The sequence below is a fragment of the Eleutherodactylus coqui genome, chromosome 5 (assembly GCF_035609145.1).
Source record: "Eleutherodactylus coqui strain aEleCoq1 chromosome 5, aEleCoq1.hap1, whole genome shotgun sequence".
NCBI lineage: Eukaryota > Metazoa > Chordata > Amphibia > Anura > Eleutherodactylidae > Eleutherodactylus > Eleutherodactylus coqui.
In genome coordinates this window covers 190,101,931-190,174,019 of record NC_089841.1, presented here as the reverse complement: position 1 = coordinate 190,174,019, position 72,089 = coordinate 190,101,931, and the positions used below count along the sequence as shown (strand labels likewise).

The 72,089-nt window shown below is 45.0% G+C and overlaps 1 pseudogene; it reads left to right on the top strand.

Moving 5' to 3' along the window:
• The first annotated feature begins 28,018 nt into the window (after positions 1-28,018).
• On the top strand, positions 28,019-29,764 carry LOC136628911 (uncharacterized; annotated as a pseudogene).
• The last annotated feature ends 42,325 nt before the right edge of the window (positions 29,765-72,089 follow it).

Genomic DNA, 72,089 nt, shown 5'->3' with positions numbered 1-72,089 from the left:
GTGACTTAGCCGAGAGGCTCGCCACTAGCGCTACAGCACACCTTAAAATGGCGCCAAATAGTTCCCGCTCTCCCTCTTCTTTATCCACCCCCTCTATAAGCCCTGAAAAACAGCGGCCCCGTCTCTCCCCTCCTGTCAACTCATTCCAGCTTGAGAGGGAGACGGAAGAGGATTTATTAAACAACATCCCATCTTCAAGTCTTCCGGCAACTGAAGACTTTATTAAAAACATAATTGCATTGTATGGCTCACTCCACAAAGATATCAAAGCCATGTCAGCTTCCATCAACTCATCTATACAAGAGATAGAGTCGCGGACCGACCATCTAGAAAACAAGATGGGAGAAGTAACCACATCTAATAATAAATTAATAGATGCCCACTACTCTCTCGAGGATGAAGTCGAAGATATTAAAAACAAGCTTACTGACCTAGAGGACAGGAGCAGGAGAAACAATGTCAAGTTCAGAGGCATTCCAGAAAACGTCCCTCAAGCTGACCTAAAAAAACATCTGACCAAATTAATTAAAAATCTCCTCCCAAATGCCTCAGAACAGGATTGCATCATTGACCGAGCCCACAGAATAATGAAGCCAAGTTTCTTGCCAGACTCGGTCCCACGTGATGTAATAGCAAGAATTCACTTCTTTCATACTAAAGAAGCACTAATGGCGGCATCAAGAAATCACGGACCCTTACCACCTCCGTATGTTGGTGTGGGGCTCTTTACTGATTTATCACAAAAAACCATACAAGCCAGAAAGGCCTTCCACCAAGCTACTGCATCCCTGAGAGCCGCCAAAATCCCATACAAATGGGGTTTCCCCGCTAAAATTATTATACATAAGGATAACGCCGTACATGTCCTCTCATCCCCGGAGGAGAGTATCAACATTTTAACAAAATGGAACATTTTGCTGCCAGAGAATCCCTCACCAACGAAGCCCCAAAGACCTCAGGGATCGTCTCGCCGACGCGCGCTTCCACCTGCTCCCCCTTAAAGATTCCATCTGATCTTCATTAGATGCCTAACTTCTAGCAAATTCTGGACCCAATTTATGTCTTCAAAGACAACTGGCTGAGTTACCCCAAGCCGAACTTTTTCACCCCCAGACATGACCCAGGTTAAGTTACCTGCTTTTCTGTATTTCTTTACCTGCCTTTATCTACCGATGCTCATCCAATGCTCCGAGGAAAGAGGATTTGCACTCCCTGGTGATGGTGTCTTTTCCGCACCCTTTGTTCCCCGCGGCAGGAAGAGCAACCCACCGCCACCTCTACTCTCAATTAACAGGTCTATAACTGTTTTTGTCTGTTCTTTAGTTAATGTTGTAAATGTTACTTGTGCTGCTTTAATGCTTCCACTCCGTAAGCTATCGATACCATGCCAAAATGTCTATTAAGATATGCTCTCATAACGTAAAGGGTTTGAATTTCCCTTTTAAAAGGGCAATGGTATGGAAGGACGCCAAAATTTCTAAAATAGATGTGTTGTGCCTTCAAGAAACCCATTTCGCCCGCCACTCCAGCCCTAAATTCACAAATACACATTACCCGCATATTTTCACAGCAAACACCCAGAAAAAGCAAGCTGGTGTACTGATAGCCATTAGCAACAATATACGCTTTTCCCTTAAAGAACTAGTGTCTGATGACAAGGGAAGATACTTGATCCTCACAGGTACAATTAATGAAACCTTGATAACCCTAGTAAATGTATATGCACCGAACAAATCACAGATATCTTTTCTGAATAAATTAATAAAAAAAGGTCAGGAAACAGCATACGGGTAAATTAGTTATCTGTGGTGATTTAAATACTATTCCAGATAAAAAGATAGATTCCACCTCACAGTCTAGAACCACAACTGTACTCCAACCATGGCTACACAAAGAGTGCCTCTATGACACCTTTAGATGCCTTAACTCCTCCTCGAGGGAATTTACATTTTACTCACCAAGGCACAAATCATATTCTAGGATTGATCTATTCCTAGCAGATAGGTGGACCCTTTCATCAATCTTAAGCTCCACAGTAGGCATCAGTACGTGGTCAGACCACTCACCTATTTACTTAACAATAAATATGGGCCCCCCCTTCAATCAAGCAAGAATTTGGCGAAACGATATCAACCTATTCAAATCCCCTGTAAACCAAAAAGTAATAGTAAACGCCTTATCAGAATATTTCACTCTAAACTCAACTCCTGATATCAGCAACTTTACTCTTTGGAATGCCCATAAAGCGGTCATAAGAGGGATCCTAATAAAACTCAAAGCACAGGAGAAGAAAAACAAACAAGCAAAAATAGATCTCTTTCTAAATAACATAAAAGAATTGGAAAAGCTACAACAAAAATCTTTCCAAAATAAGATCGCTTTGGAACTAGCCTCTTTAAGAAGAGACCTACATAAAACTCTCCTAGACAATTTCAGCAAAAATCTTACTTACTCTAAAGCAAACTTCTATTCCTATATGGATAAACCCTCGAAGTTAATGGCTAATCTCGTTAAAAAAAGACAAGCTAAAACAAAAATTCCATACATCACAATGAATACCTCCTTAACAAAAATCACTCACCCCCAGCTAATAGTGGAACAGTTCAAAGATTATTATAACAATTTATACAACCTATCAAATAATTCTGATGAAACCCACCCCACAACAGAATACATAAACAGATTTCTAAATAATATATCTCTTCCCACACTAAACCCACATAAAGATGCCCTTAATAAACCAATCTCGAAAGATGAAGTACTCAAAGCCATCAACAGTTTAAAAAATTATAAATCTCCTGGGCCAGATGGTTTAGCAAATGAATACTACAAAATCTTTGCTCCCTCTGTATCGCCTTACCCAACTTCCATATTTAAGGACTCAGCCAGATTGGGCACAATGCCGGAGGAGATGCTTCAGGCCATCATCATCACACTGCCCAAACCGGGCAAGTCTCCTACAACCCCAGCGAATTTTAGGCCCATTTCCCTTTTAAATACTGATGCGAAGCTTTACGCAAAAATTCTTGCCAACAGGCTACTAGAGGTTTTACCCACGGTCATACATAATGACCAGGTGGGATTTACCAGAGGTAGAAATGCAACGGATGGTGCACAAAGGGCTCAGAACCTGATCGAGTTGGTTAGCTCGAGTCGGACGCCTTCTCTCTTCCTTTCCCTGGATGCAGAGAAGGCGTTCGATAGAGTTCATTGGGGTTTCGCTTTCGCGGTCCTCAGGAAGTTTGGGGTGGGGGACAATTTCCTCCGCGCAGTCCAGGCTTTATATACGAGACCCTCGGCCAGAGTTCTAGCCGACAGAGTGCTTTCCTCATCCTTCTACATCACTAATGGCACCCGACAGGGTTGCCCTTTATCCAAATTATTGTTTGTCATGTTAATAGAACCACTGGCTGAGATGATTAGAATGTCTCCAGGAATAAGAGGATTCCCGGTGGGAATGAGACAGTATAAAATCGGCCTTTTTGCTGATGATGTTCTCATCTCGTTAACTGATCCTCTAAACTCTTTGAGAAACGTACACGATTGCATTTCCCAATTTAGCAAAGCTTCTCTATACAAGCTAAACACTGACAAATCATTAATACTGGGGTTCAACATAGACTCTAAACTAAAAACTCTCATCCAAAAAGAATTCCCTTTCCAATGGAAATCAAATGTGCCATACCTAGGCATCAAGCTATGTAGCAACAATTCGGAAACAATTCCCTCAAACCTGGATCCACTACTAATTTCTCTTAGAAGTGAACTGGAAGAACTAAGCAAAAGAGAGCTATCCTGGTTTGGAAGAATAGCCATTTATAAAATGCTAGTCCTTCCAAAGATTTTGTACTTCTTTCGCATGCTATCTTTCCCGATCCCCCAACCCACAATTTTTAAATTCCCAAAACAACTGTTAAACTTCATATGGAACAACAAAAACCCAGATTAGCAGCTTCTATTTTATACCAACATAGGAAACAAGGAGGCCTGGGGGTCCCTAACCTCCAGGCTTATTACAATGCCACTATACTAAGCCAATCCAGCAATGGGCTGAGAGATCAGCAACTCCCCTCCTGGTGCCATATGGAAAAATGTATAAACAAAAACAGATCTTTGGGGTCCTTAATCAATGCCTCAATTATAGGAGCATTAAACCCAGAAATCCTTTCTCTTCTACAATTTCAAGATACAACCCCCCTAATGCAGGTTACTCTACAATGCTGGAGTCAATTAACGCACAAACTCAAATCGGGCCCGAGAGGTCCCCCAATAGATCTCCCTTTGGGGATTCTCAATTATTTTATACGAGATCTCAACCTAAAAAGATGGCGCAACTCTGGGATAAAGAGATTGTCTGATCTAACTGACAAAGGAAGGCTTCTCTCATTTCGAGAAATACAGAACAAATTTAAGTTGCTTGACTCTGAAGCCTTCCCTTACATAAAAATCTACTCCCTGTTAAATAACTCCAACCTAACCAACTTCTCTCCCCCAAGGGAATTAGAACAACTACGTTTTATATGTATAAATTCACATGATTCCCACACTAGAGTTTTTTATAACCTCACTTCAGGTAACAAAAACAATCCAAAGAGAATACACCTACTAAATTGGGAGTTTGACATAAAAAAGAAAATAACCACCCTACAATGGACGAAAGCATTCGAATGGGCTAATAAAGCCACCCTATCTGCTAACATTCTACAAACCCACTACAAGGTGCTATCCAGGTGGTATTACACTCCCACAAAACTAAGTAGATTCTTCCCTAATTTTGACAACAAATGCTGGAGAAACTGTGGCCGTGAGGGCGCACTATTCCACCTGTTTTGGGAGTGTCCCCTGATTGGAAATTTCTGGGAAGAGGTCTTTAATTCCATCCAGGCTATCTCAGGGATACGCGTACCCCGTCTACCTCAGCTTGCCCTCCTTCTTGTAGACTGTGATATAATCCCGACGATGAAAAGGAAATGGATATGTCACTTCCTTCTATCAGCAAAAAATACTATAGCAAAAAGATGGAGAGTGACATTCCCCCCTTCTATCAAAGATCTTTTAGATGCTACTGCAGACCATTACTGTTATGAGAAAATTTACGCAAAAAATAATAACTGTCTTGCTAAGTTTAACCAAAATTGGAAATATTGGCAGCAATTTGAGTTAAAAAAAGTTGTTTTGAATTTGTTTATACTTCCTTCTCTGTACTTTATATTCTATATTTGACTCACTAGAACACAACTATCAGGACTTAAATAAAAGCAAAACACATGTCTCTGGTAAAAATACCGAATATATGCCAAGAACGATAAATTACTTATCATTGTGTGAGAACCACATAGAAAATCTCTGTATAAGCAATGTTGTGTCTATGTTTCTCTATGTAAAAACTAATAAAAATTACTATTTAAAAAAAAAAAAAATGAACGCTGCGCTGTCATTGGCTGCTATTTCTTTTACTGCTGAGGTAACATGAAAGCTGTGCTGTGATTGGTTCCTATTTGTTATACTGCTAAGGTAACATAAAAGCTACACTTAAATTGTTTGCTATTTCTTATACTGCTGAGGTAAAATGAACGATGTGCTGTGATTGGTTGTTATTTCTTATACTGCTGAGGTAAAATGAATGCTGCACTGTGATTGGTTGCTCTTTCTTATACTGCTGAGGTAAAATGAACGCTGCGCTGTCATTGGTTGCTATTTCTTATACCACTGAGGTAAAATGAACGCTGCGCTCTGATTGGTTGCTATTTCTTATACCACTGAGGTAAAATGAACGCTGCGCTGTCATTGGCTGCTATTTCTTTTACTGCTGAGGTAACATGAAAGCTGTGCTGTGATTGGTTCCTATTTGTTATACTGCTGAGGTAAAATAAAAGCTACGCTTAAATTGTTTGCTATTTCTTATACTGCTGAGGTAAAATGAAAGCTGCGCTGTGATTGGTTGCTATTTCTTATACTGCTGAGGTAAAATGAACGCTGCGCTGTGATTGGTTGCAATTTCTTATACTGCTGAGGTAAAATGAACGCTGTGCTGTCATTGGATGCCATTTCTTATACTGCTAAGGTAACATGAAAGCTGCGCTGTGATTGGATGCTATTTCTTACACCACTGAGGTAAAATAAAAGTTGCACTGTGATTGGTTGCTCTTTCTTATACTGCTGAGGTAAAATGAACGCTGCGCTGTCATTGGTTGCTATTTCTTATACCACTGGAGGTAAAATGAACGCTGCGCTCTGATTGGTTGCTATTTCTTATACCACTGAGGTAAAATGAACGCTGCGCTGTCATTGGCTGCTATTTCTTTTACTGCTGAGGTAACATGAAAGCTGTGCTGTGATTGGTTCCTATTTGTTATAATGCTGAGGTAACATAAAAGCTACGCATAAATTGTTTGCTATTTCTTATACTGCCGAGGTAAAATGAACGCAGCGCTGCGATTGGTTGCTCTTTCTTATACTGCTGAGGTAACATGAATGCTGCGCTCTGATTGGTTGCAATTTCTTATACTGCTGAGGTAAAATGAACGCTGCGCTGTCATTGGTTGCTATTTCTTTTACTGCTGAGATAACATGAAAGCTGTGCTGTGATTAGTTGCTCTTATACTGGTAAGGGAACATGAAAGCTGCGCCGTGATTTTTTGCTATTTCTTATACTGCTGAGGTAAAATAAAAGCTGTGCTGTGATTGGTTGCTCTTTCTTATACTGCTGAGGTAAAATGAACGCTGCGCTGTGATTGGTTGCTCTTTCTTATACTGCTGAGGTAAAATGAACGCTGCGCTGTGATTGGTTGCTCTTTCTTATACTGCTGAGGTAAAATGAACGCTGCGCTGTCATTGGTTGCTCTTTCTTATACTGCTGAGGTAACAAGAAAGCTGCGCCGAGATTTTTGGCTATTTGTTATACTGCTGAGGTAACATGAAAGCTGCGCTCTGATTGGTTGCTATTTCTTATACCACTGAGGTAAAATGAACGCTGCGCTGTCATTGGCTGCTATTTCTTTTACTGCTGAGGTAACATGAAAGCTGTGCTGTGATTGGTTCCTATTTGTTATACTGCTGAGGTAACATAAAAGCTACGCTTAAATTGTTTGCTATTTCTTATACTGCTGAGGTAAAATGAAAGCTGCGCTGTGATTGGTTGCTATTTGTTATACTGCTGAGGTAAAATGAACGCTGTGCTGTGATTGGTTGCAATTTCTTTTACTGCTGAGGTAACATGAAAGCTACGCTGTGATTGCTTGCTATTTCTTTTACTGCTGAGGTAAAATGAACGCTGTGCTGTGATTGATTGTTATTTCTTATACCCCAGAGGTAAAATAAAAGCTGCGCTGTGATTGTTTGCTTTTTCTTATACTGCTGAGGTTACATAAAAGCTGTGCTGTGATTGGTTGCTATTTCTTATACTGCTGAGGTTACATGAAAGCAGCACAGTGATTTTTTGCTATTCCTTATACTGCTGAGGTAACATAAAAGCTGCGCTGTGATTGGTTGGTATTTCTTATACTGCTCAGGTCACATGAAAGCTGCGCTGTGATTGGTTGGTATTTCTTATACTGCTCAGGTCACATGAAAGCTGCGCTGTGATTGATTGCTATTTCTTATACTGCTGAGGTAAAAAAAAGCTGCGCTGTGATTGGTTGCTATTCCTTATACTGCTGAGGGAACATAAAAGCCGTGCTGTGATTGGTTGCAATTTCTTATACTGCGTTGTGATTGGTTGCTACTTCTTATACTGCTGAGGTAAAATGAAAGCTACGCTGTGATTGGTTGTTATTTCTTATATGGCTGAGGTATAATGAAAGCTGAGCTGTGATTGGTTGCTATTTTTTTATACTGCTGAGGTAACATGAAAGCTGCACTGTGATTGGTTGCTATTTCTTATACTGCTGAGGTAAAATGCAAGCTGTGCTGTGATTGGTTGCTACGTGGAATAATTTGTATTTATTGTGAATGTCCAATTGCCACTCCCACTCAATACATTTACATGCGTTTTTTTCATTGTTTAATCGATTTTAATTCTCATAATCTTTCGAATACTGCATTCTTCCATTTATTTATTCTTTTTTTCCAGCAAATTTGTGAGCATCGTCGACAGTTATGCCCCCCAAACGAAAATCAATTGGTCAATCTACAACTCAAGCACGAAAGAAAAAGGCATTGCGAGCTTCAGAAACAGACAAACAACGGGAAGCAAGATTAGAAGCTGTTTGAATACAAACTGCTCAAGGCCATTCTTCTCAAACGAACGAGCAACGAGAATCCAGATTGGAAACCGATCGATTCCGCACTGTTTAAGCCCGCTCGAATGAAACAGGAGAGCAACGAGAATCCAGATTGGAAACCGATCGATTACGCACTGTTCAAGCCCGCTCAAATGAAACAGGAAAGCAACGAGAATCCAGATTGGAAACCGATCGATTACGCACTGTTCAAGCCCGCTCGAATGAAACAGGAGAGCAACGAGAATCCAGATTGGAAACCAATCGATTACGCAATGTTCAAGCCCGCTCAAATGAAACAGGAGAGCAACGAGAATCACGATTGCAAGCCAATCGATCACACACTGCTCAAGCCCGCTCGAATGACACAGTTGACCAACGGACAGCAAGACTGGGAACTAGAGATGAGCGAACGTGTTTGTCCGAGCTTGATATTCGTGCGAATATTAGGGTGTTCGGGATGTTCGTTATTCGTAACGAACACCATGCGGTGTTCGGGTTACTTTCACTTCCTTCCCTGAGACGTTAGCGCACTTTTCTGGCCAATTGAAAGACAGGGAAGGCATTACAACTTCCCCCTGTGTTGTTCCAGCCCTATACCACCCCCCTGCTGTGAGTGGCTGGGGTGATCAGGTGTGCGCCGAATATAAAAGTCGGCCCCTCCCGCGGCTCGCCTCAGATGCCGTGTGAGTTAGATGAGGGACAGTGCTGTTTGTACCGGAGCTGCTGTAGGGAAAGAATTGGTAGTTAGTGTAGGCTTCAAGACCCCCCAAAGGTCCTTATTAGGGCCACTGATAGCTGTGTGTTGGCTGCTGTTAGCAGTGGCAATTATTTTTTTTCTCAAAATCGCCTCTGCAGAGCGTTGCACCTGGCATTAGGGACAGAAGTGCTGCATAGGCAGGGAGAGTGTTAGGAGTGAGTGTAGCCTTCAAGAACCTCAACGGTCCTTTCTAGGGCCATATTTAACCGTGTGCAGTACTGTGCTGGCTGCTGTTAGCTGTGCTGCATTTTTTTTTTCTTCTCAAAATCGCCTCTGCAGAGCATTGCACCCTCCATTGATACTGCAGGGAAAGAATTGTGTAGGCAGGGCCACAACACAGTTATTATTCATTGAATATACGCAGTGCTGCCTTTTGGTGGAAAAAAACTGAAAATAATTCTATTTGTCCTGCCTCTGTCCGTCCTAAGGGCGGTGGACATGTGTCGGCTGCGTGTGCAACGTTTAAAAATCAGATGCACCCAGCTATGGTTTACTGCTGGCTTCGCCATTTGCTTTCCTTAATTGGGAAAAAAAATACCTGCTCTGCCAGAGTTAATAACTCTGCTACCCTCACGTTCTGTGACACATTAGCAGGGACACAGCACAGTTATTAAACTTAGATTATACATTCAATAGAGGCAGTGGGGCCTTTCGTTTTCAAAAAAGGGAAAAAATTATATTTGGCCTGCAGTCTTGCGCCAATTTATTTCCTGCCTGTGAAATCAAATCACTGGTAATACAGCATGCTGAGGGGTAGGGGTAGGCCTAGAGGACGTGGACGCGGCCGAGGACGCGGAGGCCCAAGTCAGGGTGTGGGCACAGGCCGAGCTCCTGATCCAGGTGTGTCGCAGCCGACTGCTGCGCGATTAGGAGAGAGGCACGTTTCTGGCGTCCCCACATTCATCGCCCAATTAATGGGTCCACGCGGGAGACGGTTATTAGAAAATGAGCAGTGTGAGCAGGTCCTGTCCTGGATGGCAGAAAGTGCTTCGAGCAACCTATCGTCAACACGCAGTTCTGCGCCGTCCACTGCTGCAAATCCGAATCCTCTGTCTGCTGCTCCTCCTTCCTCCCAGCCTCCTCACTCCACTACAATGACACCTGCTCAGGAGCGGGAACACTCCCAGGAACTGTTCTCGGGCCCCTGCTTAGATTGGGCAGCAGCGGTTCCCCTCCCACCAGAGGAGTTTATCGTCACTGATGCCCAACCATTCGAAAGTTCCCGGGGTCCGGGGGAAGAGGCTGGGGACTTCCGCCAACTGTCTCAACAACTTTCTGTGGGTGAGGAGGACGATGACGATCAGACACAGTTGTCTTGCAGTGAGGTAGTAGTAAGGGCAGTAAGTCCGAGGGAGCAGCGCACAGAGGATTCGGAGGAAGAGCAGCAGGACGATGAGGTGACTGACCCCACCTGGTGTGCAACGCTTACTCAGGAGGACAGGTCTTCAGAGGGGGAGTCAAGGGCATCAGCAGGGCAGGTTGCAAGAGGCAGTGCGGTGGCCAGGGGTAGAGGCAGGGCCAGACCGAATAATCCACCAACTGTTTCCCAAAGCGCCCCCTCGCGCCATGCCACCCTGCAGAGGCCGAGGTGCTCTAAGGTCTGGCAGTTTTTCACAGAGACGCCTGACGACCGACGAACAGTGGTGTGCAACCTTTGTCGCGCAAAGCTCAGCCGGGGAGCCAACACCAACAGCCTCACCACCACCACCATGCGCAGACATATGACGGCCAAGCACCCCACAAGGTGGGACGAAGGCCGTTCAGCGCCTCCGGTTTGCACCCCTGCCTCTCCCCCTGTGCCCCAACCTGCCACTGAGATGCAACCCCCCTCTGAGGACACAGGCACTACCGTCTCCTGGCCTGCACCCACACCCTCACCTCCGCTTTCCTCGGCCCCATCCAGCAGTGTAGTTCAGCGTACCGTCCAGCCGTCGCTTGCGCAACTGTTGGAGCGAAAGCGCAAGTACGCCGCCACACACCCGCACGCTCAAACGTTAACCGTCCGCATAGCAAAATTCATCAGCCTTGGGATGCTGCCGTATAGGGTTGTGGAAACGGAGTCCTTCAAAAGTATCATGGAGGCGGCGGCCCCGCGCTACTCAGTTCCCAGTCGCCACTACTTTTCCCGATGTGCCGTCCCAGCCCTGCACGACCACGTCTCCCGCAACATTGTACGCGCCCTCACCAACGCGGTTACTGCCACGGTCCACTTAACAACGGACACGTGGACAAGCACAGGCGGGCAGGGCCACTACATCTCCCTGACGGCACATTGGGTGAATTTAGTGGAGGCTGGGACAGAGTCAGAGCCCGGGACCGCTCACGTCCTACCCACCCTCAGAATTGCGGGCCCCAGCTCGGTGGTGGTATCTGCGGAGGTGTATGCTTCCTCCACTAAAGCACCCTCCTCCTCCTCTGTCTCGCAATCAAGATGTGTTAGCAGCAGCATGTCGCCAGCAGTCGGTGTCGCGCGGTGTGGCAGCACAGCGGTGGGCAAGCGTCAGCAGGCCGTGCTGAAACTACTCAGCTTAGGCGATAAGAGGCACATGGCCCACGAACTGCTGCAGTTTCTGACAGAGCAGACCGACCGCTGGCTTGCGCCGCTGAGCCTCCAACCGGGCATGGTCGTGTGTGACAACGGCCGTAACCTGGTGGCGGCTCTGCAGCTCGGCAGCCTCACGCACGTGCCATGCCTGGCCCACGTCTTTAATTTGGTGGTTCAGCGCTTTCTGAAAAGCTACCCACGCTTGTCAGACCTGCTCGTAAAGGCGCGCCGGCTCTGCGCACATTTCCGCAAGTCCCACACGGACGCTGCCACCCTGCGCACCCTGCAACATCACTTTAAGCTGCCAGTGCACCGACTGCTGTGCGACGTGCCCACACGGTGGAACTCTACGCTCCACATGTTGGCCAGGCTCTATGAACAGCGTAGAGCTATAGTCGAATACCAACTCCAACATGGGCGGCGCAGTGGGAGTCAGCCTCCTCAATTCCTTTCAGAAGAGTGGGCCTGGTTGGCAGACATCTGCCATGTCCTTGGTAATTTTGAGGAGTCTACCCAGGTGGTGAGCGGCGATGCTACAATCATTAGCGTCACCATTCCTCTGCTATGCATCTTGAGAAATTCCCTGCAAACCATAAAGGCAGCTGCTTTGCGCTCGGAAACGGGGGCGGGTGAAGACAGTATGCCGCTGGATAGTCAGGGCACCCTCCTGTCTATTTCTCAGCGCGTAGAGGAGGAGGAGGAGGAGGAGCATGAGGAGGATGAGGAGGAGGGGGAAGAGACAGCTTGGCCCGCTGCTGACGGTACACCGGCTGATTGCCTGTCATCCTTTCAGCGTGTATGGCCTGAGGAGGAGGAGGAGGAGGAGGATCCTGAAAGTGATCTTCCTAGTGAAGACAGCCATGTGTTGCGTACAGGTACCCTGGCACACATGGCTGACTTCATGTTAGGATGCCTTTCTCGTGACCCTCGCGTTGCACGCATTCTGGCCACGACGGATTACTGGGTGTACACACTGCTTGATCCACGGTATAAGGAGAACCTGCCCACTCTGATTCCCAAAGAGGAAAGGGGTTCGAGAGTGTTGCTATACCACAGGACCCTTGCGGACAAGCTGATGGTAAAATTCCCAGCCGACAGCGCTAGTGGCAGAAGGCGCAGTACCGAGGGCAAGGTAGCATGGAATCTTACGCTCTCCTTACCTTACCTTTGCTACAACATCCTCACCAACTTAAACCTTTAACAATAGATAAATAAAACACGGACAACCAGGTTGGAACAAAAAGGCTGCGGTCTTTACTGATGGGATTTTATTAACACTTGGGGATCAAATGAAACAACACCATTAATAATAAATACCGTCTTTAAGACGCGCTAAAACCAACCACAATCCCCAAGTCCCCTTGCCCACCCGCCTAATGCGGGCTACAAATCCCCATCAATCAACCGCGACAGCCTGTAGGGAGGGAGGGAGGGAAGCTGCTTTACAGCCAAAGATGCCCGGTACCTCTTTGCTGATTACCTAAATGCCCTCTGTTCACAGCCCCCTCCACTCCCGTTATCCAATCACATCGGCTTCCACCACACCGCTCCTGCCCAGCAACGGGCAGAGCTTCCCGCTCTTTTTAGGCCACCAATCAACGCCCGCTGCCAGCTTTACCTCAAAACAGCCTGGCAACGACACCCCGGCCAATCACAGCGGGAGACCATCACCAACTATTACCTGACAGAATGACCTGAGAACCAAGTTCATTAACCTTTTAATCACCATAGCAGTATACATTATGGTCCCACATAAACCTATTGTATAACACCAGAACGCTCCCAGATCCCATGCGGATCTCCCTCCTGAGCGTCACTCGATCCGTACATGGAATCTTACGCTCTCCTTACCTTACCTTTGCTACAACATCCTGACCAACTTAAACCTTTAACAATAGATAAATAAAACACGGACAACCAGGTTGGAACAAAAAGGCCGCGGTCTTTATTGATGGGATTTTATTAACACTTGGGGATCAAATGAAACAACACCATTAATAATAAATACCGTCTTTAAGACGCGCTAAAACCAACCACAATCCCCAAGTCCCCTTGCCCACCCGCCTAATGCGGACTACAAATCCCCAACAGGCCATGTCATAACCAATGACAAGGCCCCCCCCACAGACAGCGCAGCCTATTCAACCATAGCCTGTAAATCAGCATTAAAAATGTCCAACCAATGTCTGACAAATGGACTAAATCGTCCCTGAACAGACCAGCAATAAATCCCTCAAGCTCTGTATGCCTAAAAGAAAACCCTGAAACACTACCTAAAAACCTTGCCATGGCATGATTCACTCTTTACGGATCCTCTCAATATACTTAAACTCCGGCAATGTCAACAACAAACGCGGAATTATTTCTGAAAAACAAAAACAAAACCAAAACCGAACTAGGGAACCTATCCCTAACCTTCACCCATCCCAACTTCATTTCCCTTAACAGCGCTAATGTGCTGCCCTTTCCAACATGGTTACCTCCCAAATGAATGATCAGAATATCAGGTACAGGCCAAATAGCTAGCTTTTGAATCAGCTCTGACATCAATGAGCCCCAACGCATACCACGGCGTCCGGCCCAATAAATAACGAAAAGTTCATTGTTCAGACCCACGAGCTCGGAATAACAACGCTCCGCAGCACGCTGCTTAGCCCAGAAAACAAACGAATGGCCAACTATCCAGACAATCGTACTCATAGGACCTGCAAAGAGAGAAAAATTAAACAGCCATACTGTCCGGTCGCCACATAACTTAAACATTTCTTTAAAACCATATTAAACTGAAACCTAGATACCGACTGTCCATCCGCATGCATAAGCAGCGAACCTGGAATCAGGGGCCGCATCGACAAAAACGTCTGATACGCCTTAACCGGACATAGATCCGCACACTCATTCACAAACAGCCGAATCCACACCCCTTTCCCTGACCTGTCAGTCTTCGTATGTCTCAAGAGAACTTTGATAAAATTCCCGTGGTCAGAGACATCTGAACACAGCAGCGGAGAAAGTGATGTCCTGGCTAACGATAAAAACTCCCCCATCCTTAATGCCCCAAAGTAGGCCAACAAAAAGGCGCACTTAAACAACTGCACCTCATAAGCTGACCTACATACGGATGAAAGGGAACGGACTAATTCTCCCAGTAAAACAAATGAAATAGCCGACCGCTTATCTGGAGAAAATGACACAGATTTGAAACCTTTTGGTAACTGCTTAATCTGGAACAGAGCATTAATGGGTAGAAGGTTTTTCCATTTCTGAAAGAAAGAAATCCCAGCCAATAACTTAACTACAGAGTTATATGACAACTGGGACTGAAATTTCTCACACACATAGTCGATAAAACCTTGCACCTCCTGCGTATCATCCAGGAATCCTTTCCTTCCACAAAAGAGCACCCAATCCTTCCATGCCGCCACATAACCGTGCCACGTCCTAGGTGAGACAGACCGTGACAGAATCGAGAAGACTAAATCGTCTGCAGAGCCCAAAGGCAGTCCGGACAACAGACTCCTGCAATATCCGCTCCGGGCAACGCTTCCCTGAAGGACTGCATCTGTAAGCAAGATAAAATCCAGCAGTCCCACTAACGCAACTTACACCCTCTTTAATGCGCAATATTATATTAAATTTTAAACATAAGCGGACCAAAACACGAATAAGCTGCATTGCCAATTCTGATTTGTCAGACACACAATTAAGCGCGATCGCCAACCTTCTGTCATCTGAACAGAAGCAAATCCACCTGTTGGCTAACTGTTCGCCCCATAATTGCAACAACACTGCAAACGGAAATAGTTGAACTAGCAATCTATCCTTGATAAACCCGTTACCTTTCCAAGCCGCATGCTAACACCCCGCTGACCAACTCTGCTTATAAATTACACCAAAACCAATTGCCGACGCTGCCACTCCTATGCCGAGCTCATCAGCCTGCACCACCGATTGGAACGCAGACTGACCATTAAAATCAACAAAAATTTTGAGCCAAACTGCCAAATCCTGCTTCAGCCCTGCTGACAGCCGAACATGCGACCATGGTGATTTCAATCCTCCCATCGCCTCGAATACCCGTCGCGAAAAGCACTGGCCTAACACCATCACCCTTGCCGCAAAGGCAAGCAGTCCAGCTAGTAGCTGTAAATCTTACAAAGTGGCCTTCTTTCTGCGCAAAATTTGACTAAACAAGCCGACAACCTCAACACCTTAGCCATAGGAAGTTGGAAAATCATAGCGACAGAATCAATTACTATACCTAAAAATTCCAGACGTTAATATGGAAAAACTGTTTTTTCCACCGAAAGTGGAACACCAAATTGCTGCATTCTGGATATAAAGCCCTCTAAAACCAACTCACAATCTGAGCTGCCAGCCTTCCCGATGAACAAGAAGTCGTCCAGGTAATGCATTACACCAACACATGGGAACTTTTGCCTTATAACCCACTCCACAAAAGAGGAAAATAATTCAAAATAAAAACACGAAGCCTTAAACCCCATGGGCAAAGCCATATCGAAATAAAAACAACCTTCAAATTGAAACCCCAAAGAGTTAGACCCGGCCTGACACACAGGCAACAACCTGAACGCAGATTGAATATCCACCTTGGCCATTAATGCTCCGATCCCAAACTGACGCTACAAAATCAAAGCATTGTCAAACGATGCATATTTTACCGGAAACTCATCCGCATTAACCTCGTCATTCAGAGAAACACCTTCTGGATGAGACAAGTGGTGTATCATCTGGAAGGAGTTAGGTTCCTTCTTCGGAACCAAATCTAATGGAGAGATACGAACATTTTGAAAAAGAGGTGAAACAAATGGACCTGCAACCCGGCCCTCTTGGACCTCCTTCAAAATCTTCTCTCTCACAACAGCAGGACATTTAGCAACAGAGACCAAATTATTAGTCCATAAACAACCTTGTCCTTTAAATTCTGGTACAAAGAATCCATTCCGAAAACCCTCCTTAACAAGGTTGGCCTATCAACGGACAGGGGTACCTCTCTAACCAGGGTAGCATGCTTGCCAGCCTCACCGGAGTCGTGGCCCTTGCTGGGAGAGTCACGTGACAGCGATGCAGCTGGAAAGGAGGCAGCCTCTTAAAACATTTAATGGCCGGGTGTAATCCGTCACCAAAGGGGCATTCATGCTTATATTTGCAATTAAGCAGCCATTTACATTGACCCTCATTAAAAGCAAAACACCCCCCCCCCCCGGCGCGTGGGCGTGTTGCTCGCCCCCTGCTGCCTGTACAAGATAGGAGGCTTTGCAGGCAACAGAAGGTTTAGCCACAAGCCCACATCCTTCACTCCCCACTTCAAATGTGGATAAATAGCAAGCTTTTGACGGAACATCATGTCATAACTAAACCATGCTGTTCCTCCAAAATTCCTGTATGCTTCCAGGATAATGTCAACATGTTGGAATAAACCAGCCGCACTCACTTGCGACCGTTCTAACAATACCGCAGCGTAAATACAGAACGCCTGAAGCCAGCTATTAAAATGCTTCGGGCGTCTAATCTCCTCCTCTTTCTCCTCCGGTTTTTCATCCGCCTTCACCGATTCCTTTCCCACAGGCAGTAGGGACATCACATCCAAAAACTCGCCTTTCCATATCCGTTCCTTAACCGATAGAGGCAGATGAAAACCCAAAGGAGAAATTTCACAAACCAGCGCTTCTTTGAAGCACGAGTGATTCACCCCTGCTGCCCTGTCCAACTCCGGAATCACCGGAATTGTATCCCAGGACATTGCAGGAGCCAAGCACCCCGCTCCAGGTCCGCCTTGACCTGGTGATTTCTGCAGCTGAGACCCCATCTCCCCTGCCTGCGTTATGCATGACAAACGCAGCAGCAATTCCTCCAGGAGAGGGTTAATCTGCTGGATAGGATTAAGGGGCTGGGAAGGGTTAAGTGGTTGGGCAGAGCTAAGGGGCTGGGAAGGGTTAAAATTATGCATAACATGGCGTGGCCTAACGGAGCCGATGGAAGTCGTGTTTTGAGTTGCTCCGCTTCCATACCAAGCCTTACAGCGACAAACAGCCTGCCCAGGGCATCTAAAGCTTCCAAACAGCAGGAGAACTTACTCCAGCTGATGGCGACACGCAGGAGAGCCGGAAAAAGCGGTCCGAAACGGCTCACGGACTTCTACCCGGCGCGCGGCTCAGAGGAGGGAAAGATGGCGGAGCCGGACCCCAGCAGCGCCGGCGAGGGAGACGCACCACGAGCAGAGGGACCGCAAGTGTCAGCGGTAAGCAGAGCGGACACACTGCTCGCATCCCCGCACACAGCTCTCCCACGTAGCCCCTCTCATAAAGTGAAAGCTGTCAAAAATGCCACTGAGACTGCGGGAGGGAAAGAGGACCGGGAGCTGCATAGTGACAGAGAGGGGGAGGAGGAGGGGGGAGCCCAAGCACAAGCGCCATCTTCTCCATCTGAAACAACCCCACACAATAAAGAAAAAAGAGCTATAAGCTCCCCCAGCAAGAGCCCTGATAAGAGACGTCCCAGGAAGGACCTCTCACACAAATCTTCCCACAGTTATCTAGTAGAAGATCAAGAAGAGGAGGAAACTGTGGACCCTTTGTTAAGCATTGAATGTACAGACCAGGTGGCCTCACAATGCTTTATAAGGGATATGGTGTTAGCCCTGAAAAGCTCAATCAAGGGCGACCTTGCAGACATTAACACCAAGATAAACAAAAATCTATATGCAATAGAAGGAAGAATAGATCACCTGGAAAACAAAACGGGTGAAATAACCGCTTCGCATAACGAGCTTATAGATGCCCACTATAAACTTGAAGAGGAAGTGGCGTTTTTAAAAAACAAAATGGCCGATCTTGAAGATCGGAATCGCCGCAACAATATAAAGCTCAGAGGCATCACAGAACTAGTGAAATCAGAAGAACTTGATGAGTACGTACAAGACCTAATTAAAATGCTTCTTCCCAACTCAAAGAAGGAAGACCAAATTCTAGACAGAATTCACAGGCTCCCGAAACCAAAAAATATCCCCGAAACCGTACCAAGAGATGTTATAGCGAGGGTGCACTTCTATCAAACAAAAGAAAATCTAATGAAAGTAACAAGAAACATAAAAGACCTACCGGCCCCTTACAGCAACATAAAAATCTTTGCCGACTTTTCCCAAACTACAATGCTCGCTCGCAAAAAATTTACGACAATTACAAAAATCCTGAGGGATAACGACATAACCTATAGATGGGGTTTCCCCACCAAATTATACATCAACAAAGACGGCAAGATCACCACAATTCTAACCTACGAAGATGGTCTTCAAATCCTGAGAAAATGGAACCTCCCCGAACCTAGAGAACATCACCCATCTCAAATCACTAGAGATTGGTCTCACAAACAGAACAACAGACCAAATAAAGACAAAACCACGCACCGCTGAAGCAGCGTTATAGTTGTCCTTCTCACAGTTATACCCTGGGCACCATTAGCAAGATCTCGCTTGGGCACAGGCTGAACTTTCAACCCCCGAAACAAGACCTTCCTAACTCTGTCGAAGGAAAGGTCCTTTTTCTTTGTTAATTGTACCTACAGTTGATAATGGCAACAATTGTTGTGTTGCTCCGCTGTTACAAGACCAGTTTTCCCCCCAACCCTCCATTCCAGCAAACTCCACACACACCCCTCCATCATAACCTGTTCTCTGTGCAGATGACCGGATCCCCCGGTGCAAAATATGGATCTAAAAAAGCTCTAAGTACCTTCAAGAAACAATACAAGGATCATCATGACTCCACAACAACAAACACCCAGACACCAAGATGGACTTGAAATTAATATCCTTGAACGCTAGAGGTCTCAATTCACCCTTTAAAAGAGCGTGTTTATGGAAAGAAGCCATGGCATCTCACGCAGACATTCTTTGTGTCCAGGAGACGCACCTAAAGGAACTTAACCATCCAGAGATGACTCATCCTGTGTTCTCCAGATGCTTTCTCGCCAATGCTCCCAAGAAGAGGGCCGGCGTCATGATCGCTATCAGAGACTCGCTGGACTTCAAGCTACTCGAGGAAGTTAAGGACCTCGAGGGAAGGTATCTGATGTTGATATGTGAAATAGAAGGTTTCCTCGTCACCCTGGTCAACATCTACGCTCCAAATTCACACCAAATTAGATTCTTGAACAGAGTGGCGAGGAAGATTAAGAGGGTGCAAAGGGGTTCCCTGATGCTTTGCGGAGATTTTAATGCAGTCACTGACCGGTCTCTCGACTCAAGCCACCCAGAGAGAAACAGGGGCTCAAATCTTTTGTCTTGGATCCAAAGTAACGAATTATATGATGCATTCAGGGTGTTAAATGTCAACTCTAGGGAATTTACATTCTATTCTTTCAGACACAGCTCTTCATCAAGAATAGATATGTTCTTGGTGGATTATCATATTCTAAACAAAACTAAAGAGGCCACGATAGGAGTAACAACTTGGTCGGACCATGCGCCGATCTCGTTAAAACTAAAACTGGGCCCCCCAGTTAACACTGCAAACACTTGGAGAAACAACACGTTTTTAATGAAGATACCAAAATTTCAGAAAAAAATTAAAGAAGTGATGGAGGAATACTTCCTACTTAACGATAGCCCAGAAATGTCCAGTTTTACGATTTGGAATGCACACAAGGCTGTCATAAGGGGTACTATGATCCAACAGGGATCAATATATAAAAAAGAAAAAAATTCCCTCCTCAAAAACGCCATAGAGAACCTAAAAAAATTAGAGAGCCATACCCAGACCAACGCCCCCCATCCGTCTGGCAGCCAGATAAGAGAAGCCAGACTCAGAGTACGCAACTTACTAATTGACGAACACGAAAAACATATTAAGCACATGAAATCCACCTACTATACCGATATGAATAAGAATACAAAGTGGATGGCAAATAAGGTCAAGCAAAAAAGAATTAAAACTAAAATACCCTTTGTAACAGATCCCATCTCAAAAAATAAATTATTTAACCCCAAAGACATAGCTGAGGAGTTTAGGAAGTTCTATGAGGAATTATACAACCTCAGCCAAAGCCCAAACACCCACCCCCCCTCGGAGAACTCCATGGACTCATTTCTCTCAAACCTACAACTTCCCAATCTAAATGAAGAACAACTTAAGACACTAAATTCCAGTATCACACCCCAAGAGGTCCTTCAAGTCATAAATAAGTCCAAAAAAGATAAAGCCCCAGGCCCTGATGGCTATTCGTGTGAATACTTCAAGACATATAAAGAAATATTAGTTCCCCATATGGTTAATATATATAACAAAGCGATGCAAACAGGCTTCCTCCCACCTGAGATGTTGCAGGCCACTGTAGTTACCATCCCCAAGCCAGGTAAAGACCCATCGAATACAGCCAATTATAGACCTATCTCACTTTTAAATAATGACACCAAATTCTACGCAAAAATTATTTCCCTGAGACTATTAGAGTTTATACCTCATCTTATACACAGCGATCAGGCAGGGTTTGTGGGAGGGAGACAAGCATCGGACGCTACCCGCAGAGTGATGGATATAGTGGGTGAGGTGGAGAGCTCTCGTGTGCCTTCTCTGCTCCTAACTTTGGATGCGGAGAAGGCATTCGACAGACTGCACTGGGGCTATACCTTCTCAGCTTTGGAGAAGTTTGGACTCAAGGGTAATATTCTGTCAGCCATCCAGGCACTCTACAAAAACCCATCAGCAAGAGTTCTAGCCAATGGAGTGTTGTCGGATCCATTTATGATTACCAATGGAACTAGACAAGGCTGCCCCCTTTCGCCCACACTGTTTATTCTAACTATCGAACCGTTAGCAGAAGCAATCAGATTAAATGATAGGATAAGGGGGATCCCCTTGGCGGGCAGAGACCAGAAAATAGGTTTATTTGCTGACGATATCGTGCTGATCCTGTCCTCGCCACTGGGTTCCCTCAGAGAAGCATACGATCTCCTAAAGCAGTTCGGCGCCATTTCCTACTACAAAGTTAACCCAACAAAATCGAAAATTCTCCCAATCAACATTCACTCAAACCTGCAAAAGATAATAAAAGCGGAATTCCCGTTCGAGTGGGACCCTGGGGGTATCCAATACTTGGGGACTACAATTAACCTTCCCTTAGAAAAAACCATGGATACTAACATTACACAACTCATCCAGACGACCCGTCAAGAATTGACCAATTACAGTAAAACAGAATTGACCTGGATGGGGAAAATAGTGATTTATAAAATGATGATACTCCCCAAGATTTTATATCTCTTTAGAACTATCCCACTAAAGTGCAACCCCAAATTAATAAAAGAACTACAGAAACAGCTGATGTCCTTTATATGGAATGACAAAAGACCGAGAGTGGCCGCCACCATACTATACACCCCAAAAAGGAGAGGAGGCTTAGGTGTTCCCAATATCGCTGCCTACTACGAAGCAAACATTATCCAGCAATCTAGACCCTGGGGCACTTCCCCACCAGGGATCAGCTGGCTATCTATAGAGCAAAATAGCATTGGCAAGGGTACATTAAAAGACTTACTGCTAACCACAAGCTTGAATTGGGAAATTAATCCAATTAAAAATCCAATAATAACCAACACGCTGGCAGTGTGGAAACACCTTCTTCAAATTACAAAAGATTTCTATCCTAGAGCGCAAATACCCCTTCCGATCAGCTGTTTGGAACTAGTTCTGAATAACATAAACACCAAACACTGGAGTAGGAAAGGTATTAAACTGTTATTGGATTTAGCAGACGAGGGAAAAATAAAACCCTTTCAACAACTCCAGGAAGAATATGGCTTACCAGGAAGTGACTTCCTCCTATACTCCCAAATTAAAAGCAGTTGGTCCACTCTGGCAAGTGGAGTGACCTCTCTTCCAAAAATTTTATCCAACCTTCTCCTCAATCCCTCCCCCCATAGAATCCCCCTAAGGGACATTTACGAAATCTTCTGCGGAGAGTCGAACTCCCAACCGTACCAAAAGAAAAGAGCAAATATCTTAAACTGGGAAAAAGAAATGGGGAAAACATACAGCAGAACAATGGAATAACTCATTTAGATGGGCAAATAAAGCATCCCTATGTGCATCTCTGATAGAAACACACTATAAACTAACCACTCGTTGGTATCGTTCCCCAGTCCGTCTAGCAGATTTTTTTCCAAACTACTCGGATCTATGCTGGAGACAGTGTGGACAGAGAGGCACCCTAATTCATGTGTTTTGGAGCTGCCCAAAAATTAATGGGGTGTGGAAAGACCTTCTACGTCTCATCAAGACTATTACAGGGATAGAGATCTCTCCGTCACCAGATAGAACCTTATTTTTATTAGACACAGAATCCATACCTCAGAAAAGGAGGAAACTTATTCTCCACAGTTTAATGATACTTAAGCTTTTGATAGTAAGGAACTGGAAAGCGCAATTCGTACCCTCCCTGTCTGATATAATCCAGCTAATGTCAGAACACATGTGCATGGAAAAAATTTATGCAATAAGAGAAAATAGAATCTCCAGTTTTATGGAGACATGGGATCCCTGGATTAGACATTTTCATCCACAACAAATCACACTAAACCTGAACACATAAACTCAAATAATTAAGGACCGAGTCCTCTAGTAGAAAGACATCCATTTAAACTTAGAAGCATATAAGTAGTCGAGAACATTTAGGCCCGGACGGGCACAAGAGTTACACATGATGGAACCAGTTGGGAAGTTCCAGATGACAAAAATATGGAATTCCCTCCCCACTCCCCCTCCCCCTTTCCCCACCCCCACCTTTCCCTCAACCTCTATTTTACCAATCCCCCCCCCCCCCCTTTTATATCAGTCGGTTACCAGAGAGTTTAAAAAATTTTATTTTATAAGTAGTCGGCATTAGACGTGAGTGTTCCGTGGAATCAAGGACCACAGCTCTGCAGTTTAAAGCATATTTCTACGGCCTATATAACTCGGTAATTCTGTATATCTAGCCTTTCTTCTCTTCATTCTTATCCAATAAAATTGATTGAATAATAATAAAATGCAATTATATCTATGTATAATTAAAGTTAACAGTTCATCATAATCTAATTGATGTTTGCAAGAAATAACATGTAAGGAAGGAAATTTACCAGCTTGTTATGTAATGATATGCAAAATGTTAATAAAATTTATTGAACATTAAAATTATGCATAACATTAGCCAACAGTGATGAATTCACCAGCTGGGCAGATTGAACTGGTCTGTAAGAGTTAATATGCTGCCCACTGACCCTCGCCTGGGAAGTTGGCTGGGGAGGCACAGCTGGCTGCCGAGCATGCACTTGCAGCATAGGGTTAACCTGCTTGGAACATACCCCGGGCCCTGAAGGATCCATTAACTGATGGGGGCCAACAGGCAGGGAGGAAACTGTATGCAGGAGAGAACATATGGACCCTGGTGTCTCCCCCCCTCCCTCCCCCCCCCCCCCTGTTCCAGGACTGCCCGCAGCATAAATGCCAGACCCCCCCCGGCCCCCAGCGCGCTCACCGTTAGATGTCCCTTCACCGGCACCCTGTTCACGAACGGCACCTGCCTCGGCTCTGCGACACTTCCTGCGCAGCCCTTCTCCTCGCGTTTCTCCTCCTCGGAGGCGTGCAAGCCCTGCTCCTCTTCCTCTGGCGCTTATGTGATGTCATCTCCCGGGCCTCTCTTCTCCTTCCGGAGCATACAATCCAGGGTCCACTGTAGCCGACAGCTCAAGCACATCCTGTTCAGCGCCCTCTAGTGCTTCCGGCTCTACATCACCCATGTTAATAACAGGATCCTCTGGTTCTGGCTCCAGAACCCCGGCTGACAAACCGAAGTGCTCACTGATGGCAGAGGCAAGGTCAAGCAGCTGCGTAGCCATTCTTCACCTCCAGCCGACTCAGCTCTGATGACTAACTGCCGCAGTAAGTCCTCCATCCTCACAAAGCGTCTGTATCCAAGCTGCTTTACAGCCAAAGATGCCCGGTACCTCTTTGCTGATTACCTAAATGCCCTCTGTTCACAGCCCCCTCCATCCTCGTTATCCAATCACATCGGCTTCCACCACACCGCTCCTGCCCAGCAACGGGCAGAGCTTCCCGCTCTTTTTAGGCCACCAATCAACGCCCGCTGCCAGCTTTACCTCAAAACAGCCTGGCAACGACACCCCGGCCAATCATAGCGGGAGACCATCACCAACTATTACCTGACAGAATGACCTGAGAACCAAGTTCATTAACCTTTTAATCACCATAGCAGTATACATTATGGTCCCACATAAACCTATTGTATAACACCAGAACGCTCCCAGATCCCATGCGGATCTCCCTCCTGAGCGTCACTCGATCCGTACAGGGGATGTGCGTAGATCGAGCAGCATGTACATCCCTGGCAGTGCAACAGTCTTTAAGGGCCTGGACAGCTTTATGGCTCCCCACCAAGACTGTGTCACCGCTCCCCAGTCAAGGCTGAGTCGGCGGGAGCACTGTAAAAGGATGGTGAGGGAGTACGTAGCGGATCGCACAACCATCCTCCGTGACGCCTCTGCCACCTACAACTACTGGGTGTCGAAGCTGGACACGTGGCCTGAACTAGCGCTGTATGCCCTGGAGGTGCTTGCTTGTCCTGTGGCTAGCGTCTTGTCGGAGAGGGTGTTTAGTGCGGCTGGGGGAATCATCACAGATAAGCGTAGCCGCTTGTCAACCGACAGTGCCGACAGGCTAACACTCATCAAGATGAACAAAGGCTGGATTTCCCCAGACTTCTGTTCTCCACCAGCGGACAGCAGCGATACGTAAGCAATACGTAGGCTGCACCCGCGGATGGAAGCTACATTCTCTCTCACCATCCAAAACGGGGACATTTCTGCTTCATCAATCTGTGTCTAATATTCCTCCTCCTCCTCCTGAAATCTCACGTAATCACGCTGAACGGGCAATTTTTCTTAGGGCCACAAGGCTCACTCAAATAATTTTTCTGAACAATTTTTATAAGTTTCAATGCGCTTAAAAGCGTTGGAACTTTAACTTGAACCAATTTTTTGTTACACTGGGCTGCCTCCAGGCCTAGTAACCACTTAAGCCACATTAACCAAAGCGATTCACCTGCCATCTTGGTTGGGCATGGCCAATTTTTACTGAGGTACATTAGTACTGTTGGTACACCAAATTTTTGGGGCCCTCACCTACAGTGTAATCATAGCAATTTGTATGTTCTTCGCCTGCACTCATGGTACAGAAAGGTGTGTGGGGTTGGCCTACACTTTAGCTACATAAATGTAACTTGGGCCTTGGCTATACTAAGGCTACTGAAATGGAACGAAGACTGCGCTCCCGCTATACTGCTGCTTCGGAATTGTTACTGGGGCCTGTCTAGAGTGCTACTATTGCTGACATGGAACGAAGACTGCGCTCCCGCTATACTGCTGCTTCGGAATTGTTACTGGGGCCTGTCTAGAGTGCTACTATTGCTGACATGGAACGAAGACTGCGCTACCGCTATACTGCTGCTTCGGAATTGTTACTGGGGCCTGTCTTGAGTGCTACTATTGCTGACATGGAACGAAGACTGCGCTACCGCTATACTGCTGCTTCGGAATTGTTACTGGGGCCTGTCTTGAGTGCTACTATTGCTGACATGGAACGAAGACTGCGCTCCTCCTATAATGCTGCTAGTGATATGTTAGTGGGGCCTGTCCTAATGCTACGGCTGAAATGTTACGAATTCTGGGCTCTGCCTATACCGCTGCTAATGGTATGCCTCTGGGGTGTGGAAACAGAGGCTTCCCAAAGACATGATGGCGGCGAGGCCATTTCCCACCAACGCGGTTACTGTTAAGGTGCATATAACCACGGACACGTGGAGAGGACACGTAGTGCCTCAAAAACATCCCCCTCCTCCTCCAACAGGGAAAACATTCTTGGCAAATGTCTTTGCATTGGTTCGTCTGGTGGCAGTCCAAGAATTTCACCTTTACCGACACAACAAGAGAGCCCCCACACCATCCCCCCGCCACGGCCCACTTAATCCTGGCCGCATTCCGAAAACCAACAAAATACAACCGTGCTACTAGGTCCGCAGTCACCACCACATTACCACCAACGCGGTTACTGTTAAGGTACATATTACCAGTCTGACTGGGGCATGCAGACACCTTGACAGAATGAATAGTGTGTGGCACATAGGTTCCCCATTGCTATGCCCACGTGTGCAGCTCCTGATGGCGGTGGCACAGGATTCTATTTCTCATTGCTTCTGTACAGCATTGTGGGCTATCGCCCCGCCACTTTTAAAGAGGGTCGCTGCCTAGCCATGCCAACCCTCTGCAGTGTGTGCCTGCGGTTCCTCCTCATGGCAGACGCACTTCTAAATAGACATGAGTGTGGCGTGGCATGAGGGCAGCTGAAGGCTGCGCAGGGACACTTTGGTGTGCGCTGTGGGGGGGAGGGGGGGCGGTTGGTCAGCATGTAACCCAGGAGAAGTGGCAGCGGAGTGTCATCCAGGCAGTGATTGTGCTTTGTTGTAGCTAGTGTGGTGCTTAGCAAAGGTATGCCATGCTAATGAGGGCTTTTCAGAAGTAAAAGTTGTTGGGAGGGGGGGGGCACTCTTGCCGGTATTGTGGCTTAATAGTGGGACCTGTGAACTTGAGATGCAGCCCAACATGTAGCCCCTTGCCTGCCCTATCCGTTTCTGTGTCATTCCCATCACTTTCTTGAATTGCCCAGATTTTCACACATGAAAACCTTAGCGAGCATCGGCGAAATACAAAAATGCTCTGGTCGCCCATTGACTTCAATGGGGTTCGTTGTTCGAAACGAACCCTCGAACATCGCGGGAAGTTCGTTCCGAATAACGAACACCCGAACATTTTGGTGTTCGCTCATCTCTACTGGGAACCAATCGAGAACGCAATTTTCGATCCAGACAGACACTGCACACTGATTTGAATCTTGCTGCATTCCATTACGATGCTGATTATGATTACAGTCATCATCTAAGTGTCGTTATTGGAAAAATGGACAACTTATGCAACTTTTGCCGTGCATTGAAATTCAAAAATGGAACTCCAGGAATGTGCTGCGCAGGTGGAAAAGTGAAATTGCCTGAATTGCATTTACCACCCGAACCATTATCAACGTTGCTATCCGGTGACACAAGCCAGTCTAAACATTTCTTGGCAAACATATGCAAGTACAATTCATGCTTCCAGATGACATCGTTCGGTGCAACAGAAATCATACGTGACAATTACATGCCAACGTTCAAAGTCCAAGGCCAAATTTATCATCTCGCTAGATCACTTCTACCACTGCAGCATTCAGATCACAAATTTCTCCAATTTATTTCATGGGAACCACCGATGAATAAATTGATCAACGTTGTCGAGTCAATACCAGCACTAATCGAGAAATTGTTGCTGTATTACAAAATTTATTTGAGCAACACAACCAATTAGTTCAACTGTTTAGGACAGCCCTCGAGCGAATGCCAGCTGATGATTACGTTGTTATTAGAGCTGACAAAACACCAGTCGGCCAACACGAAAGACAATACAACGCACCAACAATTAATGAAGTGGCGATCGTCATAGTTGGCGAAGAATTTAACTCGCGTGATATAGTTCTTCATCGCAGAGATGGTCATCTTCACCGAGTCTCCGAAACTCATCGCTCATACGATGCCTTGCAATATCCAATTTTATTCTGGCAAGGAGAAGATGGATATCATTTCAACATCAAAATGAGAAATCCACAAACACATGAGGAGACCAATAAGAAAGTCAGTGCCATGAATTACTATTCATATCGATTGATGATTCGTGAGAACCCAGACAATCACATTTTAAAATGTCGACATTTGTTCCATCAATACATTGTCGATATGTATGCAAAAATCGAGACCGAACGACTTCTCTTCATTCGATTAAATCAAACCAAACTGCATTCAGAAGAATATATTCATTTACGTGATGCAATTGCTACTGATGGCAATCCCAATGAACTGGGATAAATGGTCATCCTGCCGGCTACATTCACAGGAAGCCCACGGCACATGCATGAATACGCACAAGATGCAATGACTTATGTTCGCGCATATGGCCGTCCAGATTTTTTCATAACATTCACGTGCAATCCAACGTGGGATGAAATTAAAGAACTTCTGTTGCCTGGACAATTGCCTTCGGATCGCCATGACATCATCGCACGTGTGTTCAAACAAAATTTGAAATCCATCATGGATTTCATTGTCAAACATCATGTTTTTGGGGAGACACGCTGTTGGATGTATTCCATTGAATGGCAGAAAAGAGGATTACCGCATGCACACATTTTGATTTGGTTGATCGACAAAATTACACCAGACAAAATTGATGAAGTTATCTCAGCAGAAATCCCAGATTTCAACATTGATCCAGGCTTATTCGAAGACGTTACTAAAAACATGCTTCATGGTCCTTGTGGCGCAATCAACAACTATTCTCCATGCATGAAGGATGGAAAATGCACGAAACGCTATCCAAGAGACTTACATGCTGAAACTATCACTGGAAATGATGGATATCCACAATATCGTCGACGATCAACTGAAGATGGTGGCAAATTAATCACTTTAAAAGTGTGCAACAATGACATTGAAGTCGATAATCGTTGGGTTGTGCCGTATTCACCATTACTCTCAAAGACGTTTAAAACACACATCAATGTCGAGTATTGCAATTCAGTGAAATCGATCAAATACATTTGCAAATATGTCAATAAAGGAAGTGATATGGCAGTTTTTGGAGTGGAAAATGCATCTGCACCAATCGATGAAATCGAACGATATCAATTGGGACGCTACATTAGTAGCAATGAAGCTGTTTGGCGTATTTTCTCATTTCCAATTCATGAACGTCATCCAACAGTTGTTCATTTGGCAGTACATCTTGAAAATGGACAGCGCGTGTATTTTACAACAGAAAATGTACATGCAAGAGCATCTTCGCCACCGCAAACAACGTTAACTGCCTTCTTCTCATTGTGCATGCATGATTTGTTCGCAGGAACGCTACTTTACTCAGAAGTGCCAAAATACTACACATGGAATGCATCAGCGAAAAACTTTCAACGTCGTAAACAGGGCAAACCAGTTGAAGGACATCCGAATTTATATTCGTCTGACACGTTAGGCCGTCTGTATACAGTTCATCCAAACAATCAAGAATGTTTTTACTTGCGCTTACTGTTATAGTTAACATGCGTGGACCGAAATCCTTCCAAGAACTGAGAACAGTAAATGGTGAAGCATGTGCGACCTATCGAGAAGCTTGCCAACAATTAAAGCTTATTGAAAACGATGCCCATTGGGACACAGCACTCAATGATGCATCAAATACTGCTCAACCACAGCAAATACGCACGTTATTTGCGATAATATTGACAACGTGTTTCCCATCCAATCCGAAAGATCTTTGGGAAAAATACAAAGATTACATGAGTGAAGACATCCTACGTCGTTTGCGAGCAACAAATCCGAACATGCAATTCACAACAAACGTGTATAATGAGGCGTTAGTTTCGATCGAGGATATATGTTTGGCAATCGCTAACAAAGGATTGGTGCAGTTGGGAATGTGTGCACTGAATCGAGCTGCAAATAACGCTTATGATCGTGATTTGCAACGTGAAACACACATCGATGTCGATGATTTGGGTACATTTGTTGAAAAGAATCTTCCAAAATTGCTTCCAGAACAACGCATTGTATATGACACAATCATAAAAGCAATTACAAATCAAAGCAGAGGATTGTACTTCATAGATGCGCCCGGAGGTACTGGCAAAACTTTTCATTTCAATCATTTTGGCAACTATACGATCACGGAATAAAATTGCACTGGCAATTGCATCATCTGGAATTGCAGCAACACTTTTGGATGGTGGTCGAACAGCACATTCAGCACTGAAATTGCCCTTGAATTTGCAAGCCACTGAGACGCCAACATGCAATATCACCAAAAATTCCGGAATGGGCAAAGTTCTCCAAACTTGTGAACTTATCATATGGGACAAATGCACAATGGCTCACAAAAAAGCATTGGAAGCGCTTGATTGTACACTGCAAGATTTGAGGGGAAATGCACAGCCCTTCGGTGGAGCACTTATTTTATTGTCTGGTGATTTTCGACAAACTCTGCCAGTTATACCACGTTCAACACCCGCTGATGAACTTAATGCATATCTCAAATCATCAGTTCTATGGCGACATGTTAAGAAATTGACTTTGAAAACCAATATGCGTGTTCAACTACAAAATGATGCATCCGCCGAACGTTTTGCAAAACAATTGCTGAATATTGGAAATGGGAAGATGCCAATTGACAGATCTACACAATGTATCACATTGCCAACAAACTTTGGAAAGATGACATCAACCAAAGACGAATTGATTCAAAAGGTGTTCCCAAATATCGCGCGGAATTACAAAAATCATCAGTGGCTCAGCGCACGGGCTATATTAGCAGTTACCAACAACGATGTCAATGCCATCAATTTCAGCATTCAAAACGGAATACCAGGCGAAGCGGCAACGTATACACTACCGTTCAAAAGTTTGGGGTCACCCAAACAATTTTGTGTTTTCCATGAAAAGTCACACTTATTCACCACCATGCGTTGTGAAATGAATAGAAAATAGAGTCAAGACATTGACAAGGTTAGAAATAATGATTTGTATTTGAAATAACATTGTTTTTACATCAAACTTTGCTTTCGTCAAAGAATCCTCCTTTTGCAGCAATTACAGCATTGCACACCTTTGACATTCTAGCTGTTAATTTGTTGAGGTAAGCTTGTGAAATTGCACCCCACGCTTCTAGAAGCATCTCCCACAAGTTGGATTGGTTGGATGGGCACTTCTGGCGTACCATACGGTCAAGCTGCTCCCACAACAGCTCAATGGGGTTCAGATCTGGTGACTGCGCTGGCCACTCCATTACCGATAGAATACCAGCTGCCTGCTTCTGCTGTAAATAGTTCTTGCACAATTTGGAGGTGTGTTTAGGGTCATTGTCCTGTTGTAGGATGAAATTGGTTCCAATCAAGCGCTGTCCACTGGGTATGGCATGGCGTTGCAAAATGGAGTGATAGCCTTCCTTATTCAGAATCCCTTTTACCCTGTACAAATCTCCCACCTTACCAGCACCAAAGCAACCCCAGACCATCACATTACCTCCACCATGCTTAACAGATGGCGTCAGGCATTCTTCCAGCATCTTTTCATTTGTTCTGCGTCTCACAAACGTTCTTCTTTGTGATCCAAACACCTCAAACTTGGATTCATCCGTCCACAACACTTTTTTCCAGTCTTCCTCTGTCCAATGTCTGTGTTCTTTTGCCCATCTTAATCTTTTTCTTTTATTGGCCAGTCTCAGATATGGCTTTTTCTTTGCCACTCTGCCCTGAAGTCCAAAATCCCGCAGCCGCCTCTTCACTGTAGATGTTGACACTGGTGTTTTGCGGGTACTATTTAATGAAGATGCCAGCTGGGTACCTGTGAGGCGTCTGTTTCTCAAACTAGAGACTCTAATGTGCTTATCTTCTTGCTTAGTTGTGCAACGCGGCCTCCCACTTCTTTTTCTACTCTGGTTAGAGCCTGTTTGTGCTGTCCTCTGAAGGGAGTAGTACACACCGTTGTAGGAAATCTTCAATTTCTTAGCAATTTCTCGCATGGAATAGCCTTCATTTCTAAGAACAAGAATAGACTGTCGAGTTTCAGATGAAAGTTCTCTTTTTCTGGCCATTTTGAACGTTTAATTGACCCCACAAATGTGATGCTCCAGAAACTCAATCTGCTCACAGGAAGGTCAGTTTTGTAGCTTCTGTAACGAGCTAGACTGTTTTCAGATGTGTGAACATGATTGCACAAGGGTTTTCTAATCATCAATTCGCCTTCTGAGCCAATGAGCAAACACATTGTACCATTAGAACACTGGAGTGATAGTTGCTGGAAATGGGCCTCTATACACCTTTGTAGATATTGCACCAAAAACCAGACATTTGCAGCTAGAATAGTCATTTACCACATTAGCAATGTATAGAGTGCATTTGTTTAAAGTTAGGACTAGTTTAAAGTTATCTTCATTGAAAAGTACAGTGCTTTTCCTTCAAAAATAAGGACATTTCAATGTGACCCCAAACTTTTGAACGGTAGTGTAAGTCCATCGATACTGTGATGAATCAAGATGAAGTGGTCAATAACACAACGGAATTCTTGAATTGACTTGATTTTCCAGGTATGCCACCGCACGTTTTAACATTGAAAATTGGCGTGCCTATCATTCTTCTCCAAAACATCAATCCACCACAACTTTGCAACGGTACAAGACTTGCGGTGAAAAAGATGATGAACAATGTCATCGAAGCTACAATTCTGAATGGGAAATTCAAGGGGGAAGATGTTCTGTTGCCACGTATTCCAATTATCCCAACAGACATGCCATTTGAATTCAAACGTTTACAGTTTCCGGTGCGACTCGCTTTTGCAATGACCATCAACAAAGCACAAGGACAATCGCTGCAAGTGTGTGGGATAGGTTTGGAGAATCCGTGCTCCTCACATAAACAACTGTGTGTGGCCAGCTCACGCGTCGGAAAAACTTCGGATTTATTCGTGTATGCACCAGACGGAAAAACTAAAAATATTGTATATCCACAAGCACTCGATTAAATACATAGAATTAAAATTACACTTTGAAATGTTTCCCATATGAAAATGAGTAAGTTTAAATAAAAATGACACAATGTAAATTCAATGTTATCAGAACGAGTTTCCTAGATTTTCCTTTCTTCTGATGTCGCAGCAACGCGCGACAGGTAAGCTAGTATATATATTTATTTTTTTTTTGAGGGGCTGGATTTGCAAATTCTGAGTTTTATTATAGGACGCCATGAGTTCTTGGTATGCCCCTGTATTTATTCTCAGCCTGCTCACTTCATATGTCAGTGTCATGCTGTGAGTTCAGGCCAAGCTGGCAGACTTGTCTGTATTATCTACCCTTAATACTCTCATCTGAAACTGGCCATATAAAGAAGAAATGTATTTCTCGTTTCTGGTACTGCATTTATGCACTAAGCTTGGTTGTGATACTGTATTTAACTTAAACCAAAAACGGTAGGATACAGTGTGGCAGGCAGACAGCCACACCATGGTCACACACAGTAAGAGGGGTGCACCGTCCTGCAGGAGAGCAGCTCACCACTCTGTACATAGTGGTTGCTACAGCCTCTATAAGGTCTGTCCGCCTGATGCAGCGACTTCTAGAGGGGGGAGGAGTCCTCTGCCGCTGGCCAGAGGTACAGTCAGGGAGGGGAGCAGGAGAACACTGACAAAAGTTATTACCAGATGCACAGAGGTTCCAGTTTGAGCCTCTCCACTACCTGTGAGGTGATCAGGCAGGGGGAGCGAGCAGAATGGCAGCAAGCACTCAGAAGCACTGTTGAGGGGTTGCGCCCCCATATTGATGTGTGCGGTGACATGGAGAGTACGCCACCACCCAGAAGATCAGCCCCCTCCACAGGGAATAGTGTATTGGCCTAAGCCCTGGGCAGCCATTTTGGGCATAAAAAGTATTGTAGCTGCGTCACTGCAGTTGAGTGACCACAGCCAAAAAAAATAGGAGCAGCAGTGTGTGCTGCCCAGCGGCACCCAGGAGGTGTTCAACAGATGTTCCCAAAGAGAAAGCCACAGTACATGGCAGCATCCAATGTTTGTCTGGTATGTGTATTGCTGTCACAATACTGGAGAGCAGCACAAAGTATTTTCTCCTAGGCTCATGACAGCTCATGTAGCTAGGAGGGCAGCAAGGAGTTCCATAAGAAGTGGCTCTTTATAGCTGGAAATTCAGTAACTCAGCAGAGTGAAGTGTAATAAAGATTCTGAAACACTGACTGTTTTTTAAAGTTAAAAGCATATAAAATAGCAATCCTCCCCAGGACATGTGCGAACAGCAAGTAGATTGATCTCTTAACCCTGTTAATGGCACGCCCGGAAAATCTCCTAAAATTCAGTGTTGAAATGTGCTGAAGACTACCTAAACCTGCCACTGAAGGGGTTAATTAAATCAATACACATTAGATGTTAATTATATTGTGCAATGGATCAAATTCTCGGCCCAATATAATTGGGGCTTGTTCAATTTTCGTCTACATGGACCGAGAAAAGACTTAGAGATGAACGATCACTACTACAGTCATTTGTCTCCATAGGCTGGCTGTACATTGCCTGTTCACATGGGCAGATGTGCAACTGCGTTTTTATGCTTGCTGAAAATCAATGACCAGTTGACAAACGAGTGTTCCATCGACTGATTGTTGTACATTTACATGGCCCAATTATTGGGCGTATAATTGTTCATCCTTGATTATCAGGTCGTGGAAAAAGACTTTTAGAGTTGGAAATAATCAAACAATGATAGAAGTGACATAAGAAAAATTATCCTAAAAAGAGTGATCTTCCAAAGAGCTGTGCAATAACGACCTATGATGACATCTATAAAGACTAGATGGTTTCATTTTGTAAGGCAAAAAATAAAATGTAAACTTTTTGCTTACGCCCCGAGTCTCAGTGATGTAAAAGATATGTATGCCAAATTTCAAGAAGATTGGATAATATTTAGAGGTTGCACACTTTGATCAGTTTTGTAAAAGTAGGCAAAAAATATGATTTTTCAATGTTAATTACTTTTATTGGGAAAACTAGAAACCACAAACTTAAATAATACTAAAACTAGACACTAAGATTAATAGGTAGTATGATAGGCAAAACATGTGTTATATGAATCAACTTTGAACGATGCAATCTTTGGATGTAGTTAACCATTTTCACTCATTGTTCTACTAGAAAGCTTTGAACGGGGCTTTCTTAATCAGTGATTGTCGTATATGACGTAGATGAAGCCCACAGACTTTGAAACTTCTGAAAAATCTGGATGTCAGGACCACTTGATGGTATACCACAACACTCCTCAAACACTCCTTTCAATATTAGTTGATGGGTGTGTTGACGGCAAGCCAACCACGACAGTGTTCATCCGAATTCCGTTTCAATTCTGGTACATGCCCCTTGGATAAGTCCTGTAATTAGATGCTGTAATATCAAAAGACATACCGATGATATTGTCACGTAGCCCAAATCGTTCCACTTCCCAAATAACTACTTCAGCCATCTGCTCACCAGTGCCTTTCAGGGTAACAGGTATGCCAAGCAAATGCTCAAAATCTTTGCCAGACACTAGAGCTGCAACTCTATCTTCCAAAGTTTTGACTTTCCCATGGGAAACTGAGGGTAACAGTTTACTATCCCAATGTAAGAGCAAATGAGGAGGATTTTCAAAAGAGTCACTCTTTGCTTTTGTTTGCCATTTTACTAATATTGATCGCCCGAACTCGGTAAACGGTAGCTGGAGATACGGAAATTTTTGAAACATCGTGGACAAGGCTCCTCGCAATTGCTATAAATGAAGTACTTGCTTGTAAAATAGACAAATACATGAGAAGCTCATAAGTACAAAGCACTTCAATATTAGAAATTTCGCTAGTTTGATATAAAAGTGATCAATGTGTGCAACCCTTAAATATTATTCAATCTTCTTGAAATTTGGCATCTGTATGTTTTACATCACTGAAACTCAGGGCGTAAGCAAATTCATATGAAAATCACATCTTTGGCAAAATGAAACACCCTAATAAAGACTGTTATAATACTAGATTAAACTCCTGTACAAATGCCCAATAACCTATTTAGAAGTAGCAAAATAATACATTTATGAATCACATGGTTAAAATCCAGCAAGAGACGGCTAATAGAACTGATTAACCTTTATTGACTTGACTTCCGCTGTTACATAATTCTCTATTTATCTTCTACTAATAATATTGTTGTTTAGCTGCAAATAAAAACCCCTTGATGGTCACCTAACAACATTTATGAGAAGCTTGTAACAAGTTTGGGGTGCTGTCAAAAGTTCTATAGAGTAAATGATTCAGTCCTTTCTCTGTAAAAGGTTCCCGGCAGTATATATCAGACTCAGGAAACAAAGTGTGAATTATCGAGGGATGTTCTATACTTAGAATCAGCACAAAACACGCTGGCTGAGCATCATTGTGGGATATTTTGACAGTGTCTGGGTAGAACTTCCTCATAGTGTCACTGGCACAGTAGTACATAGCGCTGTCTGACTGTACCAGATTATCAATTTTAAGCAGACCGACAGACCCACGTGTGGATGGCGTGACTCTGTTCTTAAAACTATCATGTATATAAGTGGTGTATCCTGTTCTAAAAGCTGCTATCCATTCCATAGCTGCAGTGCCAGGATACTGTCTGACCCAGTTGAGGTGGTGAGCATTTATGTTGTACCCAATGGCTTCACATTGTAACTCTACAGATTTCCCAGGCTGCACAATCTCTGTTTGTTTCAGATTTAGCGCCGGAGCAGACTCTACTGGGCGATCTTAAAAAGAAAATAATATATTTTAGTATATACATGATATGTTTCAAGTAGCATCTTTCCTATGTATATGTAATATATACGGTACTTACCAAGCACATACAGCAAATATATACACAAAATATATGATGCCATATCAGTGGTTCAGGCAAAAGTACCAGAGTGCAGTAAAGTGTTTAACCGTTAGATCGCTCCTTTTTCATGTACTTTACTGTTTTGCATTTATATACGCGACTTTTCTTATTTGCATATTTCATATTTTCACATGGGTTTTAACACATTGATTACGTATTGGTGCCTAGTGATTGACAGTATACACCAGTGATTCCCAACTGTGGTGGCGGGCGAGCCTGCTAGGGGGCTGCGACACCAGTAGACGATTAGCCATTTAGTCCACCAGGAAAACTCCTGGTGTGTCAGTCATATCCTGAGGCCGACCTCAACTACCGCTGCAGCAGCGTTCCCTTATAGGCTGGTGGAGACGATGAAGTTCAAAAAAAAAAAAATAAACAAAACAGTACACTTACCTCCTTCACTTTTCCCCCAGTATGTTCCTATCTGTCTTCCAATTGCACGGTCATGTGGTATGTGACCATGCAACCTGGAAGTCAGGAAGGAAGAAGGTGAGTATATTATTTTTTTTTTTAAATTATGCAGCATAAGAAGGACCGAGGCAGCATTATTGCTGATGGGTACAACAAGCGGAAGTGTTGTAACTGATGGAGGGCTACAAGAGGAAGCATTATTACTGACAGGGCAACAAGCGGGAGCTCTATTGATGATGAGGCAATAAAAGCAATCATTATTACTGATAGGGAGAACAAAGGGCAGCATTATTAATGATGGGGCGAACAAAGGGCAGCATTATTAATGATGGGGCAACAAGGGGCAACATTTTTAATAATGGCACAACAGGAGATGGGGCAGTATTAATGATGGGTCAACAATGCTACCCATATTTACCTTACCATTTTAAGTGGTTGGCTATATATCTGTAGCCGACTTATGTGCACAGCTTTTGATGCATTTTTATCTTATTCTTACAACACATGGGGCTTTATTTTTGCTTTACAGATGTGCCCACCCTTGTGGTATCTCTAATTTGATGAATAGAGATGAGCGAACGTGCTCGTTTAGGGCAATTACTCGAACAAGCATCACTTTTTTCGAGTAACTGCCTACTCTGGCGAAAAGATTCAGGGGGCATCGGAGCGCGGCGGTTGGAGCGGGGGGGGGGGGGCTCTCTCTCTCCCTCCGCTCACCCCCGTGCCCCCTGAATCTCTTCGCCCAATTAGGCAGTTACTCGAAAAAAGCGATACTCGTTCACGCAATTGCTCTAAAGGAGCACGTTTACTCATCTCTAAGGAAGAACTGTACTATTTCATGAAACCAATTTCATACAATATTGTGGCATGCTAGCAAAAAATTTGAATTCTGCGATTCGTAGCACAACCATGGAGTGCTCACAATCCACACATGTAGGATAGACAACTTGTAACACAGTATCTCAGAATTATATTGTTTTGTAAAGCTGGTTATCTTGTGACACACATCTGGTCTTATCCAGCAAAGAGGGAAGGACACATCTGCATTCTCTAGAATTAAGCAAAATGGCTAAATTGCCAGAAGTGCTACTAAACCACTATCTACTATTTTTGGAGTTTGAGCTCTTGCGGACAACGTTATTCTGCATTTTAGGATTTGTTATTCAGTTACAGGCAAAACCAAAATCAATAAAAAGATTTATTGGGGCCATTAACGTGTTAATGCCACTTTAACTGCAAAAATTTTGCAATTCACAGACGAACATTAAAGGGTTTTTTCCACTCCTAGGTATTGATGACTTATCCTAAGGCTAGATCATTAATAGCAGATTGGCAGAGGTCCACCGCTTGTTTCCCGGGATGGTAATTGAGTGAATGGAGCAGTCTTTCCACAGAAGTAGACAGCTCCGCACATTGCGCAGTGGCCCCAGGTGGTATTGCAGCCTGAGACCCACTGATGTGATAGGATGTACTACTATGTAAATGGACAGGTTTGCTATTCAGAAATGTGCAATTGCTGGTTAATCTTGTAACAGCAGTCTTAGTGATTGGAATGAACCTGTCCCAAACACAAATACTGTACATGTATAACTAAAAATAGATGTATATAGAATTATAGAACACTAGAAGAATGATAGCAGAAGAAGAGCATATGATCCATCCTTACGTGACTTTCTTTTTACTTTCCTGTTGTGGTAAATATGCAGCATGTTTATCCCAGACATGTTTACCTTCACTTACTGTGAATACAAGAAATTACTATCTTACACTGGAGAAGCCGACATATATTCACTGCTGATTAGTGTTCAGGGTGGAGCCAATGATAAATGTGGGCTTTCTGAAAATGAGTAAAACCAGCTTAATGGTATTGATGAAATATCACTGTTCTCTTTTCCTTTCTTGTTTTCTCCTAAACATTAAGCGTAGAGTGCCCTCTTCAGTGTGTTCCTGGTATTGCATGTCTGTAGGAAAACAGATGTTTGGCAGCTTTCTGAACAAGTTTAACTGAATCACGACAATATGTATTTAGAAAATTAGTCATGTGACAAAAATTACCAAACTTTGGAAATGCAAGGAAAAGGAATTGAACGTTAGATTATTTTTACAGTATTGTGAAACTTCCTGACTTGGTAGTTTGAACTTACCATTTCTACAACTTATTTCTCTGGGATATCAAAGGGGAATTTCTTTTTAACATCACAAAAGACATCATACTGGAATCATTAACTGGGGTTTCCTCTTAATGAGGGCCAGACCCTCCAATAACAAAGCACTTTTTGATAAATAAAATGTATTTACTTAAAGAGATTTTGTCATTAGAAAAAAAAATATATACTTTCCTATTCCCCCAGTCAGTCTTCTTACTGTCTTTTCTCCTCCTGGTTCCTCCAGTGACCTAAGTCACGTCACTGCAAGCCAACCGGATCTTCTTCCTATGATGTAGCGTCCATTCTTGGAATTCTGCTTCCTGCAGCTAAGTGTACGTTACGTCACTGGTCATATAGCGTTCACCGCTTAGCGGAAAATGCAGAATCTTATGCTGGGCTATTGCTGTGGCTGCACATGCGCAGTGTCTTCTGGCAATAGTTCATGAACGCTTGTGGCAAGATACTGCGCTGTCACGGCAATAGCCCAGCATAGCATTCTGCATTTCCCGCTAGGCAGTGAACACTACATCACTAGTTACATAGCTTACACTGCCCTGCAGGAAGCAAAGTTCCAAGAACAGACGCTACATCAGAGGAAGAAGCAGATTTGGCCAGCTATCAGTGACGTGGTCCTGGTGACTGGAGGAGCCAGGAGAAGATCGTCGAGGAGAAGATGCAGTAAGAGGACTGTCTGGGGCAGTAAGTATAGATTTTTTTTTTATGACAAAACTCCTTTAAATAACTTCAGTATTAAATAATACAAGTGTTTTAATAAATTTACCAACTTATCAAAGACAGCAGTGTTTGAAATAAGGCATCTATAAAAAACAAATACTATGATAAAAAGTTAAAATATCATTCACAGAGTACCCAATACACATTCCCCCCAAACTAGTCACATCCTCCATTCTACAGGCCTTATTTAAGGAAAGGTATTTAATGGCAACCATGGTTGAAGTGGACTAACACTTACTGACAGGACTTTCTACCTGAAGCATTTCCTGTAGACCCATTTCAGAACTATAGAACTTCATTTGCTGTTTTAACACTTTATAAGCATATTGGCCCATACCAGTTACATGTTAACCACCGAACACTGCCAACTAGGACATAAAACCAACAGAAGCTAGAAATTTAAACTTTAAAGTAGTTCTCTAGGAGATCAGTGAGGACCTGCCATATGGGAACCCCCACTAATCAGTTATTTGCAGGACTGGTGTGCTTGCGCACTGAGCTGCTTTCTACAGGAAGCAGACAGCTCCGTTCTCATTGCAGTGTTCAGGCTTCGTATTGCAGATAAAAGTTCCTATTCATTTGACTTCCTGCAATACCAAGCCTGGCCACTACAGTGGAAAAAGAGCTATCTGCTTCCTGCAGAAATCAGTTCAGTGAACAAACATACCAACATAACAAACAGCTGATCAGCAGAGATCCTGGACAGTAAACCCCCATTAATCTATGGTTGATACCCTATTCTAACTCGACTACCCCTTTAAAGGGGTTTCCCCATTTATGACATAGCTATCCCCTATATAGATTATGGTCTCCTGAGTCTTATTCTGCCAGGTGGAGTAGCAATGCAGTATTAACAGAGGTGAAGGTCTTTAGGTGTTTAGAAATTACAATGCAATCTCCCACATATCTCTATTCTCCAGTTGTATGCAGAAGGGGACCCCTACGTATAAAACACTTATGGCATCTCTTGTAGATATGCAGTTAGCGTTTAAGATGTGATAAACCTTTAGGATCTTGACGCTAAAAAAATGAAACAAAACTTATGGCCCGTCTTGGGCACTGAAAGAGCTTGATGTAACACTGGTTGCACTTCACACATTAAAGGGGTTGTCTCGCGAAAGCAAGTGGGGAAATCAGGAGGCTGGAACCGGCACACCTCATGGGGCGGAGCTACGCGATGATGCGTACAAGGGGGCGGAGCCAAAACGCCGATGCTTCCAAGACCAGCCGAAGGGAGAAGATGCATCTGCGCAAGCGCGTCTAAAAAAGCAAGAAGACACCGAAGTTAGACGGAACCATGGCAACGGGGACGCTAGCAACGGAGCAGGTAAGTGTATAACTTCTGTATGGCTCATAATTAATGCACGATGTATATTACAAAGTGCATTAATATGGCCATACAGAAGTGTATAACCCCACTTGCTGCTGCGAGACAACCCCTTTAATAGATGTAGTTCTTAGATTAGTATATAGTGACACCTAGCGACCTTTCACAAAAGGATTTCCAAATTGTAAACTGAAAGCAGGATGCAGCTGTGCCATTTCCCTGCTGCCATCAGTAAATGTTAAAGCTGAAAACACCACAATTCGTTATATCTCTAAAAATGACTTGAATGGGATCAGTTACACAGAAGCTCAAGCAGTGAAGCGTGCAGTAAAGTACAGTTCTGAAAAGCATACAGAAAACCGCATACAATTCAGTGACTTGTATTTTATTGTATTGATGGCTGCAAACACAAAGCTTCATATTTACTATCACTTCATTAAAAAATAATCAACAGTCAGGGAGAGCGCCTCACACTCTATATGTGCACAATATAATAGAAAATCCAATTAGCTTACCCGGTGTCAGGCAGGATACTAATAAGCGTCCCTCCTGCACCTGGAGTCCGGATGAGCCTTTACCAAATTACTTTCGAGGATTCTTCCATTTATTCAATTCCTTGGAGAGCTGCAGCATTTAAGGGGTACTCCAATTTTTTGGCAAAAAAATGTGTATAGACAATAAATAGAATTTAAAAAAAAAAACTTTAAGCTTGCGCTACAATGGATCAGTCTCTAAAGTCCACAAAGAGGAAAATGAATTTTCCTCAAAACGAATGATCCTTAAAAAGCTATTTTATTAATCACATGTACAGAAAAGAAAAAGAACATGGTAACTCATACCTCTAATCATACATTAAGATATGCAAAGCGTTTCTGCGTCATGCGACGCCTTTATCAAGCTTGATAAAGCTTCATTAAATACAGTAAATCATCATCATCTTCAAACACAAAATCATGAACAAATAACAGGATAACAGGAAATTTGAATAAGAATAGCTTGAATAAAGTAATTTCAATATGTTACTATTACATTTTTAAAAGTTGCAATGAGTTAGACACATAATTATATAGACATATAGATAATTAATAGAGATGAGCGAGCATACTCGTCCGAGCTTGATGCTCGTTCGAGTATTAGGGTGCTCGAGATGCTCGTTACTCGAGACGAGCACCACGCGGTACTAGTCTCAATTAAACAAGCACTGACCATTGAATTCAATGGAGCCGGCAATACAGCCGGCTCCATTGAAAGCAATGGGCTGCCGGCGATCTCAGGATGAATTTTCGGGAGGGGCTTAAAAATATAAGCCCTTACCTGAAAATCATCCTAAAATGTGTAAAAATAAAAAAATTAAAATGTCAGCATAAAGATCGTTCTCCTCTGCCATAGCTGTAACAGCTGTGGCAGAGAAGAACGATGTTAGCCCATTGAATTCAATGGAGCCGGCAATACAGCCGGCTCCATTTAAAGCAATTGGCTGCCGGCAAGCGCAGGATGAATTTTCGGGAAGGGCTTAATAATATAAGCCCTTACCTGAAAATCACCCTAAAATGTGTAAAAAAGAAAAAAAAAAAAAAAAATGTATACTCACCTTTCCGCTGCAGCCGAAGTTCAGCCGTGTCTGGCCGGCAGTTCTCCTGAACTGCTTTCTGTAATATTCAGCAGGTGGGGATTTAAAATCCCCGCCTGCTGAATGAGCTGCCTCTGATTGGTCCCTGCACTGAGCCAATCAGAGGCAGCACTCACCCATTCATGAATTCATGAATGGGTGTGAGTGAGAGCTGCCTCTGATTGGTTACAGCCTGACCAATCAGAGGCAGCTCATTCAGCAGGCAGGGATTTTAAATCCCCACCTGCTGAATATTACAGAAAGCAGTTCAGGAGAACTGCCGGCCAGACGTGGCTGAACTCCGTCTGCTGGGACAAGGGGAGTGAGTGTGTATATATATATATTTTTTTTATTTTTACACATTTCTGGATGACTTGCAGGGAAGGGCTTATATATTTAAGCCCTTCCCAAAAATTCATCCCGCGCTCGCTGCAGCCCATTGCTTTCAACGGAGTCGGCTGTATTGCCGGCTCCATTGAATTCAATGGGCTAACATCGTTCTTCTCTGCCACAGCTCTTACAGCTATGGCAGAGGAGAACGATCTTTATGCTGACATTTATTTATTTATTTTTTACACATTTTAGGATGATTTTCAGGTAAGGGCTTATATATTTAAGCCCTTCCCGAAAATTCATCCCGCGCTCGCCGGCAGCCCATTGCTTTCAATGGAGCCGGCTGTATTGCCAGCTCCATTGAATTCAATGGGCTAACATCGTTCTTCTCTTCCACAGCTGTTACAGCTGTGGCAGAGGAGAACGATCTTTATGCTGACAGTGGGGGGGGGGGGGGCACTCTTGCCGCTATTGTGGCTTAATAGTGGGACCTGGGAACTTGAGATGCAGCCCAACATGTAGCCCCTCGCCTGCCCTATCCGTTTCTGTGTCGTTCCCATCACTTTCTTGAATTGCCCAGATTTTCACAAATGAAAACCTTAGCGAGCATCGGCGATATACAAAAATGCTCGAGTCACCCATTGACTTCAATGGGGTTCATTACTCGAAACGAACCCTCAAGCATCGCGGGAAGTTCGACTCGAGTAACGAGCACTCGAGCATTTTGGTGCTCGCTCATCTCTAATAATTACACATAAATACAGAATTACACTACAGCTCATTAATTTCATTATGCCAATCAAATTGTCAGTTTTTCAGAAGTGAATAAAAGTAGCTAGTTTGTGATGAATATGGATTCATTTTGGCAAATTAATCATTATTGTGCTCACTTCTTCAGGTGAATATTGTGATGAGAGAAGAATGTAAGGAAATCTAGGCGCAATGCATTTGTAAAGATGTGTATGAGTACAATGAAGGTTATCTACCTTATCAATGGGCTGTAGGGCAATAGATTAATATGTATTATATGGCCTAGTCTTCACACTTACTGAGGTATTTAAGAAACGGTTATTTTGTAGTTTTTTCAGATTAAGATCTGGAATTGGTGTTATTCTTCCACCCAGCACCTTAGTTTCCATTCCCCACTGCAGCTGTTTCGGTCATATGCATTTTAGCTTAGTTTTGCTTCTCAAAGGAATAACCTTCAAGAAGTATTTGCAAAAGACACCTGTCTATTTTACAATGTTATTCAGTAATTGGCCTTAAGCACAGATCATGCTTGACTTTTCAGCATAATTTCTGACGTTATATGATTTCATTTTTCTGACTATCTTCTTGTCTATATACAATATTTATTATATTGTATTTCCATTATCTTTTAATATAAGAAATTAAATAGTTTACATGTGTGTTAATACTGTGTGGTAGAATCATTAATCTGCGGTAAAGGAATCTGCAGCACATGCTGCTACTATTAAAAAGACTTTAATTTATTACTTTTATAAAGCCTTTGGTCCCACATACCAAAACTAATATACTCACCTTGGCACCGGACCACCGCTTTGATGGTCTGCTGCCATGGCATCTGACAGGTGACGCAACCTGGTCCAAAGACTTGGTGACATCCTATAAATTTGTCACATGGGTTTCTAATATAGAAGCCCCGAGTTGGGTTTATGGGACTTCACTGATGATGTCCCTGCCAGCCTCCCATTGGCTTCAGCAGTCACGTTAGTATACAACACCTGTCACCCCCGCACCTGATGTAAACAGAAGACCTGAGCAGTGGCCAGCGGCGGCAGGGAAGCAGCCCACAGACGGAGTTGAGTATGTAATTTTAAATTATATTACATACTCTATCCCCCCATTACCACCATTGTTTGGAGTTCTCAGTAAGCCCCTTTAAAGTATCTTAGCAGTGGGAGTCCACAGCCTCTACCCCCTGCTGATTAGCTGATTGAATGTGCCATGGTGCTCTTGCAAGTGCTGCAGCCTCTTTGATGTTTAGATTTTGTTAATACTTTTCTGCATTTGGTAGAATGGCTGCAACAAAAAATACAGCATAGACAAAGGACATCACATGAGCCCTTCAACTAGCTGGTCAGACAGATGATCTATCCTGGGCAGTGGACCCCCACTGATTAGATGACGATAACCCATCACAGGGATAAGTCATAAATTTCCACAAATCAAATAACCATTTTAAACCAAAAATGATTTGTTATAATCTAAGTCTATTCAGCACAAGAATTGTTAAGTTTCTTTACAAAAATAAAAACGTTCTAAGGCTGGATTCACACGAACATATATCGGCTCGGTTTTCACGCCGAGCCGATATACGTCGTCCTCATCTGCAAGGGGGGGGGGGGGATGGCAGAGCCTGGAGCAGGAACTGAGCTCCCGCCCCCTCTCTGCCTCCTCTCCGCCCCTCTGCACTATTTGCAATGGGGAGAGGCGGGACCAGGCTGGGGCTAATTCTCAGAACTTAGCACCGCCCCATCCCGCCTCCTTTCATTGCAAATAGTGCAGAAGGGTGGAGAGGGGGTGGAGAGGGGGCGGGAGATCAGTTCCTAGCTCTTCCATCCCTCCCCCCCTGCAGATGAGGACAACGTATATCGGCTCGGCGTGAAAACCGAAACCGAAAAAATATGTTCGTGTGAATGCAACCTAAGGGTGTACGAAGAAAAAACAAAAAAAATAATAATTTTATGTTCTCACTGCAGATTAGTTGCAGCATTTTCTGAAGCATCAGTGACATAGATCTGAATCAGGTGGTTTCTGCAGCGTGTGCATTCATTATACAAATGTTATTTAGTTGTATGAGATTGGCAAAAATTGCAGTCAAAAGCAACAATTTTATGGAACTCCTCCCTCTTTGTACTGTACTTCAACTCATGTTTTCGTGGTTCTGCATGTACTGAACCATTTGTAAATCCAATGCAGAAGAATTAAAAATAACACAATTGTAACATGATGAATTTATTTTAGTTTTTTTATTTCTCAGTTTAAATATCCCAGTCACTATTTTGTCTGTTACATTTTACGTGATCACTATCACTTACATATAGAGCCGACACCAAGGCAATCTCTTCTCCATATTCGCCACCTCCCCAGCAGCGTTTCATGGGTTTTCCCCCTAACTCACACTTTTCAGAAGTGGAAATCTGTGTGTGAACATTACCTAGAAATGTTGTATTACTCAGATTGTTATCAATGAGAAAAAATACAGAAGAAATATACAATGATTGGCCATGACATTAAAATCTTAGCAGCGTATCATCCTTTCTTGGACCACTTTTGGTAAGTACTTACCACTGCATACGGGGAAAAGCAAGCAAGACTTGTTGTTCGAAAAGCAAGACGTGCAATATAGCCAACATAGTTTGGCGGCTGTTAAAGTTGCTCAGGTCCTCATGCTTTACTATTTTTCCTGCTTTCAACACATTAACTAAAGGACTTGCTTCCCTTTCTGCCTAATATATCCCATCCTTTGGAAGGTGCCCTTGTGGTGAGATGATCAATGTTATTCACTTCACCGGTCAACAATTTTAATGTTATGGCTGATCGATTTATTTCCCAACATACAATAATAAAACTGTAGCCTACATCATGGTTATTTTGGTTAAAATATCAAGAAATTTAAATTCAGTTATGAAAAAATTATAAAAATTCTCAGAATCACATTTAGTCATGCGTTATGTGGAACCTGAACAATTATACCAGAGAACTGTCATATAGGGGTAATAATGCATATGAAGACGACTAGCACCTTAAGATGAAAATAATAGCTCTTCCTTCTGTATTATATGGCACATTCCTCTATTGCTTCTGTATCACATTAATATGATATAGATTATCTTTTGAGAGTCTCTAGTCTTCATCATGTAGGCAATCTATACTATTATTTGTTTTTTTTGTTAGGGTAATCATTAAGAACAGCAATTCCATCCTGATTTATATTTCAATCAGTATTATCCAAGAAATGATAAGAAAGCTAATGCCGAGTTTTTCAGCACAAAAAAAAGAAATGTACTAAAAAAGCCCCCTCGGCTTATACCGAGTGAGGTAAAAAACAAAAACAAACTAAATACTCACCTATCAGCCGGCATCTGTGTTCCCAGAGCAATGCTGTCCCCGGCAATGCAGCTAGCTGCTGCATTCTTCTCCCCGCTGTCTTATCCCTGGTTTGTTTTTGAAATTCCCGCCATCAGTGCTGTGATTGGATCGAACGCCGGCCAATCACAGCCGGTCAGTGATGTCATTCGAGCCGGTGCTTGATCCAATCACAGCACTAATGGCGGGGATTTCAAAAGCAATCCAGGAAGAAGACAGCGGGGAGAAGACTGCAGCAGCTGGCTGCAATGCCCAGGAAAGCATCGCGCCGGGGACACAGACGCCGACTGATAGATGAGTATTGCTTTTTTTTTTTTTACCTACAATATACTCGAGTATAGCTAGGCTTATACTCGAGTCAATAAGTTTTACCAATTTTTTGTGGTAAAACTTATTGACTCGGCCTATACTCGGGTCGACTAATACTCGAGTATATACTATAATTCTATTCTCTAATGTGTTAAGCAAGGGTCTTCAAAACAACATGGAGGGGAATTAGAGGCATAACATGAAGCTCATGGGCCCCTGCAAAACCTGTAACCTGTCCCCACAACTATAATGCTTTATTATAGTACTGGGCTCCCTATATGGAGAGTCCTTATGGGCCCCATAAGGCTCCTGGGTGCAACCACATCCCCTGCATCTCCTATAGTTACACCAGTAAGGGGAATATAACAGCAAAATAAAAATGCTATTTCTTTTAGGCTTTGCTCACATTGTTACAGTGTTAGACTACGATAGGATTTTTTGTGGCTATAATTGGTTTGGGTGGTGAAATCTAAGTGATCCCCTGGTTTTCACCCTTAACCCCTGTAAGGAGGTGTGGTCTTTACTGCAGGGTGATCCCCAAGTCACCATCTCAGTTGGCAGTGCCAGATGCAGCAGTGCAGACATGACTGGAATGTGAAGTCATGAATGGAACTTGGACGCAGGACTGAATCAGAAGCAAGAGATCATGTCTGGAGTGGGGTCACATGCAACAGGATTAGAAACAGGAGGAACATCCATGGGGGACTAACAAGTAGTAAGCTCCAGGAAAATGCCGTATTGAGTGTTGACTCACAAGGTACAAAAGGTTGGGGACCTCTGGTATAAATAAAAGGTTGATTGCTCATTAGAGATGAGCGAGCATACTCGTCCGAGCTTGATGCTTGTTCGAGTATTAGGGTGCTCGAGATGCTTGTTATCCGAGACGAGCACCACGTGGTACTCGCCTCGATTAAACGAGCACTGACCATTGAATTCAATGGAGCCGGCAATACAGCCGGCTCCATTGAAAGCAATGGGCTGCCGGCGAGCGCGGGATGAATTTTCGGGAAGGGCTTAAAAATATAAGCCCTTACCTGAAAATCATCCTAAAATATGTAAAAAAATAAAAATAAAAAAATGTATACTGGCCGGCAGTTCTCCTGAACTGCTCTGAGTAGTATTCAGCAGCCGGGGATTTAAAATCCCCGCCTGCTGAATGAGCTGCCTCTGATTGGTCACAGCCTCACCAATCAGAGGCAGCTCTCACTCACACCCATTCATGAATTCATGAATGGGTGAGTGCTGCCTCTGATTGGCTCAGCGCAGCTGTCATTTAGCTGAGAGCTGCCTCTGATTGGTCCCTGCGCTGAGCCAATTATAGGCAGCACTCACTCACCCATTCATGAATTCATGAATGGGTATCAGTGAGAGCTGCCTCTGATTGGTGAGGCTGTGACCAATCAGAGGCAGCTCATTCAGCAGGCGGGGATTTTAAATCCCCGGCTGCTAAATACTACTCAGAGCAGTTCAGGAGAACTGCCGGCCAGACGCGGCTGAACTCCGGCTGCAGCAGAAAGGGGAGTATACATTTTTTTTTTTTACACATTTTAGGATGATTTTCAGGTAAGGGCTTATATTTTTAAGCCCTTCCTGAAAATTCATCCCGCGCTCGCCGGCAGCCCATTGCTTTCAATGGAGCCGGCTGTATTGCCGGCTCCATTGAATTTAATGGGCTAACATCGTTCTTCTCTGCCACAGCTGTTACAGCTGTGGCAGAGGAGAACGATCTTTATGCTGACAGTGCAAGGGGGGGGGGGGGGGTCTCACTCTTGCCAGTATTGTGGCTTAATAGTGAGACCTCGGAGCCCGAAATGCAGCCCTGCATGTTGTTCCTCGCCTGCCCTATCCATTTCTGTGTTTTTTACATGACTTTGATGATTTGCTAAGATTTTCAGAAATGAAAACCTTAGCGGAGCACCAGTCATATACAAAAATGCTCGAGTCGCCCACTGACTTCAATGGGGTTCGTTACTCGAAACGAACTCTCGAGCATCACTGAAAGTTCGACTCAAGTAACGAGCACTCGAGCATTTTGGTGCTCGCTCATCTCTATTGCTCATACGTCAAACTGGATTGAAATAAAACATCCCCAGACATTTGAAACTAACACCTGGTTTGCAGATTCAGAATGAAACTGATACATTACATAGATACTGATAGTGTTGCAATTATAATTAAGCATAGAATGTTCTTAATTTATGTATTTTCCTTGCTTCACTTAAAGGGGTTGTCCCGCGCCGAAACGGGTTGTTTTTTTTTTAAACCCCCCCCCCCCCGTTCGGCGCGAGACAACCCCGATGCAGGGATTAAAAAAACAACCCCCACAGCGCTTACCTGAATCCCGGCGGTCCGGCGTCTTCATACTCACCTGCTGAAGATGGCCGCCGGGATCCTCTGTCTCCATGGACCGCAGGGCTTCTGTGCGGTCCATTGCCGATTCCAGCCTCCTGATTGGCTGGAATCGGCACGTGACGGGGCGGAGCTACACGGAGCTACACGGAGCCCCATAGAGAAGAGGAGAAGACCCGGACTGCGCAAGCGCGGCTAATTTGGCCATCGGAGGGCGAAAATTAGTCGGCACCATGGAGACGAGGACGCCAGCAACGGAGCAGGTAAGTATAAAACTTTTTATAACTTCTGTATGGCTCATAATTAATGCACAATGTACATTACAAAGTGCATTATTATGGCCATGCAGAAGTGTATAGACCCACTTGCTGCCTCGGGACAACCCCTTTAATTATTCCATCTATTTCCGAAGTTATCACTATAGGATTTAATGAATAAACTTTTATGGTTTTATACTGTACTTCCATTTAAACCGCAGTCATTGTTTTTAGATATATTTGTCAGTATAAATCAGTCTCCGTAATATCTAAATACATATATCTTTGGTGAAAATGCAAACAAATATTTGGAAATTATCATACATTTCAATTCCCTATTATACCTTAATTTTTTAAAACAAATCAATAGCAAACAGGAATGATTCTTCTACAGGAGCCTACATTGTGACTAGGAATACTTTGTCTGATTGTAAGAAGTGAACCATAAGTGCGTAGCTCTAACTTGCCCTTTTGCAAGTAATAGTATGTGTATACACCTTTAAGAGAAATGTTAATTGTTGTGTGATACCATGTTATCTTCATAAACTATATGTTGGGGGCATGGCCTGGTGTGGCATCAGAACGTAGGCTTGAAACAGAGCTCTGCTCTAGACCTTCTCATACAATGACTTCCAAGCACACCGGGCAGCGGATCTGTTTCTACAGGCTGTCAGAGTGACCAGTGTAGAGGATGACCTTAAATATGAGAGCATCTAAAGCCCCGCCAAGGAAACTAGATAGGTTCTTTCCCGCACGGTAGGGCTTACCCAAGATGGTAACCGGAGATAGTTTACCGGAGCTCGGCATTGCAGAAGAAGAAGACAGTAGTGGCGGCTCCCCGCAATCTCTGCTTAACTGATCTTCTGGCCTGAACAGCAAGGTGAGTCCGCAAGGGAAGAAAGGGTCTCCCTACAGCCACAGAAAGAATCAGAGAGGAGAGACTCGGCCTAGGAGATGGCAGGTATTAAAATAGGGCCTTGTCACGGTGGCACTACAGGAGAGCACGTCCCATGAGCCGAGGGCAGACTATTAAATGGGAGGTTTCGCTTACTTGTTTTGCCACGTGTGATGCTATCGTTCCTTCCTCTGCGGTGGAGATGAAGATCGAATAAAGTCCACACACAGAGTAGTTGAACCAACAGTTGTTGGGAACATTCGACAGCTGTAACTTTACTTGAATAAATACAGGTCACAGTAGATTGAAGTAGGCTCAGCAAAAGACACCAATGCAGGCAGAATTAGCGGTGCGGACAAGGAGGTAGAGACAGGATGACACAGGGTCATAGTCCAAGTTATCTGTGCAGCACCGCTCCTGGAAAATACTCCTTAGAAATTCACAAACTCTCCACCGGTCACTCACTCCTCACATCTATAACTCTGCATGGTGGACTTCGATACTCCAGTCTTATGGCATAACACTTGTAAGAAGTGGTCCTAGGAAATTCTTCTAGGCCACTTCTCCCTCTCTTCCATCTTCACCTCATGCAGGTTGAAGGTACTTGCATGTGGACAGCACTCCAGCACAACACTCCTCTCCACTCTGACTAACTGCCAAAGACAAAAAAACCTCAATCATCTAGCTTCCAAACACCTAAGAAACATGGTCACATGACTTATTAAAGTTACATTTCCAGACATGACCCAGACAGTAACCCATTCAGTGCTGCAGCTAGGCAATACACTTCATATTCATGCAACATAAAGCGTACTGATAATACACATAAGCACAAGACTACATAGATTAATCAGAACCTTCCATACATAAACTTCTGTACACAACACATGTAGTGGAGGTCCCTTCCCCATCTTCTAGCCTGGCCAAACAGAGATCTAAGGGGGATCACCAGAGGCTCCATTCGAGGAATTTCATGGCACGATCTCTGCTGGACGCTCCTCATCCCAGGAGCAACTTGATACAGCGAAGCAGAGGGATTGTCTCTATGCACAAATGTAATATTCTCTGGTTCTGGGACCAGAGGATCAGATCAGTCCTCAAACCAACCAGCCACAGAAAATTTCATTAAAGGAATAGCGCTAGGCCTGAGGGACTCTATTCAACCGGACATGTGGAGTAAATGCACTACTTTTAATGCATCTGTTCAGGAACTGGGTGAGAGTTTACTATACTGAATTCAAAATGAGTCAACTACTAAATCACACAATGACCCAATTGATGCCCATTATTTAATAGAGGATGAAGTTCAACAACTCAATTCCAAAATAGCTTATATCGAAGATCTCAGCAGATGCAACAAAGTTAAAATTGGAGGTGCTCCTGAATCAATCCCTGGGTCAGAATTATAGGACTTAATAAAAAGCCTAATTTTAAAAATTCTCCCTGAAACATCCCCCACCCCCGCCCTAATGAGAGAGCACACAGACTCCCTAGAGCTAAATGCTTGCCTGAAGCAACATCTTGTGATATTATTGCTTGCATACATTTTTACCATCTCAAGGACGCACTGATGCTATCAACTAGAGAATTGGACTGCCTACTGAGACCTTTCTCAGATGTCCAATTATTTACAGATCTATCACAAGCCAGAATTCATGCTAGAAGGTCGTTCCAGCATATAACCAACTCCCTCACGCAAGCCAGCATCGCTTACCAAAGTGGATTTCCAACTTAATTATAAATAAAGATGGACACTTTCACATCATCCATAATATGGCATCAGGAGAAGAATCCCTCAAATCCTGGGAATCCCCTTGGTTACAGCTACCCAAGAACCAGACTAACAAAACAACCCAGAATAGAACCACAAGAAACCAGCCCGTTGATTACAAGAACTAAATCTGCTGGTGTGAGAGGTCATCATAACTTGAAGGATTCTCCACCCCAACTTATTGCAGGTGTTAGTCCGGCCATGGTATACCACAGCTGCATATTGGGCATCCTGCTGGCCTGCCATTGGAGTGCCTGGATCTTGGTGCGGGCTTCTTTGGTGGTGGACGGGCAGGCCCCTCGGCCAAATATTATTTATTTGTTTTCATTTTATTATTTCATGCTCTCACTAATACTAACAAAGTCATTCCTCATTTTTAGCTCTGCATATATCCACTTCAATGTTGGTAACCATCTTTTCCTTTAATGTAAATGGCCTAAACTCTCCATTTAGAAGAAGGCGTGCCTGGACGGAGGCATTGAAATCTGGAGCTGACATAGTCTTGTAGTGTACAGAAGTTAATGTACAGAACTTTCTAGACGTTTCTGAATGATCCATGTATGTCTTGTGATTATATGTCGTCAGGGTCTTCTATGTGAGTGAATATGATGTATATTGCATAGCTGCAGCACTGAATGGGTTACTGTCTGGGCATGTATCTTTTGTATGTCATATGACTATTTTACATAAGTGGTTGCAAGGTGCATGAATGAGGTTTTTCCCGCGGGCTTTCCATCAGTCTTCCACCTGGAGTGTTCAAGTTAGGAGTCTGTCTGCACACAGACACTCTTAGTCTGTGTGTAAGGAAGATGGAGGAAGCAGAGAGAATTTGCAATGGGGAGAGGCGGGCCGGGTGCGGGGCTAATTCTCAGAACTTAGCCCCCCCCCCGGCCCGCCTCTCCCCATTGCAAATAGTGCAGAGGGGCGGAGAGGAGGCAGAGAGGGGGCGGGAGCTCAGTTCCTGCCCCTGGCTCTTCCATCCTCCCCCCCCCCCCCTGCACACGAGGACAACGTATATCGGCTCGGCGTGAAAACCGAGCCGATATAAGTTCGTCTGAATGCAGCCTAAAGAAGTCATTTTAGAGGAACTGAGGGATTATTTTAAGTGGAATGCCGTTCCAGAGTAGAATCTCATGATGATTTGGCTTGCCCATAAGGATTATATGAGAGCGATCCTCATAAAATTTTGAGCTAGTTACCAAAGGTAAAAAGCAAAAGAAATAGACAACCTTATTAGTAGGATCCAAGAAGTAGAAGTAGAATTAAGAGAGACTTTCCAGAATTCAGCACTTGACCAACTTTTTGAACTCAGAGAAAAATTGCTGCAATCTTTATTTAGTGATTACGATAGAGAACTAATTTAATTCAAGGCTACTATGCATTCATCAGATGGCAAACCATCAAAATTTCTGTTGAGGAAAGTCAAGATGAGAGAGGCTAAAACAAAGATTCCTTTCATATGGGTACCAGGGGGGGACAAGGTATTAAAATGTCCCACCCTTAACCAATAGTGGAAACTTTCAAATCATACTATGACAAATTATATAACTTAAGAAATTATTTACATTTCTTTCACCCTACTAAAGAAAACATAGATGACTTTCTACTCTATTTCCCCTCCCAACTATATCTAAGGAAGATGATGAGACACTGAAAGCTCTGTTTTCTCAGTCAGAGCTGAAAGAGGCAGTAATAGCATTAAAACCCATGCAAGCTCTGGGACCAGATGTTTTTTGCCAATGAATACATCAAATTGGACGGGCCCAAATTGGTCCACATCAGACCTCAGGCTTCGAGTTCCTGACATGGTCTCCACACCGCTGCTCTGGCTAGCAGACAGCTTTTTTTTTCTCTCCACTGGTCCTTGCCAGACCTCAGGCTCACAGATCATGCTGCAGTATCATACAGCTTCTACTCTGGATCTCAGGCAACTTCTTTCTGCCTTGCGTGTGTCATGAACAGACTTTTTTTTGCTTCCTGCCACACACAACAGGTGTTAATCCTTTGTTTTAGCTCTAGAAGTCCTGTCTGCAGCCCTTTGCAGGCCCTTCTATGTAATACACTGCCACAATATATATATATAATATTTTTTTTCATGAAAAGGATAAAACTTAGTCTAACTTTAATGACCAATAATGAGTATCCGTGGAGGAAATTTTTTAAACATATTGAACCCAATGATGTTTGGCTAGCTCCCAGACCACAAAGTGTGAAATCCTAGGAGACCTACTGCACAGGGCAGCTTGTATACTTTACAATAAGGAATTCTGATTTTATAAGCAAGTATGTGGTTCTCACTGTCATTCTTTGTCCACCTATATATCCATAGCAGTATTGGCTACCCAAATTTGAAGGAACTATATACATAATGATGCAAATTGTGAAGAAACATTAGATGGTTCAGTACGCGGACAGGGCACGGTTGTATATGAGCCATGTCTTTTATAGCACTCTGTAAGTATATGCAAATGGACCTTATTGCCACCCACATTTACCATTTTTGTAAAAATTAGTCCACAATATGTGTGCCAACTAACAAGCAACGTAAACACCACAATGATGTACAGGTTAATGAAGGATACAAAACACCTTAAAAAACATCTACAAATTACAAACCACACATTCAGGGTGCGGGCAGACGAGCGCATAAACGGCGCGTTTTTGCGACCAAACGTATATACGTGACCATCTGAGGCAATGGTTTCGAATGTATTCGTTCACATGGGCGATTTTACGGCGCGTAAAAACGGCAATTCGAAAAAAAACGGAACATATGTGACCGAAATACGCGCCAACGCATATTCGATCGCCAAAAAGACCGTTTGCAAAGTAGGAACAAACGAAAATACGCTTTCTAGCTCTGGTCGTGATCGGTGAAAAACGATCGCTCGGGCGATTATACGTTGCGCTCGTGCGAACGTAAATACGCCTACGCTCGTCTGCCCGCACCCTGAAACTGAGAAACTGACAATTATAATTTCAAAAGGTCTAATATCTATAGCAGCAACAATACAGACAGATACTCGTCATTTTTGGTATGACATTTTTACAGCATCGTCGCCCTTGGCAAGGAAAATATTGGATTGGCTATTACTAGAGATAAGCGAGCACACTCGTCCGAGCTTGATACTCGTTCGAGCATTAGGGTACTCGAGATGCTCGTTACTCGAGACGAACACCACGCGGTACTCGAGTCAATTGCATTTCCTTCCCCGCATGTTTAGCGCCATTTTCTAGCCAATAAACATGCCGGGAAGGCATTACCACTTCCTGCTGTGACGTGCCAGCCCTATCCCACGCCACAGTAGTGAGTGGCTGGGCCGATCTGGTGACCGCTGAGTACTTAAACTGGTCCCACCCATGGCTCGCCTCAGACGAGGTTAGGGAAAGTGCTGCTGCTGTTATAGGGAAAGTGTTAGAGTAGGATCCAGTCTTTAAGAACCCCAACGGTCCTTCTTAGGGCTACTCACTCTTCATAGTTTGCATTACTGTTGTGGCTGGCTGGGGCAGTAGTGCACCGATATTTTTTTTAAGCATCTTGGGCATCAACTATAGCATTCTCAGTCTGCAGTGTATGATGCAGAGTTTAGGGAAAGAGCTGCTTATATAGTGAAAGTGTTAGAGTAGGATCCTGTCTTCAAGAACCCCAACGATTCTTAGGGCTACATCTGACCGTGTGCTTTATAGTTGTGGCTGGCTGGGAGTTGTAGTCCATCAATTTTTGTATTACACACCTAGGCCTCTTCGCAGCCTTTCAGTAATAGCGTTCTCAGGCTGCAGTGCCGTACAACCAGCTCTCACCGTGAAATTGCTCTGTAATATTTCCTAGCCTACTGCAAACGACTTCAGTTATACTGTCCTGTGTCTGCAGTGCATTAGACAGAGGTCTCACCGCTAAACAGTACTGTAATATTTCTTGGACCACTGCAAAGTATTTCAGCTCTGCCGCTGTGCACAGCGTCTCACAATACCCTTTCCTTAGTAGGGTTGAGATAGCCGCAGTTACCAGCACTATCCACTGGCTTTAGAGTCTTCTCCCACTCCACACAGCCTCTATTATCTACAAGTCTTTGCGAGCGGTAAATTACCCCTAGGTATCAGCGCAAGACAGCGGGTTAATTTTTTCAAGTCACAGCATAGAGCCTCCGCTATCTACAAGTTTCTGTGGGCGGTGAATTAAGCCACAGTTGTCAGTGCTGTACAGTGGGGTAATTTATTTGGGCCCTGCTCTATTCTTAATCCGCCATGATGAGGAGTAGGGGTAAGGGCCGAGGACGTTGATGTGGACGTCCAATTGAGGGTGTGGGCACAGTCCGAGTTCCTGGTCGTGGTGAATCACAGCCGGCTGCTGCGGGATTAGGAGAGAGGCAAGTTTCTGGGCTCCCTAGCTTCATATCACAATTTACGGGTCCACGTGGTAGACCTTTATTACAAACAGAGCAGTGTGGGCAGGTCGTGTAGTGGATGGCAGAAAATGTGTCCAGCAATGTATCGACCACCCAGTCTTCTACGCAGTCCACTACTCCCGGCCTAGGGACTGCAACTCTGAATCCTCTGCCTGCTGCCCCTCTTTCCTCCCAGCCTCCTCACTCCATGAAAATGACATATTCTGAGCAGGCAGACTCCCAGGAACTGTTCTCGGGTCCCTGCCATGAGTGGGAAAACCTGGTTCCTCTCTCACCTTGTCGTGACTGATGCCCAACCTTTGGAAAGTTCCCAGAGTCCGGGTGATGAGGCTGGGGACTTCCGGCAACTGTCTCAAGAGCTTTTTGTGGATGAGGATGATGAGACACAGTTATCTGTCAGTGAGGTAGTAGTAGGGACAGTAAGTCCAAAGGAGGAGGGCACAAAGGATTCGGAGGAAGAACAGCTGGACTATGAGGTGACTGACCCCACCTGGCTTGCTAAGCCTACTGAGGACAGGGCTTCAGAGGGAGAGGCAAGTACAGCAGCAGGACAGGTTGGAAGGGGCAGTGGAGTGGCCAAAGGTAGAGGCAGGGCCAGAGTGAAGAATCCCCCAACTGTTTCCCAAAGCACCCCCTCACGGCAAGCCTCCGTGCAGAGGGCTAGGTGTGGATGTTTTTTAGTGAGAGCGCGGACGACCAACGAACAGTGGTGTGCAGCCTGTGTCGCACCAAGATCAGCTGGGGAGCCATTACTACCAGCCTCCCCACCACCAGCATGCGCAGGCATATGATGGCCAAGCACCCCACAAGGTGGGACGAAGGCCGTTCACTACCACCGGGGCGCACCACTGCCTCTTCCACTGTGCCCTAGCCTGCCACGCAGATCCAATCCCTTTCCCAGGACACAGGCACGAGAGCCTCCTGGCCTGCACCCAAACCCTCACCTCCAACGTCCTCCACTCCATCCAGCAATGTCTCTCAGCGTAGCGTTCAGCAGTCGCTAACACAAGCGTTGGAGCAAAAACGCAAATACGCCTCCACCCACCCGCACGCACAAGCTTTAAATGTGCACATTACCAAATTAATCAGCCGGCAGATGCTGCCGTACAGGCTTGTGGAAAAGTAGGCTTTCAAAAACATGATGGCGGTGGCGGTCCCGCGCTACTCGGTCCCCAGTCGCCCCTATTTTTCCCGGTGTGCCGTCCCAGCCCTACATCAGCACATCTCCCGCAACATAAATTGTGCCCTCACAACGCGGTTACTGGGAAGGTCCACTTAACCACGGACACGTGGACAAGTATTGGCGGACACTAGTTCGCCAGTTGTAGCTGTGGTATTAGATTAGAACTCCACTGGGAGTTTGTAGTATGGAGGATTGGAGTGAGGAGGGAAGGGGAGGGGGGGTGTGAATGCCCCCTTATGCAGCTGTACAGGCTTGTAATGCGCACTAAGTTGGTGCTTGGGGCTCCCTTTTATTGCTAGGAGATCCCCCTGTGTACTAGGGTCACACAGGTATCAGCAGGGCTCTGTTTTTCTGGGAGCGCAGGCCCACCCTCCCCCTCTGGTGGCTCTCACCTCTCTCCTCCGGCGTTTCTGCCTCCTCCCTGCATCTCTGGTCTCCTGCAGGTGGCCTTCTGTCGCCTCTGTCTCCCGGCCGGGGGTTGCCACAGGTTGGTGGGCAATCCAGCTGCCAGATCCCGCCGCGTTCGGGCCGCCGCCACTTTCAGTCGGCCGGGGCCGGCACTTTAGCCCGGGGATCGGCCTGATGAAGTAGGCCGCGGCGGTGTTAATGCAGCTAGGAGGCTCGGGGAGGTCTTGTTTTAAAGCTTAGCCTCCCACGGTGCCAGCAGTGCTAATTTCGGGCCCGACTGTAGTCTCTATCTGGCGGGATTGCTCTCTGCGTGCGGCACGCTCTGGAGCCTCCAAAATGGCACCCGCTCACGCTCCTGGCTAGGCCACGCCCCCCTACGCTCCACATGTTGTCCAGGCTGTATGAGCAGAGTAGAGCAATAGTGGAATACCAGCTGCAACATGGGCGGTGGAATGGCAGCCTCCGCAATTCTTTACCGAGGAGTGGGCATGGATGGCAGATATCTGCCAGGTCCTCGGAAACTTTGAGTAAGTCTACCCTGATAGTGAGCGGCAATGCGGCAATCATTAGCGTTACCATTCCACTGCTTTGACTGCTGAGAAGTTCACTAAAAGGCATAAAGGCCGACGCTTTGCGGTTGGAACAGGAGACGGGGGATGAGAGTATGTCGCTTGATAGCCAGACCACCCTCATGTCTATATCTCAGCACATTTTGGAGGAGGAGGAGGGGGAGGGGGAGGAGCAGGAGGAGGAGGGGGAATAGACAGCTGGGCACGCTGCAGAGGGTACCCATGCTGCTTGCCTCTCATCTGTTCAGCGTGTATGGGCTGTAGAGGAGGAGGAGGATCCTGAAAGTCATCTTCCTAGTGAGGGCAGCGATGTGCTGCATACTGGGACCCTGGCACACATGGCTGACTTCATGTTAGGCTGCCTTTCCCGTGACCCTCGCGTTAGATGCACTCTGGACAACATTGATTACTGGGTGTACACCCTTCTCGACCCACGGTATAAGGAGAACCTTTCCACTCTCATACCCGAAGAGGAAAGGGGTACGAGAGTGATGCAATACCACAGGGCACTGGAGGAAAAAGTGATGCTAAAGTTCCCATCTGACAGCGCTAGTGGCAGAAGATGCAGTTCCGAGGGCCAAGTAGCAGGGGAGGTGCAGGGATCAGGCAGCATGCCCAGCGCAGGCAGGGGAACACTCACCAAGGCCTTTGCCAGCTTTATAGCTCCCCAGCAAAACTGCATCACCACTCCCCAGTCAAGGCTGAGTCGGAGGGAGCACTGTAAAAAGATGGTGAGGGAGTACATAGCCGATCGTTCCACTGTCCTCCGTGATGCCTCTGCTCCATACAACTATTGGGTTTTAAAGGTGGACACGTGGCACGACCTTGCGCTGTACACCCTGGAGGCGCTAGCCTGCCCTGCCGCTAGCGTCTTGTCAGAGAGGATGTTTAGTGCAGCTGGGGGAATCACCAGGGATAAGCATACCCACCTGTCAACTGCCAGTGCCAACATGCTTACACTCATGAAGATGAACAAAGGCTGGATTTCCCCAGACTTCTCTTCTCCCCCGGCGGAAAACAGCGGAACCTAATGATTCTTTTCGCTGCAACAGGAGAAAAAAGCATCCTCTATCACCACAAAAAAAGGGGAAATTTGCTTTGTCAATCACTTTCGGATATTACTACTCCTCCTACTCCTCCTCCTAAAACAGCATGTCATCACGCTGAACTGCCAATTTTTCAGGGGCCCAAAAGGCTCTGTTTAAAATTTTTTACAATTTTTCAAAGTTTCAAAAGTATTGATACTTTAACAGAAACCAATTTTTTTCCACAGGGCTGTCTCCAGGCTCTGTTACAAATTAAGCAACAGCGAGCTGTATCTTTAAAAAATGTTTACGGGTTTCACCTGCCCTCACGGTTGAGCAATTTTTCAGGGGTGCACTTGTACTCTTGGTAGACCAATTTTTCTAGCCCTTGCCTATACTTTTATCTAATTTTTCTGTCCTTTACTTTTGCTACAGAAATGTTACAGGGCTCCGCCTATACTTTTGCTACAGAAATGTTACTGGGGTCCGCCTATACTTTTTCTATGGAAATGTTACTGGGGTCCGCCTATACTTCTGCTACAGAAATGTTACTGAGGTCCGCCAATACTTTTACTACAGAAATGTTACTGGGGTCCACCTATAATCTTGCTACAGAAATGTTACAGGGGTCTGCCTATACTGTGCGTGCACAAAGACTTCCTATCGCAGTGTTTTACCTATCTGGCACAAATACAATGACTGACTAGGGCAGAAATGTGGGCCGAGGTCCTTGGCGGGGTGAAACTCTTCCATGTTTGGGCACTCTGATTTCTTCCTGTGTAATACCATCTTTGTGCACTGACAGCATAGGCAAGCCCAAGGAACTCAAAGACTTCCCCTTGCGGTGTTGAGCTATCTGACACCTACACAGAATAAATAGTGTGTGGACACATGGATTTCCCATTGCTATGTAACTCGCGGCACCTTGGGTCACACAAGGTGGAGGCTGGAACCAAGCCTGATCCAGGGCTCGCTCACGTACTTCCCACACAGACTATTGCGGGTCCTACCTCGGTCATAGTTTCTTGGCCTTGTTATGCCACCTCCTCCTCCTGCTTGGGGTCTGGGGATCAGCACTGGGCAACATGTATTTTCTCTCGTGTTACCACAGTTATCTGAGACACTGGTTTGGGCCAAAAAAAGGAGCTTTACTTCATTAATGAGATGTTCACAGCTGCACTAGCATCCAAGTCCGCTTTATGCCCACGATTACTGAGGGTGAGCCGAGGTTGAGGTCCTTGGCAGGGTGAAACTTCCTTGTTTGGACGCTCTAATTTCTTTATGTGTAATACTTTCCTTGGGTTCCAGGGGCTCGTCTATGCTGTGGGTGCGCAAAGACTTTCCATTGTGTTGTTTTACCTGTCTGGCACAAACAAACTGACTAACTAGGGCAGAAATGTGGGCCAAGGCCCTTAGCAGGGTCAAACTCTACCATGTTTGGGCAAGCTGATTTCCTCATGTGTAATACTATGCTTCAGTTCCTTGGGCTCGCCTATGCTGTGAGTGCACAAAGACTTCCCATAGCGGTGTTTTACCTGTCTGACACAAATACACTGACTGACTAGGGCAGAAAAGTAGGCCGAGGCCCTTAGCAGGGTGAAACTCTGCCATGTTTGGGCACTCTGATTTCCTCATGTGTAATACCATGCTTGAGTTCCTTGGACTCGCCTATGCTGTGAGTGCACAAAGACTTCCCAATGCGTTGTTTTACCTGTCTGGCACAAACACACTGACTGACTAGGGTATAAATTTGGGCTGAGGTCCTTGGTGGGGTGAAACTCTGCCATGTTTGGGCGTTCTGATTTCTTCTTGTGTAATACCATCTTTGTTCACCGACACCATAGGCAAGCCCAAGGAACTCAAAGATTTCCCTTTGCAGTGTTAAGCTATCTAACACCTACACAGAATGAATTGTGTGTGGACACATAAATTTCCCATTGCTATGTAACTCACGGCACCTTGGGTCACACAAGGTGGAGGCTGGGACCAAGCCTGACCCTAGGCCCGCTCACGTACTTCCCACACAGAGTATTGCAGCATTGTGGAGATGTGTAGAAGTGCTGGCACCTGAGTCACCTTTATGCCCACATTTGTGGCTCCTGACAATTTTGTGATGGAGGTGGCACGGGATTGGAATTATGATCATATGTCAATTTATCAATTCTCAATAGCATTGTGGGCTATCGCCCACACTTTCAAAGAGGGTCACTGCCTAGCCCTGCCAACCCTCTGCAGTGTGTGCATCCGGTTCCTCCTCATCCAGTACGCGCTTATAAATAGACATGAGGGTTGTGTGGCTATGAAGTGACTGTGTGGCATGAGGGCAGCAAACGCTGCACAGGGAAACTTTTATGTGCGCTGTGGACGCAGGGTTGTGCGGGTGGGGGGGGGGGGGGGGGGTTGGACATCAATGCCAGCATGTAACCCAGGAGAAGAGGCAGCGGTGTCACCCACAGGCAGTGATTGTCCTTGGTTGCAGGTAGTGTGGTACTTAGCTAAGATGTGCCAGCGCATGTGCCTTGCTAATGAGGGTTTGTTCGAAGTAAATTGTTAGGGGGGTGACGCCAGACTCTTGCCCCCATTTTGGCTTAATAGTGGGACCTGGGAGCCTCAGGTGCAGCCATGCATGCTGCTCCTGCCCTTCCCTATCCGTTTCTGTGGTGTTTCCATGACTTTCTGATGTTTTCTGGTGTTTGACAAGTCATGACCTATGCGGAGCATCGGTCCCATACAAAAATGCTCGAGTCACCTATTGACTTCAATGGGGTTCGTTACTCAAAACGAGCTCTCGAGCATTACGAAAACATTGACTTGAGCGACGAGCACCCAACCATTTTGGTGTTCGCTCATCTCTAGCTATTACACCCTATGTTTATTGCATTTGTACTTTTGTGTGTTTTTTTTAACATTGTGGAATTGTTGTTAAACATACATCGTTTGTACGATGCCGTAAATGAATGAAAACCCTCCAGTTTTATCTCCAAGAATGAATAATCATGATGTATATCCTACTCTATAGAGCTGAATAGAACAAAGCAGCAAGTGACGATCGCTTATTAAAGTGTGCATTCCGCATTAATCATTAAAGGACCGCTGATCCAAGATGAACTATGCTTGGAAATGTGTTTTATAATGTTTTGATTTTGGCGCTCAATAAAACACGTAAAAGGCTATACACTTCTTTAAAGTATTGTGTTATGTTGTGTTTCTGCTTGTCTCATAGTGATACATGCACACTCCCTTTCCCTAACCAGTGATAGTGCAGTTGCCATCGATTCCTGTGTGGGAGTACCCTACATGGTATTAACATGCATGCGGGGAGGTGGGAACTCCTGTAACTTGGTAAGCATCCACACCCTTCTCCCAGTGCTAGGTAAGGCATCCTGCCTTTTTAGAACAGGAAGAGTTTTGGGAGGAGAATAGGGGATAATGAGAAAAAGTAGAAGCAGTCACAAAATGAGGGATTGTAAGAGAACATATTCATGTAACATTTCCAAATTGCATCTTTACATGATTATATTTTTGTTGTGATCAAAACTGTTTGCGTAGCTTTAAGAAAATTAGATATGATATATTAATAGGTTTTTTAAGTACAGGGCATAATCTTGATGAGGAAACCATGATGACCTGACACCGGAAAACAGACAATTGATAACAAACCAAAATGACATGGAGTGTGCTTTTGTGGTGAAAGCACAATGCCAAAGAACAACTAATGTTCCAAAAACATTCACGCTTGTTTATTGGCTAGAAATTAAAGTTTGCCCTTTGATTTAATACATTATAAAAGCGCTGTGTGACATAATAAAACACATCATTCCAATGCACCATTTCAAGCTGAGTGTGATGCGTCATGTTTTCCAGGCAGCTACTATGCTTTTATAACAAATTTGACACAACCAAGATATACCTGGTTGCACTGGGTTATTTCAATAACACTGGGAGTGCTTATCATGTGAACTATAACAATCACCACCACATGCTCACATACTTGTTATCTCTCTTTCAACATGACCTGATCATCAGCTCTCCAGGCCGACTCTTCCCTGTTCATGATCTCTATTCATGTAGAGAGAGTTCTCAGCACCATCCAATCCCTGTGGTTTCTAATATCTGCCTGAAGCTACTAAGGTTTGTATAAGAAAATTCATAGAAAAGGCATATAAGAAAATCAATATGTATGTACTTCCATCACTTCTGCATAAACTGAAGGATGAAAACAAACCAACAAACTACTACTTATCATTCTATCACAGGCAGTGCATACATTGAACCAGGGGTATAGCTAAGGGCCCAGGGGCCCGGGTGCAAAAGGTTAGCTTGGGCTTCCCCCGTACCCATACAAAAAACATGCAGCAGACGGTTGCAAAACAAATTTGTATACATGATCGAGTCCCTTGGCATAAGATTTCCAAACATGACTTATTTCCTGGACTATGTGAATATTTCTTTGTAGCCCCTTAGGCCGGGCTCACATGAGCATATGATTAGCACGTATTATGTGCGTGCTATGTAGGTGCGTGTGATACCCGGTAATTCGCAGGCAATTAAATACATTGTTATAAGCAGTTCTGCTCACATTTGCAAGTATGAATTATATAATAAGAAAGCAGCATGTTCTATTTTGTGGTGTATTATGTATGAGAGGGCTCATTGTGCTCTATGGACGCATAATCAGCCCCGCCAGAAATGTAAAAAAAAACAACAAAGCAGGTGGACTGCGCTTGACAGCACACATGAGATACTCTGTCATGTGTAGTACAATTTTGTTGCCATATGCAGCGATAGGACAGGTCACTGGCGGTTCCACAGCAATGAAATGCTGCATGACTCACACAGCGTTTCGCTGTTACAGCCGTGTTCATGTTTTTTATTGCATTTTTGAACCACAACTAAATAAAACATATTAAAAACTGCATTCAGTATTCAAAAGCCACATATGTTTTTAAGAAACGACATTCACTATTAGGGCTCAGTCACATGGGCATTTGCACACGTGAATTTTTGTATGCATAAATGATGCCTTCAAAAAATTTGCGTGATCGAAGCATGAGTCACACACTGTTACGCGCTTACAGCCGTGTTCATGTTTTTTATTGCATTTTTGTACCACAATTAAACAAACACATTGAAAACTGCATTCACTATTAAAAAACTACATACATGTTTAAGAAATGCCATTCACTATTAGGGCTCAGTCATACGGGCATTTGTACACATGACTTTTTGCATGCATAACTGATGCCTTCAAAAAATTTGCATGAACGAAGCGGGCGTCACGGCGTAAAAAGCACACCTAGCAGCGTTTATCCGCTCAAAAAAAGAGCTGCCCGCTATCCCCTGCTGTGGCTGTAATAGCTGCAGCAGAGGATTCATTGGATGTGAAACCCCCGGATGCTGTCACATCCAGGGGTTTCACCTGTGGCCAATGGGGCCGGTGGCAGCTACAGAGGCCCCATTGACATACAGAGAACATTGCAATCCTCTGCTACAGCTGTGACAGCTGTGGCAGAGGATTTCTTCATCTCCACGGGGAGTCCCTTTGTCACTGAACACTGCCGACCTAGCAGGTAGTATTTTAGGGATTCCAGGGCCCACTTGATGGCTAGCACTCCCGCTCAACGATACCATAATTTTTTTATGGTGGCGTGAGCTTCCTGCTCAGATAAATTACGGGATGTTCCTCTCCCTCTACTTCTTGGGACAGAACTGCTCCCAGTCCCACATCGGACGCGTCTGTTTGGACAATAAATTCCCTTTTAAAATTGGGTGTGACTAACACTGGACGTCTACAGAGGGCCCGTTTTAACTCTTGGAACGCCTTTTCTGCGTCAGGGTTCCACTTGACCATGACTGACTTACTGTTCTTGGTCAAGTCTGTTAGGGGCGCTGCTATGCTAGCAAAGTTTTGCACGAACCGCCTATAGTACCCTACAATGCCTAAAAAGGCTCTCACCTGCTTTTTAGTTGTGGGTTGTGGCCAGTCCTGAACGGGTTCAACTTTATTGACCTGGGGTTTTATAATACCCCTACCTATTATATATCCCAGGTATCGTGCTTCTTCAAGACCCAGGCCGCACTTCTTTGGGTTTGCTGTGAGCCCTGCTTTTCTAAGAGAGTTCAGTACTGCCTGTACCTTGGGTAGATGGCTGTCCCAGTCTTCGCTAAAGATGATGATATCATCTAAATATGCTGACGCATATTGACGATGGGGTTTGAGTATGATATCCATCAATCTTTGGAAGGTTGCTGGGGCTCCATGCAAACCGAAGGGTAGGCAGATGTACTGAAACAACCCTTCTGGTGTGGCAAACGCAGTCTTTTCTTTCGCGCTCTCTGTAAGGGGAACCTGCCAGTAGCCTTTAGTAAGGTCGAGAGTGGAAAAGTACCTGGCATGACCCAGTCTCTCGATTAACTCGTCCACTCTCGGCATTGGCTATGCATCAAATTTTGACACGTCATTTAGCTTCCGGAAGTCGTTACAGAAGCGCAGAGAGCCATCAGGTTTTGGTATCAGCACGATAGGGCTGGACCATTCGCTTTTCGACTCTTCAATTACTCCGAGGTCTAGCATTTTCTTGACCTCCTCCGAGATGGCTCGTCTGCGGGCTTCTGGAACCCTGTACGGTTTCAACTGAACCTTTACCCCTGGTTCAGTTATAATGTCGTGTTTTATGACACCAGTACGCCCTGGTATATCGGAGAACACATCCGCATTACGCCGTATAAATTCCCTAGACTCTTGCTGTTGGGACTTGGACAGGGACCCTGATACACACACCTCTGGGACCGCACCATGGGGGGTGCTCACTGCAGTCAGGGCTTCTCTGTCCTTCCATGGCTTAATTAGGTTTACATGGTACAACTGTTCTGGTTTCCGCCTACCTGGCTGGTATACCTTATAATTTACCTCTCCGACTTTCTCAATTATTTCATAGGGCCCTTGCCATTTTGCTAGGAATTTACTTTCTAGGGTGGGCACCAACACTAGTACCCGATCCCCAGGGTTGAAGGTTCTCACCTTGGCGGACCTGTTATATACCCGGCTTTGGGCTTCTTGAGCCTGCTGTAAATGTTTTCTAACAATGGGCATGACCGCCGCAATTCGATCTTGCATGAGGGAGATGTGTTCAATAACACTCCTGTAGGGGGTGGACTCGTGCTCCCAGGTCTCCTTAGCTACATCAAGGAGCCCTCGGGGATGTCTACCATAAACTAATTCAAAGGGAGAGAACCCAGTGGAGGATTGTGGGACTTCACGGATTGAGAACATTAAATATGGCAGCAGACAGTCCCAGTCCTTCCCATCCTTATTGACTACCTTTTTTAGCATGCTTTTTAGGGTCTTATTAAATCTCTCAACCAGACCATCCGTCTGTGGGTGGTACACAGACGTCCGTAAGTGCTTAATATTCAGCAGCTTCCACAATTCCTTCATGACCTTTGACATAAAGGGGGTTCCTTGGTGCGTCAGGATCTCTTTTGGTATGCCCGTGCGGGAGAACATGTGAAGTAGTTCCTTTGCAATACCCTTGGATGACGTATTGCGTAAAGGAACGGCTTCGGGGTAACGGGTGGCATAGTCTACAACCACTAATATATGTTGGTGACCCTGGGCAGATTTTACCAAGGGCCCAACTAGGTCCATAGCGATCCGCTCAAACGGCACCTCTATGATGGGCAAGGGCACTAAGGGGTTCCGGTAATGGGGCATAGGAGCTGTTATTTGACACTCCGGGCACGACTCACAGTAACGTTTTACATCACCATGTACCCCAGGCCAAAAAAAACGCTGAAGGATGTGTTCCCTAGTCTTTTCGCTCCCGAGATGACCTCCCAGCACATGCTTGTGCGCCAGGTCTAAGACCATCCTACGATAGGACTGAGGTACCACCAGTTGTTCCACAACCTCCCCTCGGACCTTGTCAACCTGATACAACAATTCTTGGTTGACTGCCAGGTGTGGAAGCACAGTATCAGCCCCTGGAAATTGAGGCTCCCCATTTATCACTTTAACATTTTCCCTGGCTTTTACTAAGGTGGGGTCTCGGAGCTGCTCAGTTCCGAAATTGGCACGTGAGACCTCTAAGTCAGGCATAGCAACTACTTCATCCTGTACCTCCGTCTCACCCGCCAATACTGTTAAGGGAAAGTTATCCCCATTCTCTTGGGTCACCCCTACTGCCAGAACCGTACCCTCAGGGTCAAACGGTTCTGGACACACATCATACACATTTGCATTACCATGAACCTTATTTGCAGATGACCCTCGGTGTCGCCACAAGTCCCAAAATAGGGGAAAGTCTCTCCTGAGGATCACGGTGTGCATTAAGGATTTTACGACGCCCACCTCATGGGTGGCAAGTCCACACGGAGTCTCAAGTCTTACAAGGGCAATAGGATACTCTTTGGTGTCCCCATGCACACACACCACCCCCATGCGACGGCCGGTGGCGGTTGTGGGATCGAACAAGCTGGAATGCACCAGCGTAACCAAGCTCCCTGAGTCCAGTAGAGCTGTCACCGCAAAGTCATTCACCGTTATGTGACATAATGGTCGATCAGTCTCTGACGCAGTCTCTGCAGAACATACTGGCTGTGCGAACATCGACCTCTGCCGGGCAGAGTCACAGTCCATTGGTTCCACGGTAAGTGGACAGTTGGCGGCAATATGCCCAGGCTCACGACAGCACCAACACAGTATGGGGCCCCGGTCCCCTTGGGGTTCTACCCGGGACCGGACTGTCCAGTTGGGACTCCTCTTCTGTCCCAAATGATCCCCCTCTGAGCCGCCTCCCTTTGGGACACTTTTGACACCCCTTACATACGGAACAGTCTTACCAGGTGCTCCGGCCGACTTGCTGTTCCCGTGGTTGGAACGTCGAGGAGGCACGGCTTGCAGTAAGTCCTCCGTGGCTTTATACCTCTCGACGAGGCTCACGAGTTGGTCCACGTCCTGGGGATCCCCTTGTCCCACCCAGCGCTGGATTGTGGGGCGCAACGAGCGGATGTATTTGTCCAGAACAACTTTTTGCACAATCTCCGCTGGGGTCGACTCCTCCGGTTGCAGCCACTTTCTCACCAGGTGAAACAGGTCATACATCTGGGAGCGGGCTGGCAGGTGGTCAGCAAAAGTCCAGTTGTGCACCCGTCGGGCCCGCACATGGGTGTCCACGCCCAAGCGTGCCAGGATCTCACCTTTGAGCTTAATATAGTCCTTGGCATCCTGCTCACCGAGGTCAAAATAGGCCTTTTGGGGTTCTCCCGTCAGGAAAGGCGCTACTACCTTAGCCCACTGAGGCGCCGGTAACTTCTCCCTCTCGGCCACTCTCTCAAAGACCGCAAAATAGGCCTCGAAGTCATTGGTAGGTGTCATCTTTTGTAAGGCCGCCTGTACCGCGGTACGGGTAGTGGGGAGCGAACAGACGTCCTCTGCACACTTTGCGCCACCGCCAGGATTTGCTCTTGCAGCTGCTGGTTAACCCGCTGTTGCTCCTGCAAGGCTAACCGATTGGCTTCCGCCAGGAGAGCATTAGTCTCGGCCTGAGCTCTCATGGCCTCCTCATGGACCTTTTGCTGGCTCGCCGTCACTTGTTTCTGCTGAGCAAACGCTTGCTGTTGCTGAGCAAACGCTTGTTGTTGTTGCACGGTAACTTGCACCAGCTGCTTTATCAGTTCTTCCATCTTGGCAGTGTCTGGTTGCTGCGCCGTTGCAGCTTTCACCCAGGACATGGGGGTTACAGCACTCTCCCGTCAATCTCTGTTGGGCGGTTGCCCTTAGCAACGGTTCTCCAGCTGCTGCAGCAAAATGTCCATTAATTGGTGTATGTCTCTTTAAGACTGCTGCCCGCATCCAAACACCATATGTGAGAGATTAGCGTTTAGGATCGGTAGCAACCTGGGCACAAGCAGTCAGAGACAGTGACACATGGGATAAAGTCTTTAGTCCAGGCTTCGCCTGGGTTTATTTCAGTGCAAACAAAGCAAAATACAGGCCTTAACATCAGGCAACCATAAAGTAAATCCTGCTCGTCTGAGCACTTACTAAACATGGATCGTCCCTGTCTACACACTGGTAACCAAATGGCTCCTGCACACAGCCAGCAAGGACTCTCAAACCTGCAATGGTCTCAGCTCTCTCTCTAGGCCCTGTAGGCCCAGGCTTTATAAGGCCTGGTACCAGCCTCACCTGGTACGTGGGAGTGACCATCCCACCCTTCACTTTGGTCACTCCAGGAAAAGCCGGCCCGGATTATGCGGCTTGGAGCCACTTACTTGCTACAACGTGTTAGTAGCTTAATGCTACTAACACTATACTGCCGGCTTCCTCCACCGAGCCCAGGCTGCTCGGTGGCACGTATCTGCCCAAGCGCTCCCCAAAGCAGCATAGGAGAGCATCCTAGGCGAAACATACCTGCCCTCCAGCACCTTGCCGGTCACCGTCTCACAATATATATATATATATATATATATAGAGAGAGAGAGAGAGAGAGAGAGAGAGAGAGAGAGAGAGATAGCTGGTATAAGTTAAACCAGCTATACATACAAGTGTTACCATGCAGGGCGGCACGGGGTCCTCAGGTCGGCGCGCGTCACTATGGCGTCGGCTCCGGCGGCCTGGAGCTCTGTGGTGGGGTTCTCCCAGCGGCTTGTGGCGGCCGGTGGGCGGTGGCGTGGGCGTGTCCGCCCGTAGGGTGCCGCCCGCACTCCTCCGCTCTTCTTATACAGCAGTGGGTGGAGTTGCCTCCTCCCACTCTCCGCCCCTGGCCGGAGCCTTGTGGTTAAAAGACTGGCAGTGAATTGAGCTCACTGCCAGTTATTGGTTCTACTTGCATCTAGCCAGTCTGTCTGCAGTTACCCTCAGCCAGTCCCTAGTTGCTGGTCAGCTCCTTCTAATTATCTATTGCCCAGTCTTTGTCTTGTTGGTTCTGTTAGCCTCTAGTCTAGTCTGTCTCAGTTAGCACTAGTTGCTATTCAGTTTCCTTCCAGTTTGCCTGTGAGCTCCATCTCCAGCCTTACTCTGCTTTGTAGTTCTGTTGGTCTGTTCCACCTGCCTCTTCTGTCGGCACTCTGTCCTCCTTTAGGT